The sequence below is a fragment of the Schistocerca cancellata genome, chromosome 5, assembly GCF_023864275.1.
Source record: "Schistocerca cancellata isolate TAMUIC-IGC-003103 chromosome 5, iqSchCanc2.1, whole genome shotgun sequence".
Taxonomy (NCBI): Eukaryota; Metazoa; Arthropoda; class Insecta; order Orthoptera; family Acrididae; genus Schistocerca; species Schistocerca cancellata.
In genome coordinates, this window is record NC_064630.1 from 548754660 (window position 1) to 548826748 (window position 72089).

A 72089-nucleotide genomic window follows, 5' to 3' on the forward strand; every position below is an offset into this window, starting at 1 on the left:
GTTATGGAGCCCCTCGACTATGCTGTATAACGCCTCCCGAATAAGCAGCGCGCTTCGTTCCGAGTAACATTTCACGCTGCGGACCATTGGCAACCTGCGCCCACAAGGATCGTGAAGCAGTTATTATGAAAATAGCCTGGAATAAATTGTTTCCACCTGCGCTGCTTTGTTCGTAAAACCTAACGGACGACTACAATCAAGCATAAATAACTTTAATCTCATCGCAGTACGTTGAATCGATAATTGAATTTCGTGGCGCTTTTCATCCGAATGTGCTCCAGCTGCGGTTTTCAGCATTAATTCGAGGAACGTTACGTAACAAAATTGGCGCAAGAAACTCTGCGGGTCTCACTGACAACCATGTTAGTGACATTAGAATAATCACATTTCCTTGGACTAGCATCTTAAGTCACATTCCAGCAAAGTTTACTAATGCCAATTTCTCATATGATGACGCATTTCAAAGACACAGGGTACATTTTCGGCTCCCTGTTATGCACAAAGTTTTCTAAAATGCTTCCTCAAATTCAGGTACCATTTAATCCAAAAGTACACTTGTGAAGAATTTTTACCAGATATTTGTGAGGCGATGGCTGAAGTACTACACCTACTCCATTCCGCACATTGTGTATATTAACCAAAACGAATTTTATTATATGTTATATTTTAATTTGTAGGATATTTTTCCGAATAAAAATTTTATATCTCTCTATTTTAGCTGAAGCTGCCATAAGTTTAGATCTGCTACATAGATATAAACAATTCAAGTTACAGAAAAAATTAATGCAATGCTTTATAAACTTTAGAAGATGTGTGTACCAAAATTCTGAAAAATACAACTTGCGGGGAATTGTGAATGATGAAACGAGTCACGTTAAATTATCTCTCAGAACTCTCCTGAAGCACAGCTTCATTCTGTTATATTTCTTCATCTTCACGCTTCCTCTTAACATTCCTTTTAGTACTTCTTACTTCTTTAGTGAGTTGAAGAGCGAATCTTTCAGCTCTCTGTATCTGTAGTCTGTCACGGGCAAGGAAATGGTCTTTCATATTAGAGCTACGTTTTATGTCTATGTCTCTCAACATCTCAGATCTAGTTAACGTTTCACCACTGAAACATATCGTTGCACACAAAAGAATATCTACAGCCACAAATATCTGTAGCATTTAGACAACAAAATTTCCGTAGGATGTAAACAAAACACTTCATCAAAGAAAAACTAAACAAGAGATGAAGATGGTCATTCAAAAATGCAGGAAACCAGCAGTGTTACCAACATACACAATATATCCCAAACAGAATCGCTGGCAGCAAAAATTTTCGAGCTATTTTGCGATGTGCTAATGATTTTCTGCGACTGAAATGAAAGGGGTATAGTAACTTATACGATCCTAACTTTAAAATTTAGTGTATAGCGATCTCTTTTCATTCTAAACTCACTAACGTTTATATCAATGTAATCAGAAAAGACTATAGAACTTAGTAAATTTATTAAAAAACCGATTTTCCGACATTCAAACGTACCCAGAGTCGTTGACGGTCACGTCAGAAGACAAATTAAAAACGAGGTTAAAGGTGTCATTAAATTGTCTAAGAGCTCTTTTAGCTATGTACTTGTTTATACAACATTTATATCTGAGCAATTCTGCAAACAAGCTCACTAATAAATGTATATTTGTGATGTTTATGCACAAGCAAACATATAAATTTATGTTAATCACTCACAAGAAACGTTACTCATGATATTTTAAAAGTCACCTCAGTAATTCCATTCTGTTTATAGATTTACAATTTATAGAAATAACAATCTATTTATTTCTGCCTGCAGGATGTCATAAGTAGAAACCTGTGTCATAGTTTATACTTTATAAGTTGGCAAAAGAAACCTCAAAGTACACTGTACTGCTACTTAAATTACAGCATTGTTTAGTTACAAGAATGTGTAAAAATCCAATTTCCAAAAGTATGCAAAAGGAACCAAGTTATTGCTTTGAAACATAATATAAAAAGTAAGAACTGTGCATTTTGTGTCATTGGCGACTTTCTAGGATTTGAGTACTCTTACGAATGATCTCATGATAAATACGATCGACTTACTACAAGAACTCTTCTATTTGACCTCGACGCAATTATCGTTGTAGGCTTCTGGACAAGAACTAATAAATACGACAAGAAATACGCTACGACATTCTGTTCAGGTCCTATGGAGGCGTCTTCGATTAAACTGCAGACGCACCACATTCACAGACAACTCTTACATGCTCTTCTGCTAAAGCTGAATCCAGTAATATTTACTATTAGGAAATGCCCATGGTCATTAATTCTTACACATATCTGGTTGCTTAACATACTATGAAGCTTCATTGCATTACCCATGTGGTGTGTTACTCTAAGGTAACCGACATTATGTACGAGTAGTGACAATTTCATGTCCGACATATTGTTCCTGGTACAGAAACGAAACATTTACAGGAGAATAAATAATGTTGCTTGAAGAAAGGTTCCCAGAAATAACCACAACCAGTCACCTTTTGGAATGGTTTGGTTTTTTTTATATCATGACCGGTTCCAAGTCATCTAGCGACTAGTCAAATGGCATATACTTTCAGTAATTGTAGCTTTATGGGGATTGTTGTGTAACTGTGTAAAAAAAAAAAAAAAAAGTAAGCACTGAATGTGATGAGGTATTGGGAATTAATATCAAAATGTCGATTTGAATGTATGGTTTAGTCCTGGTGCCCATATTACAATATAAAACATAAATTACACATATGTTTGCCAGTCATTTTAATACTAGCACACTATACGAACTTTGCCGCACTCAACAACTCCATCTACATCTACATCTACATCCATACTCCGCAAGCCACCTGACGGTGTGTGGTGGAGGGTACCTTCAGTACCTCTATCGGTTCTCCCTTCTATTCCAGTCTCGTATTGTTCGTGGAAAGAAGGATTGTCGGTATGCCTCTGTGTGGGCTCTAATCTCTCTGATTTTATCCTCATGGTCTCTTCGCGAGATATACGTAGGAGGGAGAAATATACTGCTTGACTCCTCGGTGAAGGTATGTTCTCGAAACTTCAATAAAAGCCCGTACCTAGCTACTGAGCGTCTCTCCTACAGAGTCTTCCACTGGAGTTTATCTATCATCTCCGTAACGCTTTCGCGATTACTAAATGATCCTGTAACGAAGCGCGCTGCTCTCCGTTGGAGCTTCTCTATCTCTTCTATCAACCCTATCTGGTACGGATCCCACACTGCTGAGCAGTATTCAAGCAGTGGGCGAACAAGCGTACTGTAACCTACTTCCTTAGTTTTCGGATTGCATTTCCTTAGGATTCTTCCTATGAATCTCAGTCTGGCGTCTGCTGTACCGACGATCAACATTATATGATCATTCCATTTTAAATCACTCCTAATGCGTACTCCCAGATAATTTATGGTATTAACTGCTTCCAGTTGCTGACCTGCTATTCTGTAGCTAAATGATAAAGGATCTATCTTTCTGTATATTCGCAGCACATTACACTTGTCTACATTGAGATTCAATTGCCATTCCCTGCACCATGCGTCAATTCGCTGCATATCCTCCTGCATTTCAGTACAATTTTCCATTGTTACAACCCCTCGGTACACCACAGCATCATCTGCAAAAAGCCTCAGAGAACTTCCGATGTCATCCACCAGGTCATTTATGTATATTGTGAATAGCAACGGTCCTATGACACTCCCCTGCGGCACACCTGAAATCACTCTTACTTCGGAAGACTTCTCTCCATTGAGAATAACATGCTGCGTCCTGTTATCTAGGAACTCCTCAATCCAATCACACAATTGGTCTGATAGTCCTTTATGCTCTTACTTTGTTCATTAAACGACTGTGGGGAACTGTATCGAACGCCTTGCGGAAGTCAAGAAACACGGCATCTACCTGTGAACCCGTGTCTATGACCCTCTGAGTCTCGTGGACGAATAGCGCGAGCTGGGTTTCACATGACCGTCTTTTTCGAAACCCATGCTGATTCCTACAGAGTAGATTTCTAGTCTCCAGAAAAGTCATTATACTCGAACACAATACGTGTTCCAAAATTCTGCAACTGATCGACGTTAGAGATATAGGTCTATAGTTCTGCACATCTGTTCGACGTCCCTTCTTGAAAACGGGGATGACCTGTGCCCTTTTCCAATCCTTTGGAACGCTACGCTCTTCTAGAGACCTACGGTACACCACTGCAAGAAGGGGGGCAAGTTCCTTCGCGTACTCTGTGTAAAATTGAACTGGTATCCCATCAGGTCCAGAGGCCTTTCCTCTTTTGAGCGATTTTAATTGTTTCTCTATCCCTCTGTCGTCTATTTCGATATCTACCATTTTGTCATCTGTGCGACAATCTAGAGAAGGAACTACAGTGCAATCTTCCTCTGTGAAACAACTTTGGAAAAAGACATTTAGTATTTCGGCCTTTAGTCTGTCATCCTCTGTTTCAGTACCATTTTGGTCACAGAGTGTCTGGACATTTTGTTTTGATCCACCTACCGCTTTGACATAAGACCAAAATTTCTTAGGATTTTCTGCCATGTCAGTACATAGAACTTTACTTTCGAATTCATTGAACGCCTCTCGCATAGCCCTCCTCACACTACATTTCGCTTCGCGTAATTTTTGTTTGTCTGCAAGGCTTTGGCTATGTTTATGTTTGCTGTGAAGTTCCCTTTGCTTCCGCAGCAGTTTTCTAACTCGGTTGTTGTACCACTGTGGCTCTTTTCCATCTCTTACGATCTTGCTTGGCACATACTCATCTAACGCATAATGTACGACGGTTTTGAACTTTGTCCATTGATCCTCAACACTATCTGTACTTGAGACAAAACATTTGTGTTGAGCCAACAGGTACTCTGAAATCTGCTTTTTGTCACTTTTTCTAAACAGAAAAATCTTCCTACCCTTTTTAATATTCCTATTTACAGCTGAAATCATCGATGCCGTAACCGCTTTATGATCGCTGATTCCCTGTTCTGCGTTAACTTCTTCAAATAGTTCGGGTCTGTTTGTCACCAGAATGTCTAATATGTTATCCCCACGAGTCGGTTCTCTGTTTAACTGCTCAAGGTAGTTTTCAGATAAAGCACTTAAAAAAATTTCACAGGATTCTTTGTCCCTGCCACCCGTTATGAACGTTTGAGTCTCCCAGTCTATATCTGGCAAATTAAAATCTCCACCCAGAACTATAACATGGTGGGGAAATCTACTCGAAATATTTTCCAAATTATCCTTCAGGTGCTCAGCCACAACAGCTGTTGAGCCAGGGGGCCTATAGAGACATCCAATTACCATGTCTGAGCCTGCTTTAACCGTGACCTTCACCCAAATCATTTCACATTTCGGATCTCCGTCAATTTCCTTCGATACTATTGCACTTCTTATCGCTATAAACACGCCTCCCCCTTCACTGTTCAGCCTGTCTCTACGGTATACATTCCAATCTGAGTTTAGGATTTCATTACTGTTTACGTCTGGTTTCAGCCAACTTTCTGTCCCTAGTACTATATGGGCATTGTGACCGTTTATTAATGAGAGCAGTTCTGGGACCTTTCTATTTTCTCAGCATGTTATGGTCTTAGGTGGAGATTTCAATTTACCAGATATAGACTGGGACACTCAGATGTTTAGGGCGGGTGGTAGGGACAGAGCATCGAGTGACATTATACTGAGTGCACTATCCGAAAATTACCTCGAGCAATTAAACAGAGAACCGACTCGTGGAGATAACATCTTGGACCTACTGATAACAAACAGACCCGAACTTTTCGACTCTGTAAGTGCAGAACAGGGAATCAGTGATGATCATAAGGCCGTTGCAGCATCCCTGAATTTGGAAGTTAATAGGAATATAAAAAAAGGGCGGAAGGTTTATCTGTTTAGCAAGAGTAATAGAAGGCAGATTTCAGACTACCTAACAGATCAAAACGAAAATTTCTGTTCCGACACTGACAATGTTGAGTGTTTATGGAAAAAGTTCAAGGCAATCGTAAAATGCGTTTTAGACAGGTACGTGCCGAGCAAAACTGTGAGGGACGGGAAAAACCCACCGTGGTACAACAACAAAGTTAGGAAACTACTGCGAAAGGAAAGAGAGCTTCACTCCAAGTTTAAACGCAGCCAAAACCTCTCAGACAAACAGAAGCTAAACGATGTCAAAGTTAGCGTAAGGAGGGCTATGCGTGAAGCGTTCAGTGAATTCGAAAGTAAAATACTAGGTACCGACTTGACAGAAAATCCTAGGAAGTTCTGGTCTTACGTTAAATCAGTAAGTGGCTCGAAACATCATGTCCAGACACTCCGGGATGATGATGGCATTGAAACAGAGGATGACAAGCGTAAAGCTGAAATACTAAACACCTTTTTCCAAAGCTGTTTCACAGAGGAAGACCGCACTGCAGTTCCTTCTCTAAATCCTCGCACAAACGAAAAAATGGCTGACATCGAAATAAGTGTCCAAGGAATAGAAAAGCAACTGGAATCACTCAACAGAGGGAAGTCCACTGGACCTGACGGGATACCAATTCGATTCTACACAGAGTACGCGAAAGAACTTGCCCCCCTTCTAACAGCCGTGTACCGCAAGTCTCTAGAGGAACAGAAGGTTCCAAATGATTGGAAAAGAGCACGGGTAGTCCCAGTCTTCAAGAAGGGTCGTCGAGCATATGCGCAAAACTATAGACCTATCTCTCTGACGTCGATCTGTTGTAGAATTTTAGAACATGTCTTTGGTCGAGTATCATGTCGTTTTTGGAAACTCAGAATCTACTATGTAGGAATCAACATGGATTCCGGAAACAGCGATCGTGTGAAACCCAACTCGCTTTATTTGTTCATGAGACCCAGAAAATATTAGATACAGGCTCCCAGGTAGATGCCATTTTCCTTGACTTCCGGAAGGCGTTCGATACAGTTCCGCACTGTCGCCTGATAAACAAAGTAAGAGCCTACGGAATATCAGACCAGCTGTGTGGCTGGATTGAAGAGTTTTTAGCAAACAGAACACAGCATGTTGTTCTCAATGGAGAGACATCTACAGACGTTAAAGTAACCTCTGGCGTGCCACAGGGGAGTGTTATGGGACCATTGCTTTTCACAATATATATAAATGACCTAGTAGATAGTGTCGGAAGTTCCATGCGGCTTTTCGCGGATGATGCTGTATGCTGTAGTATACAGAGAAGTTGCAGCATTAGAAAATTATAGCGAAATGCAGGAAGATCTGCAGCGGATAGGCACTTGGTGCAGGGAGTGGCAACTGACCCTTAACATAGACAAATGTAATGTATTGCGAATACATAGAAAGAAGGATCCTTTATTGTATGATTATATGATAGCGGAACAAACACTGGTAGCAGTTACTTCTGTAAAATATCTGGGAGTATGCGTGCGGAACGATTTGAAGTGGAATGATCATATAAAATTAATTGTTGGTAAGGCGGGTACCAGGTTGAGATTCATTGGGAGAGTCCTTAGAAAATGTAGTCCATCAACAAAGGAGGTGGCTTACAAAACACTCGTTCGACCTATACTTGAGTATTGCTCATCAGTGTGGGATCCGTACCAGATCGGGTTGACGGAGGAGATAGAGAAGATCCAAAGAAGAGCGGCGCGTTTCGTCACAGGGTTATTTGGTAACCGTGATAGCGTTACGGAGATGTTTAACAAACTCAAGTGGCAGACTCTGCAAGAGAGGCGCTCTGCATCGCGGTGTAGCTTGCTCGCCAGGTTTCGAGAGGGTGCGTTTCTGGATGAGGTATCGAATATATTGCTTCCCCCTACTTATACCTCCCGAGGAGATCACGAATGTAAAATTAGAGAGATTAGAGCGCGCACAGAGGCTTTCAGACAGTCGTTCTTCCCGCGAACCATACGCGACTTGAACAGGAAAGGGAGATAATGACAGTGGCACGTAAAGTGCCCTCCGCCACACACCGTTGGGTGGCTTGCGGAGTATAAATGTAGATGTAGATGTAGATGTATAGACGCTCCTGCAGTTTACTATTAGCACATTAATATTGTTATTCCCTGTTGCATTTTGCCTACTCCTACCTTGCCGCGTCTCAGGAGGCGTCTTGTCGGGCCTAGGGAGGGGATTCTCTAACCTAAAAAACCCCCATGTGCACTCCACACGTACTCCGCTACCCTTGTAGCCGCTTCCGGCGTGTAGTGCACGCCTGACCTATTCAGGGGGACCCTACATTTCTCCACCCGATAGCGGAGGTCGAGAAATTTGCACCCCAGATCTCCGCAGAATCGTCTGAGTCTCTGGTTTAAGCCTTCCACTCGGCTCCAAACCAGAGGACCGCGATCGGTTCTGGGAACGATACTACAAATTGTTAGCTCTGATTCCACCCCGCGAGCGAGGCTTTCTGCCTTCACCAATTCCGCCAACCGCCTGTAGGAACTGAGTATGACCTCTGAACCCAGACGGCAGGAGTCATTGGTGCCGACATGAGCAACAATTTGCAGTCGGGTGCACCCAGTGCTCTCTATCGCCGCCGGTAGGGCCTCCTCCACATCTCGGATGAGGCCCCCCGGCAAGCAGACAGAGTGAACACTGGCCTTCTTCCCCGACCTTCCCGCTATTTCCCTAAGGGGCTCCATCACCCGCTTAACGTTGGAGCTCCCAATAACTAATAAACCCCTCCCCCCGTGTGCCTGCTCGGACCTTGCTGAAGGAGCAGCCACATGTCCACTCATAGGCAGAGCGGGCGATGCCACACGGCCAGCCTCCACATTGACCCTCCGCCTCGTGCGCCGCGAACGCCGCTGAACCCGCCACTCCCCTTGGGGGGAGGGTGGCCCAACCGCGCCTGGTACCCGCGAAGATGTCTCGACAGCAGGGACAGTGTGTGAAGCATGTAACACCTGGGGTGTACCCTGCGACGCACCAGACTCCCCACTGCCGCTACACTCCGAGGCAGCAGCCTGAAGACGGCTGACCGCGGCCATCAACACGCTCAGCTGTTCGCGAACAGTGGCCAGCTCCTCCTGCGTCCGTACACAGCAGTCACACATCCTATCCATCCTAAGGAATCAATTTACTGAAGAGAGTTGTTCAACCTTTAACTAGACTGCTAATTCACTAAAGGCGGCTGTTTATTCACTAAACTGGGGTTGCTAGCCACTTCTTGTAGAAAACAATGAAAATTGCACTACCTGTCTCTGGACTGTGTTGAAAACAAACACTAGCACTACTGGCACTATGGTTGACTAAAGGGACTCTCTGTGACTGTATTCAAAACAAACACGAAATCTATGGAACACTATTAATAGCACCAAACAATTAAAGCTTCCTAAAAGCAAATACACACGGAAGAAGTGACAATTAAGTGGTTTACGGGATGTAAAGAAACCAAAGAATGTGACTAAAGTTAGTGTCACAATATTTTGTGTTGGAGCAGTGTTTTCCTTTGATCAACACTTACATTTTCAAAAGTTGCACATTGATAATAATAAATATACATACCAGTATTAATTACATGTATTCATTATTGCAAAATTAACATGTATTATTCACAAACTCTATAAAACCATAGTTCAAGTTAGCATTTCTTCTTTAATTTTACTATGGAAATTACGTTTAATAGATGTGTTCTTATTGAATACATATTGTTTATGAACTAGACGTCAGAAATTTCATTTCGACTGGTACTTCAGAAGGGTTGACAAATCAAAAAGAAGAAGAAAGAGGGAATACATAATTCTGATATGTGAAACATGTATTCTATAATGACAGAAGAAACGACAAAAGGCAGAGAAAGATGGGAGCTATCTAACAGGCAGAACATAAAAAAACCGAAATTTATTTTCGATGAGGTGTTGTGGTTTATGTTCCAAAAAGTCACGCACACAAATGCGATTTTTCAGGGTTTCATATCTCTGGTTCTATTGACGATAGAGATAAGGGGTCAGTTGTTTTGGTTAGCACCTGGCATAGCGACCATTTGAACTCTTGTTGAAAGAACGGACATATTGTAGCTATTCTGCAGTACAGGATCAAACTTTGAACATTACATTTCCTCCAGCCCAAGTAAGATGAACAAATCGGTTGTTTCTTTTTCATTAGGTGTGCTCTCGGGTGAACCATAGGTGGCTTATGAAGGCATCATTTGTTCACGGGCGGTTCTTGAGAAAACGGCGAGAAATCATGATTTTTGGGTATATAAAGTCCAATCGTGGGTATGGTCTCTTGGGAGTGATTACTTCTATAATTTCTGTTCATGGCAAATAATGGAAATTTTTACTACATGTTTTTAAGATGATATTCTCGGGGAACGTAGCAACTTGTTTCGATATCAATATCCGTTACCGAGATCTCGAGGTTCAAAGTCACCGCAATTATGCAGAAAACCGCAAAACCGACTTTTAGCCGTTTTTGCCCTGTGGGCTGCTATTATCTAAATAATTAACCACAGCAAATGGCTCAAATTTAAACCGTGCATTCTTTAGACATTAGTCATTTTCCCGTTTTCGAAAATCTGTATCCGCTATCAAGATACATCTGTATAATCATGCTTTTTGGATACAAAAAGTATTAATTATGGGAATGGCCACTCTCATAATTTCTATTCATGGCAAATCGTCGAAATTTTTAGCATATGATCTTACACTAAGCCAGATGACGGAAGTAATGGGTTAGCGATATGCACACTTACAGATGGCGGTAGTATCGGGTACACAAGTTATAAATGGGCAGTGCGTTAGTTGAGCGGCCATTTGTACTCAATTGATTCATATGATAGGTTTTCGACGTCATTATGGCAGCCCGACGGGATTTAGCAGACTTCATACTCGGAATAGTAGTTGGAGTTAGATCCATGGGACATTCCATTTCCTAAATCGTTACGAAATTCAATATTCCGAGATCCACAGTGTCAAGAGTGCGCTGAGAATACCAAATTTCAGGCATTATCTCCCACCACAGACAACGCAGTGACCGACGGCCTTCGTTCAACTACCGAGAGCAGCGGCGTCTGCGTAGAGTTGTCAGTGCTAACAGACATGCAACACTACGTGAAATAACCCAATGTGGGACGTACGACGAACGTGTCCTTTACGACAGTGTGTCGAAATTTGATGTTAGTGAGTTATGGAAACAGACGACCGACGCGAGTGCCTTCGCTAATAGCAAGACATCGCCTGCAGCACCTCTCCTGGGCTCGTGACCATATCGGTTGGATCCTAGACGACTGGAAACCTGTGGCCTGGTCAGATGAGTCTCTACAGGAAAGTTCTCGCGGTCTAATTATTCTTGGGACCGAGAGCTGGCTGAAACGCGAAGCGGAAAGCTCTGGGATATTTAGCGAGTCATTGAATGTTTATCGGAAACACAAATTAGAGGCCATAGGAGGGAAAGTGTTCATTGCATTTAACAAAAATATTGTCTCTATTGAGGTCGAAGTTGAGTGTGACACAGGTCATCTGGTGGCGTATAACACGTGTAGGTAAAACCAAGTTAGTTGTTGGATGTTTTTACCGGCCACTCGATTCTGCTGTGACAGTTCTAGACTCAAAGGAAGTCTACGGTCAATAGCGTGTACAGGTACACTACTGGCCATTAAAATTGCTACACCACGAAGAAATGCAGATGATAAACGGGTATTCATTGGACAAATATATTATACTAGAACTGACATGTGATTACATTTCCACGCAATTTGGGTGCATAGATCCTGAGAAATCAGAACAACCACCTCTGGCCGTAATAACGGCCTTCATACGCCTGGGCATTGAGTCAAACAGAGCATGGATGGCGTGTACAGGTACAGCTTGCCCATGCAAAAAATGGCTCTGAGCACTATGGGACTCAACTGCTGTGGTCATAAGTCCCCTAGAACTTAGAACTACTTAAACCTAACTAACCTAAGGACAGCACACAACACCCAGCCATCACGAGGCAGAGAAAATCCCTGACCCCGCCGGGAATCGAACCCGGGAACCCGGGCGTGGGAAGCGAGAACGCTACCGCACGACCACGAGATGCGGGCGCTTGCCCATGCAGTTTCAACACGATAAAACAGTTCATCAAGAGTAGTGACTGGCGTATTCTCACGAGGCAGCTGCTCGGCCACCATTGACTAGACGTTCTCTATTAGTGAGAGATCTGGAGAATGTGCTAGCCAGGGCAGCAGTCGAACATATTCTGTATCCAGAAAGGCCCGTACAGGACCTGCAACATGCGGTCGTGCATTATCCTGCTAAAATGTAGGGTTTCGCATGGATCGAATGAAGGGTAGATTCACGGGTCGTAACACATCTGAAATGTAACGTCCACTGTTCAAAGTGCCGTCAATCCGTACAAGAGGTGACCGACACGTGTAACCAATGACACCCCATACGATCACGCCGGGTGATACGCCAGTATGACGATGACGAATACATGCTTCCAATGTGCGTTCACCGCGATGTCGCCAAACACGGATGCCACCATCATGATGCTGTAAACAGAACCTGGATTCATACGAAGAAATGACGTTTTGCCATTCGTGCGCCCAGGTTCGTCGTTGAGTACACCATCGCAGGCGCTCCTGTCTGTGATGCAGCTTCAAGGGTAACCGCAGCCATGGTCTCCGAGCTGATAGTCCATGATGCTGCGAACGTCGTCGAACTGTTCGTGAAGATGGTTGTTGTCTTGCAAACGTCCCCATCTGTTGACTCAGGGATCGAGAAGTGGCTGCACGATCCGTTACAGCCATGCGGATAAGATGCCTGTCATCTCGACTGCTAGTGATACGAGGCCGTTGGGATCCAGCACGGCTTTCCGTATTACGCTCCTGAACCCACCGATTCCATATTCTGCTAACAGTCATTGGATCTCGACCAACGCGAGCAGCAATGTCGCGATACGATAAACCGCAATCGCGATAGGCTACAATCCGACTTTTATCAAAGTCGGAAACGTGATGGTACGCATTTCTCCTCCTTACACGAGGCACCACAACAAAGTTTCACCAGGCAACGCCGGTCAACTGCTGTTTGAGTATGAGAAGTCGTTTGGAAACTTTCCTCATGTCAGCACGTTGTAGGTGTCGCCACCGGCGCCAACCTTGTGTGAATGCTCTGAAAAGCTAATCATTTGCATATCACAGTATCTTCTTCCTGTCGGTTAAATGTCGCGTCTGTAGCATGTCATCTTCGTGGTGTAGCAGTTTTAATGGCCAGTAGTGTAAATACCCAGAGCGTGCAATACTGGTTGGATGCGACTTTAACTTGCCGAGTATAGACTGGGATGTCTATGGAATCATTGCGGAGGGGTACAGACAGATAGGCATGCGAAATACTTTTGAAGATGTTTTCTCAAAACTGCATTGAGCAGCTAACTCGACAGCCCACACGCAGTGGAAATATCTTAGACCTTGTAGCTACAAACAGGCCGGACCTTATCGACAATGTCAGTATAGAAACGGGGATTAGCGACCATGATGTCATTATAGCAACTATGGTTTAGAAAGTTAATAAATCCGTTATGAAGGCTAGGAGAGTGTTTCTACTAGATACATCAGGTAACCAGTCGTTAGCATCTCACTTAGACAGTGAACTTACGTCACTTAGTTCCAGTAAAGTGGACGTAAAGGAATTATGGGCAATGTTTAAGCAAGCTGTAAATCGAGGTCTGGAGAATTATGTACCTAGTAAGTGGATAAGGGTTTGTAAAAGACCCTTCATAATTTAATAAGGAAATTAGGCTGATGCTGAGGAAGCAGAAGCTGCTGCACTCTCGGTTCGAAAGGGAACTCATAAATGATGACAATCGAAGGTTAGTAGAGATTCGTGCATCTGTGAAAAGATCTGTGTGCGAAGCATACAACAACCACCGTCACACTTTAGCAAAGGTCTGGCAGAGAATCCGAGAAAATTCTGATCACATGTAAGATCGATAAGCGGGTCTAAGGTTTCCATTCGGTCACGTGTTGATCAGTCTGGTGTGGCAGCTGAAGATAGCAAAACAAAAGCTGAAGTTCGAAATTTCACGTTCAAGAAATCGTTCACACAGGAGAATCGCCCAAACATACCGTCATTTGACCATCGGACAGACTCCCATATAGACTAACTTAAACTAACTTACGCCAAACTTACGCTAAGGACAAAACACACATCCATGCCCGAGGGAGCACTTGAACCTCCAACGGGGGGTAGTGGGGGGGGGGGGGGGGGGGCGGAGCGATGCGCAAGGCGCCTAAGAGCGCGCGGCTACCGTACGCGGCAACGGCACAGTAACAAGCATACCTGGCGTAGAGACACAACCGAAGAATCTGAATGCAAATAAATCACTAGTTTCGGATAGAATCCCAGTACGACTTACACAGTACTCTACGGCATATGCCCCTTACCTAGCCTTCATTTATAGCGAATCTCTCACCCAGTGCAAAGTCCCAAGCGACCGGAAAAAAGTACAGGTGACTCTAGTACGTCAGAAAGGTAAAAGAATGGACCAGTAAAATTAAAGACCAATATCCCTAACTTCTGTTTGCTGCAGAATACTTGAACATGTTCTCAGTTCGAATATTTTAAACTTTCATGAGACTGAGAAACTTACGTCCACGAATCAGCATGGTTTTATAAAGCATCGCTCGTGCGAAACCCAGTTTGCCCATTTCTCAGATGATATACTGAGAATTATGGATGAAGGGCAACAGGCAGATTCCTTAATTCCAGATTTCCGGAAAGCACTTGACACGGTGTCCCGTTGCAGTCTGTTAACGAAGGTACGAGAATATGGAATAAATTTACAGATATGTGAGTGGCTCGAAGATTTCTCAGGCAATAGAACCCAGTGTCTTGTCCTCGATGTCGAGTATTCATCAGAGACAAGGCTAACGTCAGGAGTGTCCCACGGAAGCGTGATAGCACCGCTGTTGTTCTCAATACAGGGTGGTCCATTGATCGTGACCGGGCCAAATATCTCACGAAATAAGCATCAAACGAAAAAGCTACAAAGAACGAAACTCGTCTAGCTTGAAGGGTGAAACCAGATGGCGCTATGGTTGGCGCGCTAGATGGCGCTGCCATAGGTCAAACGGATATCAACTGCGTTTTTTTAAATAGAAACCCCAATTTTTTATTACATATTCGTGTAGTAAGTAAAGAAATACGTGTTTTAGTTGGACCACTTTTTTCGCTTTGTGATGTATGGCTATTGTGATAAAAATGCCCAACGGACATGTGCTATGTATGCTGCTCGGTATCCTGGATGACATCATCCAAGTGTCCGGATCGTTCGCCGGATAGTTATTTAAGGAAACAGGAAGTGTTCAGCCACATGTGATACGTCAATCACGACCTGCAACAAATGATGATGCCCAAGTAGGTGTTTTAGCTGCTGTCGCGGCTAATCCATACATCATTAGCAGCTAAATTGCGCGAGAAACTGGAATCTCAAAAACGTCGGTGTTGAGAATGCTACATCAACATCTACTGCACCCGTGCCATATTTCTATGCACCAGGAATTGCACGGCGACGACTTTGAACGTCGTGTGCAGTTCTGCCACTGGGCACAGGAGACATCTACATCTACATCTACATTTATACTCCGCAAGCCACCCAACGGTGCGTGGTGGAGGGCACTTTACGTGCCACTGTCATTACCTCCCTTTCCTGTTCCAGTCGCGTATGGTTCGCGGGAAGAACGACTGTCTGAAAGCCTCCGTGCGCGCTCTAATCTCTCTAATTTTACATTCGTGATCTCCTCGGGAGGTATAAGTAGGGGGAAGCAATATATTCGATACCTCATCCAGAAACGCACCCTCTCGAAACCTGGCGAGCAAGCTACACCGCGATGCAGAGCGCCTCTCTTGCAGAGTCTGCCACCTGAGTTTGTTAAACATCTCCGTAACGCTATCACGGTTACCAAATAACCCTGTGACGAAACGCGCCGCTCTTCTTTTGATCTTCTCTATCTCCTCCGTCAACCCGATCTGGTACGGATCCCACACTGATGCGCAATACTCAAGTATAGGTCGAACAAGTGTTTTGTAAGCCACCTCCTTTGTTGATGGACTACATTTTCTAAGGACTCTTCCAATGAATCTCAACCTTGTACCCGCCTTACCAACAATTAATTTTATATGATCATTCCACTTCAAATCGTTCCGCACGCATACTCCCAGATATTTTACAGAAGTAACTGCTACCAGTGTTTGTTCTGCTATCATATAATCATACAATAAAGGATCCTTCTTTCTATGTATTCGCAATACATTACATTTGTCTATGTTAAGGGTCAGTTGCCACTCCCTGCACCAAGTGCCTATCCGCTGCAGATCTTCCTGCATTTCGCTACAATTTTCTATGCTGCAGCTTCTCTGTATATTACAGCATCATCCGCGAAAAGCCGCATGGAACTTCGGACACTATCTACTAGGTCATTTATATATATATATTGTGAAAAGCAATGGTCCCATAACACTCCCCTGTGGCACGCCAGAGGTTACTTTAACGTCTGTAGACATTACGGGACGATGACAGGTTTTTTTGCACGTGTTCTATTTCGCGACGAAGCGTCGTTCACCAACAGCGGTAACGTAAACCGGCATAATATGCATTACTGGGCAACGGAAAATCCACGATGGCTGCGACAAGTGAAACATCAGCGACCTTGGCGGGTTAATGTATGGTGCGGCATTATGGGAGGAGGGATAATTGGTCCCCATTTTATCGATGGCAATCTAAATGGTGCAGTGTATGCTGATTTCCTACGTAATATTGTACCGATGTTACTACAAGATGTTTCACTGCATGACAGAATGGCGATGTACTTCCAACATGATGGATGTCGGGCACGTAGCTCGCGTGCGGTTGAAGCGGTATTGAATACCATATTTCATGACAGGTGGATTGGTCGTCGAAGCACCATACCTGGCCCGCACGTTCACCGGATCTGACGTCCCCGGATTTCTTTCTGTAGCGAAAGTTGAAGGATATTTGCTATCGTGATCCACCGACAACGCCTGACAACATGCGTCAGCGCATTGTCAACGCATGTGCGAACATTACGGAAGGCGAACTACTCGCTGTTGAGAGGAATGTCGTTACTCGTATTGCCAAATGCATTGAGGTTGACGGACATCATTTTGAGCATTTATTGCATTAATGTGGTATTTACAGGTAATCAAGCTGTAACAGCATGCGTTCTCAGAAAAGATAAGTTCACAAAGGTACATGTATCACATTGGAACAACCGAAATAAAATGTTCAAACATACCTACGTTCTGTATTTTAATATAAAAAAACTACCTGTTACCAACTGTTCGTCTAAAATTGTGAGCCATATGTTTTTGACTATTACAGCGCCATCTGTCACAAAGGGAAAAAAGTGGTCCAACTAAAACATTCATATTTCTTTACGTACTACACGAATATGTAATAAAAATGGGGTTTCCTATTTAAAAAACGCAGTTGATATCCGTTTGACCGATGGCAGCGCCATCTTGCGGGCCAACCATAGCGCCATCTGGTTTCCCCCTTCAAGCTAGACGAGTTTCGTTCTTTGTAGTTTCTTCGTTTGACGCTTATTTCGTGAGATATTTGGCCCGGTCACGATCAATGGACCGCCCTGTATACATAAATGATTTGGTGGACTGGATGGGTAGCAATCTGCGGTTGTTTGCTGATGATGCCGTAGTTTACAGTAAGTTGTCGAAGTTAACTGACTGTAGGAAGATACAAGGCGACTTAGAGAAAATTTCCAGTTGTAAGAAAATGAAACGCCTAAAGCTGCCCTTTCGATCTTATTTATTGTGTAGCTATCAGTTTCGGCGCTTCAATGCGCCATCTTCTGGTCGTAGCTGATGCTGAAGGCTTTATCACGACCCATATATACACTGCATCAGTTGCCAACATAATTGGTTTACGCAGACTTATTCTAACTGTAGCGTCTACACACCAACCATCAACTGCCAACTCAGTTGATCATACGGACTGCTGTAGGCGTTTCATTTTCTTACAGTAGTGAATGGTCTTAGTCCCCAAGGCCTCTAGTCAAAAATATGGCCATACAAGAATTTCCAGTTCGTGTGATGAATGGCAGCTAGCCATAAGTGTGGAAAAATGTAAGTTAATACGAACGAGTAAGGACATCAAACCTGTAACGTTCGGATACAGTATTACTAGAGTCCTGCTTGACACAGTTAAGTCGTTTAACTATCTGGGCATAACGTTGCAAAGCGATATGAGGTAGAACGAGCATGTGAGAACTGTGGTAGGGAAGGCGAATGGTCGATTTCGGTTTATTGGGAGTATTTTAGGGAAGTGTGGTTCATCTGTCAAGGAGACCGCATATATAGGATGCTGGTATGACCTATTCTTGAGTACTGTTCGAGTGTTTGGGAATCGTACCAGGTCGGTTTGAAGGAAGACATCGAAGTAATTCAGAGGCGGGCTGCTACATTTGCTACCGGCAGGTTCGAACAACACGTGAGTGTTACGGAGATGCTACAAGAATTCAAAAAGGAATCCCTGGAGGGAAGGCGAAGTTCTTTTCGAGAAACACTACTGAGAAAATTTAGAGCATTGGCATTTGAAGCTGACTACCGAACGATTCTACTGCCGCCAACATAAATTGCGCGTAAGGACCACGAAGATAAGATACGAGATATTAGGGCTCATACGGAGGCATACAACAGTTGTTTTTCCTTCGCTCTGTTTGCGAGTATTGTGAGTACCACTGTAGTAGTACTGACGATTACGCGCTGAGCTCTTCTATTTAAAGCCATACTGAGGTGACATTGCGCATGTGCTGCTCAGCGTGCGCGTTCATAACAACGCCGTGCGCTGCGCCTCGCGCCCTCCACGGTGAAAGCTTGGCGTAAGGAAATGACAAGTAGCCACGCACCGTACCGTGGCTTGCGGAATATCTATGTAGATATAGACGTAGTTGTAGATGTAAATGTAAATTTCAGTTGGTAAGAGCTGATGCTAGGGCTACAGTGTGTCGCCGACCTCAATCACGGACTAAATAAACATCCAGTTTAGTTGCAACTGTGGCTGTCTCTTTTTCATCTCAAGTGGTTCTATTCTCTTCTGTTCCGGTTTCGTCACAGTCCATGTCTCGCTGACATGCAATTTTGTGCTCCAAACGTACATTCTCAGAAATTTACTCCTCAGGTTAAGACCTATATTTGATACTAGTAGATTTAACTGGCCAGGAATGCCCTTTTTCCCAGTGCTGGTCTGCTCTTTATGTCCTCCTTGCTCCGTCCGTCATGGCTTATTTTGACGCCTAGGTAGGATATTTCTTTAACGTCGTCTGTTTCGTGATATTCATTTACGACGTTAAGTTTCTCGCTTTTCTCTTTTCTGCTACTTCTCATTACTTTAGTCTTTCCTCGATTTACTCTCAATCCATTTCCGGTGTTCATTAGATGCTCATTCCGTTGAGCAGATCCTGAAATTCTTGTTCACTTTTTCTCAGGACAATCAATTCATCAGCAAATCTTATCGTTGATATCCTTTCTCCCTGAATTTTAATCCCACTTTTGAACCTTCCTTTTATTTCCGTCATTTCTTCTCCATTGTAGAGATTGAACAGCAGGGGCGAAACTGTATCTCTCTCTCACACTCTGCTGAATCAGAGCACTTCTTTCTTGGTCTTCCACTCTTATCGTTCCCTCTTCGTTCTCGTACATGTTGTAGATCACTCGTAATTCCCTGCAGCTTACGCCTATTTTTCTCAGAATTTCGTACATTTTGCACCATTTCACATCGTCGAAAGCTTCTTCGAGGTCGACATCCTTTCAACATGTTTCCTTTTCTCCAGTCTTGCTTTCATTACCAAACGCAACATCGGAACTTCCTGCCCGCATCTCGTGGTCGTGCTGTAGCGTTCTCGCTTCCCACGCCCGGGTTCCCGGGTTCGATTCCCGGCGGGGTCAGGGATTTTCTCTGCCTCGTGATGGCTGGGTGTTGTGTGCTGTCCTTAGGTTAGTTAGGTTTAAGTAGTTCTAAGTTCTAGGGGACTGATGACCATAGATGTTAAGTCCCATAGTGGTCAGGGCCATTTTCGGAACTTCCTGGCTGGTGCCTTTACCTTTCCTTAAGCCAAACTGATTGCCATCTTAGAGATCCTCAATTTTCCTTTCCATTTTTCTGAATCCTATTCTTGTCAGCAACTTGGATGCATGAGATGTTAAGGTGATTGTGCGATAATTTTCGCATCTATCTTCCCTTTCTGTTTCGGAGTTGACATTTTCCCGAAAGTGATGGTTAGTTGCCAACCTCACATGTTCTACACACCAACGTGAGTAATCGTTTTGGTGCCAGTTATCCGGATGATCTGTCTTAATTTTAAATCGTCAAAAGCTCTTTTAAATTCTGATTCTAATACTGGATCCCGTATCTCTTCTACATCGGCTCCTGTTTCTTCTTTTATCACATCGTCAGATAAGTCCTCCCCCTCGTAGAGAGCCTCAATGTACCCTTTCCACCTATCCGCTCTCTGAAATTTGTTGCAGCTCTCAATTAGTCTTTCTCTCCTCTCTTCCTTCTACTCAGTCCATATTCTCCCGTAACCCATTTTGTACTCCTTCACCTACAATCACATTCCTATCTCTCATGACTTAGATTTTCATTTCCCTATACGTACTGAATTACCCCATTAATATATTCATATACTTTTTCTATCTCGTCGGCTTCTGATTGCGACATCGGCATTTAGGCCGAAACTGTCGTTGTTGGTGTTGGTTTTCAGTCGATTCTTTTGAGAATAATCCTATAAGGAACTGCTCACGGTAACCGCAACTCTGCTCTATATTCCTAACAACGACGAATCCTATTCCTGTTATACCATTTTCTGCTGCTGCTGATTTTACGCTGAACCCATCTGCCCAGAAATCCTTGTCTTCTCTCGACTTCACTTCACTGACTCCCACCATATCTAGATTGAGCTTTAGCATTTCCCTTTTCAGATTTTCTAGATTTCTTACTGCACTTAAATTTCTGACATTCCACGCCCTGACTCGTTGGTTGTTCAATCTTTTTCTCATGGGCGTCCCCCCTTGGCAGTCCCTTCCCGCAGATCCGAATGGGCGATTATTCCGAAATCTTTTGCCAATGGAGAGATCATCACGACAATTTTTCAATCACAGGGCACATGTCCTGTGGATATACTTTATGTGTCTTTAATGCAGTGGTTTCCATTGCCTTCTGAATTCTCATGTCGTAGATCATAGCTGATTCTTCCGTCTCTTAGGGACAGTTTCCCACTACAAGGGCAAGACAGTGCTCTGAACTTCTGTCCGCCCCTCCGCCTTCTTTGACAAGGCCTTTGGCAGAATGAGGGTCACTCCTTATGCCGAAAGTCTTCGGCCGGCATTGCTGATGATTTTTATTCAGACTTTAAGTAGTGGCGAGGAGACGCTACCCCCAGACCACGGGTGCAATTATGGACGACTATAGAGGCAACATGAGTCAGTATTTCTGCAGGGGACTTTCCAACGACTTGTTAAATCCGTGCCACGTCGAGGTTCTGCACTATGTCGTGCGAAAGGAGGTCCGTTGCGACGTTAGGAGGCATTCCACGGATTTTGCCATCCAAGTGCTCGATTCTGTTCTAGGGGAACTTTGAAACTTGTTCCTGCATCATTATCCGTTATCAAGAACCAGACTTCAAAGTTATCGTACATACGCACATAAAATATGTACGTAATACCCAGCCTGAGGTGTAAAAGTAGTTTGACTGAAGTAGTGAACGCATAGCAAGGGTTCTAGGGTCGTCACATGAGTTGTGAAGTTTACAAACTATTTTTTTAGTCAACGTTTTCTTGTCTAGTAAAGGTTTATCACGTGTTGTCTCTGTATAACGGGCACTTCACGTCTTCGCAGATATGCCCAGAGTGGTACTTTAGTGATAAAAAATGAGCTAAATGGCGTTTTAACATCCATTAAAGCGTTTATTAATGGTTCTGTCAACAGTTGCAGTATTTATTAGGCGACTAGTTTCGAAACCTTACAGGTTCATTTTCAACCCTGGCCCACTGAGGGTACAAAATCAGTACATAGTTGTCATTCAACAGCGAACACAAAAGTGGTGTTTCAATAAAAAGTTCGAATTCAACAGAAATTAATTATTTGAATACAAACGTACCTGCACTGACAGTGTCTGATCTTAATAATATACGTTGACTGACAACACGTGCTCCATAAATGTTTGCAGGATGAATACCACAATCCACAGATGCCTGTTACCAAGTCAAAATCAAATTGGAGGTCAACACAACCAATAGCATCAGGAAACTTTCGATGGCGCTAGCTTCGCCTCACGTACAAGCGAACATCCACAGACAGTTGGCGTGTTGCGTTTCAAAATGGGAGTGCTTGTAAGCACCTTTATTAAACCTGACACCAATACAGTGAATGACAACAACAAACGTACAGGTATTACACACGTGGAAATACTAGTCTGACGTGTGCTTGTTGCATATTTGAACAAAAGGCAAGTATTCCATGTTCAAATGCGCGTCAACGGCCAATAGACATATCGAATTAAAATAGGGGCCATCGCAGCGCCTTTATTAACCAATCACATCTAGTATAAAGTACAACGAAACAAATCACATTTGTTGCTCCATTACAAATTTTGCGTTGTACATATAGATGGTTGTTTCCCTAAAGTCTACATACATATTGTTTACAGCCATAAAACATTTAAAAGCAATGCATATCGTTTGTTTAGCCAATAATTTTTGTAAAATAAAAGTTCAATAGTCCTACTAAAACAGGGCCTCATAGCAACGAATCATCACTACATCACGTCATGCGTGACCATCTTGAAATCGCCTTGTCCTGTACTTAAAGTGCGTTTCTGTTGATGCGAGTCCTGTTCTGAATTACAGAGTACGAGTACACAAATACGGATACTGAAGCATTCTATGTAATTCCAAACAATTATCGTTGCTTTTCATGCGTGCTGCATGAACAACGTTTTTCATATAGTCCCTCTATGACCACGCCCCCTTCAGATACATACATCATGACCTGACATAATTTACTAACTAGACATCCTAATTAAATTACAGATGCAGTTAAATGCTCTCCTACGAATTACTGTTTAAAATTCAAAAACAATCCGATCCAGCATGTTTGCCGGCTTGATATGCATATCTGTTTGCGGATTACACTAAAATGATATAATATCCCCTAAAAAGCGCTCTGTCGTTCACTACACTGCCATAAATTAAGTAAAACAAGGAAGACTGTAAATTCAGTAAAATATTTCTGATAACATTTTTTCTCTTTTAAGATAAAAATCAGCGGCCGGGCTCTTTCGATGAGTTGCCATCGATGAACAAAGTACCAAGATAAAATATTAAGCAAACGATTTTGTGATAACGAATTGGTAGGACGGAGATTAGTGTTTAACGCCCTGTCAGCAACGAGGTCATTAGAGACAGAGCACAAGCTCTGATTACTGAAGGATTGGGAAGGAAATCGGCCGTGCCCTTTCAAAGGAACCATATCGACATTTTTCTTAAGAAATTTAGGGTTGGTTGGTTGGTTGTTTCGGGGAAGGAGACCAGACAGCGAGGTCATCGGTCTCATCGGATTAGGGAAGGACGGGGAAGGAAGTCGGCCGTGCCCTTTGAAAGGAACCATCCCGGCATTTGCCTGGAGCGATTTAGGGAAATCACGGAAAACCTAAATCAGGATGGCCGGACGCGGGATTGAACCGTCGTCCTCCCGAACGCGAGTCCAGTGTCTAACCACTGCGCCACCTCGCTCGAAATTTAGGGAAGTTACGGAAAACCTAAATCAGGATGGCTGAACGCGGATTTTAACAGTCCTACGGGTACTTATTTGTTGCTTATATGCGTCGAAGTAATTAAATGTCAAAGGACTCTGACAGGAAAGTAGAGAAACAGCTTCTTCAATCTCCATTCCGACTTCTTCACCAAAAATTTTAGCGTTTGTACGTGTTCGTGCTTCTCTGAGCTGCAAGAGAGTTGCAGAGAGATAGTGACAGCGGAGGAGAGAGGAGACAGTGCCAGTGGGAGAGAAAGAGAGACAGTGATGGTGAGAGAGTGAAAGTGGGAGATGAATGAAAACAATGGCAGTTGGAACCAAAGAGGGACGAAATATTACTGGTCAGTCAGAGACTGTGGCGTAAGAGTGAGAGAGATGGATGGATACATAACAGTGGGAGCAAAAGAGAGAGTAGGTAGTGGAAGTGAAGAATACAGATGAGTTGATACCATACATGGGGGAGGGGGGGGGGGGGGTTCTGGACCCTCACACACAGGTGAACTTTAACAAGTAGGTATAGGATAGGGCGCATTTTGGATCGAATATCTAAACACGTGGGTGCATGGGAAAAAATAAGTTGGACTCCCCTCCCCAGAACTTTTGCCGAGGTATGGTGGAGACAGTGGCCGTGGGAAAGAAAGACAAAAAAGAGACAGTGTAAATGAGAGAGGTAGGGGATATACTATAAATCTTTGGGAAAAAGGAGACAGTAGAAAGGAGAGATACATAGGCAGTGTCAGTGAGAGGCAGATTCTGAATAGGAAGGCTAAACTGCAAAGAGAGCCTGGGTAAACGGATTTAGAATATTCTGTGTTAAAAGGGAGCGAGCATGTTCGCATGCCAGAATTTTTGGTGCGGAAGGCAGACTGAAGATTGAGGCCGCTGGTCCCACACTTTTCTTTCAGAGTCTTTAAGAGGAAAACATATTCGATTTTTTGTGCTGTAACAGGAGCATTTTTCCTCCTGTAACGATTTGCTTTAATAATTCAGCACATAAAAGGTTAAACAATGAATTTCCAGGGATGTGAACGTCTAGTTACGTTCTTCAGAAATGTACCCGTTTCTTTCAAAATTAATATTGACTAACGATCCCCAAGAACCGAAGTTTCTCGGTGACAAACCAAGGATTAAGAATTTTCTCGTATCACTTTGATATTTTAGCAATGTAGTAGTAAACCCTTTCTTGTATGATTGCCGTCAACTAAGAGTTATTTTGTGCACGTCGTTTTGCAATAGTATTATGATATATTGTTTGTATTCTTTTGCATGTTTTCTTACGTAGTGATCATTTCACATACTGGTAGTTATCACTATACTCTTGACAGCCTCTTCCAAGACTTCTTCTACCTACTGCAGTGTACTATTGTCTTTCGCATTCGATAGAAAGGCACAGAAACACTTTCAGTTCCCTCAAATTTACAATCTTTTTCTTTTCTGGTGGCACCACAGTATCTGAAGCCGTTAAATTAAAGCTGTTACCAAGCCAAAGATTGGTTTTAAAAATTCAATGCTTTACTAGACATATTGGATGTAGAATGCTTTTGCCTTCTTCCGACCTATGAACGGAGTTAAAGGAGCAGTTACGTGGAGTCTGACAGTTTAATCACGTTGATCCAGAGTGTAAGAGTCAAAGCATGCATTGAGAACACCCTAATTCATCTTTCCATAAGAAATGCAAAACTCAACCACCGGTGGGTATGGTCGTGTTAACCATCTTCGGAGATAAAAATGGCCGTTTTACCTCTGAAGATATGTCAGAGAGTAGTTTTATGTATGAACCACGGCCTCTCAGCCCCTTACTATCAACTAAAATATGATTCCAATTAATTTTGAACTAAAATTATCGGTTCTAGGCGCTACAGTCTGGAACCGCGCGACCGCTGCGGTCGCAGGTTCGAATCCTGCCTCGGGCATGGATGTGTGTGATGTCCTTAGGTTAGTTAGGTTTAAGTAGTTCTAAGTTCTAGGGGACTGATGACCTCAGATGTTGAGTCCCATAGTGCTCAGAGCCATTTGAACCATTTTTGAACTAAAATTATACCAGTTACAGTCCGTTTCTTGCTTCTAGGCTAGTAAGTAAAGAATTTGCTATTTCTTGTCGTTTTCCTTTCCTTTAAGAAAGTGATGATGATGATGATGTCCCATACTCCGTGACGGAGCGTAGGGGAACGATGCGGGAGACCCGCACCGCCGTACTAGGCAAGGTCCTAGTGGAGGTGGTTTGCCATTGCCTTCCTCCGACCGTAATGGGGATGATGATGATGATGATGACGATGACGACACAACACCCAGTCATCTCGAGGCAAGATAAATCCTTGGCCCCGCCGGGAATCGAACCCGGGACCCCGCGCTCGGGAAGCGAGAACGCTACCGCGAGACCACGAGGAGCGGACTTTAAGAAAGTATAAGTACAATAATGAATCGTCTAACTGCAAGACACACTTTGTTCTGAGCAGAAGGCTTTTACGCAGCAAATTTGAAGAGACCACCTAATTCTTGAAACTATGTAACATCCTGGTTCGTAGGTATATACAGAATTTTAACAACGAATTACGAAGATTTAAGAGGGTAATACGTTCTGTTTACCCCCACAGAATTTCAGTTTTTGATTGCTCGTATCTGTAGCAACGAACCAGGGACTGCCTCGGCACAAGGACACAGCGCAGCGACGTAGCGCAGAAGCGGAAGCTGAGCAAGGTCAGCGCAAGCAGGTCGAGGACCTGCTGGCATCCGCGAGGGCCCCACATGGGTTCGAACCCCGGACAGCCTATCTCGCGATCGCTGTCCTGCGTTGGTTCGTTACCGGTTTAGTTCGCGGTTTTTTTCGTCAGTCGATCGGACGATACTTTGTCTACTCAACCTTCTCTCAGTTTTGATTGTAACCGATACGAATACCAACTGGTGTAGACATCTCTCCATCCAGCTGCGAGCTATCGCTGTCTCACCCGTGGGAGGCCTCATTTTGGAATGGATTTCGTTCCTCAACAGGTCGTCTGCTTTGTTATTTCTGTTATCACAAACTTCCAGCCACAGCTTGGCAAATAGGCTGCAAACAATAGAATTGTATTATAGAACTATTAAGCGCTTACAGCTCGTTTGTAGCCCAAAAATTGTTGTGAGAAGTGCCAGACATGACAATAATTATCTGGAAACGGTATCGATATTGTTTCGTACTACACTACACAGAGCATAAGACAAAGTACAGCTCAAATTGAGAGCTGGTATTACGGGGACCGAAAAGTAATATTGTTTCTGCGCATGTCGATATTCGTTTGTCGCTTATCACCTCTTTATGTACTTCAACGTCGTATCAAAGAGATTTTATCGTTAATGACTTGTCTATTCGCATGTAATTAAATTTTAATATTTTTTTCGACTTACGGTGAATGGCCAGCCATATACAGAAGAGGTACCAGGCATCGTATGTTTTTTAGTCTCGCAAGGGTAGTAACACAACAGTTGCTACCAAAAACATTTTCGGTGTTTATCTAAGTGCAGTAGACGTTAGTAAACAAAAAATGGTTCAAATGGCTCTGAGCACTATGGGACTTAACATCTATGGTCATCAGTCCCCTAGAACTTAGAACTACTTAAACATAACTAACCTAAGGAAATCACACACATCCATGCCCGAGGCAGGATTCGAACCTGCGACCGTAGCGGTCACGTGGGTCCGGACTGAAGCGCCTAGAACCACACGGCCACACCGGCCAGCGTTAGTAAACACCAACGCTGGTTTTACAAGCTCAAATATGGTCTTTTCATCTTTCCGACTCGTGTCGATCAGGAAGACTAACAATTTTAGACAATGACATGAGAAGTGAGGAAGTGGAAGCAAATCCGTGTCAGACAATCGAAGAACTGTCAGACGCTCTTAACCAACCTTGATCAACCATCCAAACTACATTTGCACTAGATTGTTGAAGACAAACAAAACTAACCAATCCACCATATGCAACTTATTGCTTCAGTGGCAAAATGTCGAAGTGTTTTTTGATCGCTTGATCACTGCAGATGATAAATAGGTCCTCTACGACAATCCAAAGCGCAAAACGCAGTGGCTCTCTCCGCATAAATCGCTACAAAGTACAGCTAAGTCAGGTTTACACCCAAAAACGGCGCTTTTGTGTTTTTGATGGAGTATTCGCGGCGCCGTTCATTTTGAAGTGCTGAAACCTAGAGAAACTGTGAACGCAGACCTTTGCCGTGGACAAGTGGATCGAGTTTTCATTGGAAAGTGCCCAGCGTTTGTCAGCAGCATAGATGTTATTCTGCAACACGATAATGCAAGACGACACTGCGAAAGACGAACCGTGGAAAAGATTAATGAAATCGGGTGGAAGGTGTTACCTCAGCCACCATATTCGCCCGATAATGCGCCACCAGATTTTTCGATCGCCTCATCTTCTAAGCGGCAAAAAATGTCCAAAATGCCGTCCGCAGATATTTTGCTCAAAAACTAATTGATTTTTACCGACCCAGCATTGGGAATTTGCGTACTAGATGGCAAAAGGTAGTTGATACCAAACGTTATTACATCACTGACGGACTTTTAGAACTTGTTAACAATTTATCTGTTTCAATTTAATGTAGAAAACGTAATAACCTTTCGGTCTCCCTAATATTATCAATAATGTTGTGCGAGGATGATCAATTCAGTTTTATTGGAGACCTGTAACCGGCTGAGACAGGACTCAGAAGGAACACGTTGAGTGCAAGAGTCGCAAAAGGCCAATGATGTTTATGGCATTCGACGCACATATTGTCTACCACGTAAACACGATATTGGCTGCTAATGGCAACAGAGGGCGGGACTGGTTGTACCCAATGGTGAGTACAGCATGGGTCGACGAGTAACTCACAACGGCGCTGCCATGCTACTGGTGCTGATAGAATGCAGAGCAATGTCAATCATAAACAAAGCAAACATTGCATTATATTTACAACAATAGTTGCCGAAATTGACAAAAAATGGTTCAAATGGCTCTAAGCACTATGGGACTTAACATCTGAGGTCATCAGTCCCCAAGACTTAGAGCTACTTAAACCAAACTAACCTAAGGACATCACACACATCCATGCTAGAGGCAGGATTCTAACCTGCGACCGCAGCAGCAGCGCGGTTCCGGACTAAAGCGCCTATAACCGATAGGCCACAGCGGCCGGCCCGAGATTATCATTTCAACAGAAAGGAACCCAAGCAATTTCGCAGAATGAGAAAGAAGTGGCGGCTGAAATCGTACCATTTCTGTAAGTTGAGTCAGTGGAGTGTGTGGCGTCGTATAAGCTCAACTGTACGGAAAATATACTATCATGCTCAAAAGTATCCGAACGACCTGACTTGTATTTCTTCTGATTTTTATGCAACCCACATAACGTAACTGTCTTGCAAGTCCTCTACCCTCTTAGAGGTACAGTAGTTTCACTACACAAAATGGTTACTGCACGAGGTCTCAAGAGACAACTGCTATTAATCAAGGTGCTAATTAATACCAGGATAATGCAAATATCAGAAAACAGGTTTTCAGAGATGACAGGCCCATTACGCATGTACACTCAAGTTTAGTGCAATAAATGACATTCCAAAAAGCAACTTTCACCTTGAAATTAAATAATGAAAATTTTTGTACTGGTCTGTGATCCAGAACACTAATCCACCAACTATAGTTTCTGTTAATTAACCCTGAAAGATCTGAAATATGGTTTCAATCACAAGTAACGAAGTATGGGCACGTTTAAACTTCAAATGACTTGGCATAAGGTTTTGTGTTGGATGGAGATTTGAACCCAGCACCTAATCAGATTGTTAACTAAGTACAATTAATTGTTACAAACAGTAATTTTTCACCAGTAGCGAAATGATTGAAACTGAAATGACGAGAAGAAAAAGTTTTGCCTTGCCACGATTCGAATCCAGCACCTACCGTCGCTGACTTCTAATCACGAACAGACGTTACAAATAGGTTTTTTTCACCATTAGCGAGCTGTACACTAGTCTCAACTGGAAATAAAGTGACAAAAAGTTCTGTGCTGATCGGGAATAGAACCCTGCACATATGTTGTTGACTAGACTTGAAGAGGTGTTTACTATCGAATTCTTTTTCACCAGCAACTAGAAGTGCATGTTTGAATCGGCAGTAATATGACGAAACGTTCTGTGTCTGAATGGGAGTCGAAACCACTAACATTCGAAACTGTTAACAAAGCGCAGAGAGGCGATAAAAGTCATAACAATTTCTCACCTGTAGTTTGGTGTAAACATGATATAATTGGGAATGACAGGATAGAAACGTTTGAGCCAGACGAAGATTTGAAACCAGACACCTGCTTTTCATGGAGACCGTGAGTAGTTAGGAATTTTGGGTTAACAACGAAACAATGGAAATGTATCGTCTTAGAGGGATCAAACCCAGCAAAAATGGAGATGTGAATTAGAGTCCTAAGCTAGCATCGATATTTTCGACATCTCACGTTCCAATACAATAAAAAAAATAAGTTCCCTGAGATCTTACATGACAACTGGTTCATTTGATTTTTTTTTTAAAGCGTCCCATGTAAGAAAGCTTATTGGTGACAGAGTTTCAACCTGGCGTGACTTCCGCCTGTCATGGCCCAATGTCCAGCGACTCACTTCCAATAGCTAGCGAAGGGAAGTCGTGTTTAATGTGCATTGGCAACCATGGAATAACCCTACACTGTTCAACTTCTTCAACAGGCGCTACAAACGTGAGGAGAGGCTGTTTGTGGTTGTTAAAAATGGTTGCCTGATGTGAGAATCACCCTCCTTAACCATACGTAGCTAGAATATGTCCAACAGACCGCCAACCTGCAATTAGCATCGGTTCATAGCCATGTCGTAAAGAGGGATGCTCCACACGTAACAGGAATTCTGATTCCCAAGAGGCCGATTACAACCTGTTCGAAACATTCGTTTCGTTGTTCGTCCACATCGATACTCACTACCTGTATTGGTTACCCAACACGTGCATAGCCAGCTGCACGAACTGGTAACACGGTAGATGCGGAAATTTCTCCTGGAAGTTTTGCTTTCCACTTGTGAGTGTTTGCTGAATTTTATAGTTATGGTCTTCTCATAAATATACTGAAGCGCCAAAGAAACGGGTATAGGCATGCGTATTAAAATAAAGAGATACCTAAGACTTATGACCACAGCAGTTGAGTCCCATAGTGCTCAGAGCCAAAGAGATACGTAAACAGGCAGAATATGGCGCTGCAGTCGGCAACGCCTATATAAGACAACAAGTGCCTGGCGCAGTTGTTAGATCGGTTACTGCTGCTATAATGGCAGGTTATCAAGATTTAAGTGTGTTTGAACGTGGTGTTACAGGCGACACACGAGCGATGGGACACAGCATCTCCGAGGCAGCGATGAAGAGGGGATTTTCCCTTACGACTATTTCACGAGTGTACCATGAATATCAGGAATCCGGTAAACATCAAATCTCCGACATCGCTGCGGCCGGAAAAAGATCCTGCAAGAATGGGACCAACGACGACTGAAGAGAATCGTTCAACGTGACGGAAGTGTAGCCCTTCCGTAAATTGCTGCAGATTTCAATGTCGGGCTATCAATAAGTGTCAGCGTGTGAACCATTCAACCAAACATCATCGATATGGGCTGTCGGAGCCGAAGGCCAAATCGTGTACCCTTGATGACTGCACGACACAATGCTTTACACCTTCCCTAGGCCCGTCAACACCGACATTGGACTGTTGGTAGGAAATGTGGTAAGGTCTTCTGGGACATAACTGCTGAGGTTATCAGTCTCTAACCCTACACACTACTTAATCTAACTGAAACCAACTTAACGCTATGGACAACACACACACACATGCCCGAGGGAGGACTCTAACCTCCACCGGGACTGTTGGTGACTGGAAACATGTTGCCTGGTCGGACGAGTGTCGTTTCAAATTGTACCGAGCAGATGTACGTGTACTGGTATGGAGACACCGTCATGAATCCATGGTCTCTGCATGTCAGCAAGGAACTCTTCAAGCTGATGGAGGCTCTGTAATGATGTGGGGCGTGCGCAGTTGGAGTGATGTGGGACCCCCTTCTAGATACGACTCTGACAGGTGACACGTGCCTAAGCATCCTGTCTGATCGCCTGCATACATTCATGTCCATTGTGCATTCCGACGGACTTGGGAAATTCCAGCAGGATAATGCGACACCCCACAGGTTCAGAATTGTTACAGAGTGGCTCCAGGAACACTCTTCTGAGTTTAAACACTTCCGCTGGCCACCAAACTCCCTAGACATGAACACTATTGAACATGTGTGGGATACCTTGTAACGTGCTGTTCAGAAGAGATCTCCACCCCCTCGTACTCTTATTGATTTATGGACAGCCCTGCTTTCATGGTGTTAATTCTCTCCAGTACTACTTGTGACATTAGTCTAGTCTATGCCACGTCACTTCTGCGTGCTCACGCGGGACCTACACGTTATTACGCAGGTGTACCAGTTTCTTTGCCTCTTCAGTGTATGTCAAAATGCAAACACAAAGGCCAGATATCAAGCACAGTCTTATTTTCATGTTTTTAAAGCACTTTTCATCTTATATATTTGCATTTCCAAGGGAATAGTAACATTTCTTCATGCAACATTTTATATTAAGAGTATTGATATTTATCATCCACGAAGGGTAAATGTACCTGAAAAAAGTAGGTTAATGCATAACTTAAAGCAGATTTTGTAGGTGTGTTATTAATACGTTTATCAGTTACCATTCTTTATTAAATTGTTCTTGTCATGACTTACTGTGTGTTGCCTGTTTGAAGGTAACGGGGATTTTAGTTTAGGCTTAGAAAACGGAGCATGAACTGGGAAAAAGTATAATGTTTGTGATATTTTGTTCTCCTGGGATTTAATAGGTAGTTGCAGCCTGCAGAGGCAACTGGAAAGAATTGTGTCGCATGTGGGGCGAGTGCATAGAAGAAATCACGCCAAAAGATTGTTTACTCGTTCAAGTAGAATCGCTTCGACGTGAATTATTCGCCACATTCAAAAAGACCGACGGGCTTTGATGAATGACTTTTTTTGTATTACCAATATGTAGTACACGGTTACTGGGAACAGTGGTACATTGTGATCATTTAACCTGTTTGGGACTTTTGCACTCAATGGGTGATGCTGGTGAAAATGAAAGAAAGGAAGCTAAGGTCAAAGCTCGTCAGCTATGAGGTCATTAGGGTCAAAGCAGTAGCTACGATTGGAAAGGGTGGAGTAGGAAATCGAATTTGCCCGTTCGCTGGAAAGATCGGTCCTTCTTCCTAATCGATTTAAGGAAATCACAGAAATCCTAAATCAGAATGGTCGGATGGGAATTTGAACCTCTGTGCATTATTTTCATAAACAAAAATTAATGGCTGACCCTAACAGGAAGTATCTGAAGCAAAGGTCAGAGTGAGTCCTCAAAATGTTCCGTTGTACATATGCTCTTAAGACCTGCGTCCCAGGCATTTGTCCATCGCAGCTGTCATCTGTTTTCAACAACTGATCTCGTTGTGATTGCAATATACGAAAAGCGACCAAGGAAACTGCAACTAGTGTGATGAATTGTAACCATTTAACCTCCTTGGGACACTTGCACTCAATGGGCGATGTTGGGTGAAAAAGAGAAAATTTCACAAAAGAAACTGTCAAGGGGTTTTGCTGGAAAGGAATCCCTAGCGCATTCTTTCTTCAGATTTTGCGCCCTCAAGCGGTTTCTTTCTCGCTGCTTACCGAACAATAATCAACACCATTTCTTTGTGCACTTTAAACTTGGATTATCGCCTTCCTTATCTCTAAACAGTAGCTCTCTACATGCTAACCGTCGTCATATTATTTTAGTTAATTGGGAGGGGGGGGAATATATTGTTTGTAACTAATTTCTCTCTTACTTTTCTCTGTTATATTCCACAAAGCAATGAGAAACTCCATAAAAACATGGTGTGTTCTAACGCAACTAAATTATAACTCACGAGGGATCCTTACAGCCGGCCGTTGTGACCGAGCGGTTCTAGGCGCTTCAGTCCGGAACCGTGCTGCTGCTACGGTCGCAGGTTCGAATCTTGCCTCGCGCATGGATGTGGGTGATGTCCTTAGGTTAGTTTGGTTTAAGTAGTTATAAGTCTAGGGGACTGATGACCTCAGACGTTAAGTCCCATAGTGCTTAGAGTCATTTGAACCATTTGGATCCTTATAACTATAGTCTAATTTAATAAAGCGAATGGTATCTGCAACACGAGACTGTCCAAAACATCATGCATTAACAAGATATTACACTCTTTTGGCTCTCACAGGGTCTGTGTCTATGCGAAGTCCTGTGTCCTAACCGAGAAACATTTTGGAATTACCAAAGAATTATGTAATCCCTGAAGTGAGAGTAGATCCAACAAAAAAAAACAGGTACCTAATTATTCAATGCCACGCATAATCAATGAAATTGTGTAACAAAAAAATTAGATGTGTGTCGGTATAAACAGGAAAATATAAGTTTTAACAAAGGTACAGGGTAACAACTTAAATTTTTCACTGTTAGATCTAGGCTACTAAATCGAAATTGCTGTGGGAGTTGAGATGGTGCAATTAAGATTTCCTTAATGGTTTTCAATCTGGAAGCTCGGTAACAGAAGTAGTAAAAAGCCGACAAAACGTAAAAAGCCTCTAGTGAGATTAGAACCAAGAGCCAAGGCAGAGTTTTCTGCACAAATCAGTCACGTTACCACTTAGGTGGCGAGCCAGTCCTGCTAGGAGTGCACTCCTAGTGGAAATTAATAATGTTAAATATGAGATTAGTTATACACTCCTGGAAATGGAAAAAAGAACACATTGACACCGGTGTGTCAGACCCACCATACTTGCTCCGGACACTGCGAGAGGGCTGTACAAGCAATGATCACACGCACGGCACAGCGGACACACCAGGAACCGCGGTGTTGGCCGTCGAATGGCGCTAGCTGCGCAGCATTTGTGCACCGCCGCCGTCAGTGTCAGCCAGTTTGACGTGGCATACGGAGCTCCATCGCAGTCTTTAACACTGGTAGCATGCCGCGACAGCGTGGACGTGAACCGTATGTGCAGTTGACGGACTTTGAGCGAGGGCGTATAGTGGGCATGCGGGAGGCCGGGTGGACGTACCGCCGAATTGCTCAACACGTGGGGCGTGAGGTCTCCACAGTACATCGATGTTGTCGCCAGTGGTCGGCGGAAGGTGCACGTGCCCGTCGACCTGGGACCGGACCGCAGCGACGCACGGATGCACGCCAAGACCGTAGGATCCTACGCAGTGCCGTAGGGGACCGCACCGCCACTTCCCAGCAAATTAGGGACACTGTTGCTCCTGGGGTATCGGCGAGGACCATTCGCAACCGTCTCCATGAAGCTGGGCTACGGTCCCGCACACCGTTAGGCCGTCTTCCGCTCACGCCCCAACATCGTGCAGCCCGCCTCCAGTGGTGTCGCGACAGGCGTGAATGGAGGGACGAATGGAGACGTGTCGTCTTCAGCGATGAGAGTCGCTTCTGCCTTGGTGCCAATGATGGTCGTATGCGTGTTTGGCGCCGTGCAGGTGAGCGCCACAATCAGGACTGCATACGACCGAGGCACACAGGGCCAACACCCGGCATCATGGTGTGGGGAGCGATCTCCTACACTGGCCGTACACCACTGGTGATCGTCGAGGGGACACTGAATAGTGCACGGTACATCCAAACCGTCATCGAACCCATCGTTCTACCATTCCTAGACCGGCAAGGGAACTTGCTGTTCCAACAGGACAATGCACGTCCGCATGTATCCCGTGCCACCCAACGTGCTCTAAAAGGTGTAAGTCAACTACCCTGACCAGCAAGATCTCCGGATCTGTCCCCCATTGAGCATGTTTGTGACTGGATGAAGCGTCGTCTCACGCGGTCTGCACGTCCAGCACGAACGCTGGTCCAACTGAGGCGCCAGGTGGAAATGGCATGGCAAGCCGTTCCACAGGACTACATCCAGCATCTCTACGATCGTCTCCATGGGAGAATAGCAGCCTGCATTGCTGCGAAAGGTGGATATACACTGTACTAGTGCCGACATTGTGCATGCTCTGTTGCCTGTGTCTATGTGCCTGTGGTTCTGTCAGTGTGATCATGTGATGTATCTGACCCCAGGAATGTGTCAATAAAGTTTCCCCTTCCTGGGACAATGAATTCACGGTGTTCTTATTTCAATTTCCAGGAGTGTATATTCTGTGTGGAACGACCTTTATGGAATTAAATAATACATTTGACATCCAAGTGCTACACCTTAGGTGAGAATCAATCAGATTATTTATCGGAAATGCCAACGAAACATCGAGTGAATTTATCAGGACAGTGCTGAACCACACCAGGAAGTAAATCGACGAGCACTTAGTTGCCAAACGTATTCTACAGCGTTGCTAATTCTCCGTTAAACTAGCGACACGAAGAATACGTTAGCTCAGCTGATGTTCTATGCCAACTAGCATTCGGGATCTCTTCATCGAAGACGCGGCGAAGTTGTCTGCAACCGCATTGACTGGCATCCAAAATACCTGAAGTATAGCCCAGTTTCTTTTATTTGCTGTATAGTTACGAATAATATCCAGACTCACCGATTGTAGACCGAACATCATAGATAAAGAGTAGGGGAATTATGTGGATGGACCTACTCTTCAATAACTGTCATAATTATTTTTTCCGTCAAACAGAGAAATCACCACCCATGATTGTACTGCAAAAATTATGAGAAGATGGCGCTTTTTCTTCATTTGATCGTTACGAACTTACAAACAATTTTTCTTAAGAATGCTTTCATTCGCATGTACGGAAAGCTACGAATAACACACTGATTCAAAGCAAGGAAGCGAAGTGGGCTCACAAACTCACAAGGAAATGGACCCTGCGAGTGTGTTTGCAGAGCAAATCTGATTTGTGCCTTTGTTAGACGAAGAGAGAAGTAGCTGTCATTAGCAGTTGTCAATAAGAACACAAAACGCTGACTTCATTGCGTGTATTATCTGAAATTCGTCTTTATTAAGCCAAACTACCATTCAGCCAGCAATAATCAAAATAACGAATAGTATCACCTACTCGTAATGAATACAATATAATCGCTGATGTAGCTTTATCAATGAAAGAAAAAATTTGTCTGATGAATGGCTGTATCAACATGCAGTACACTTCAGACACCGAAATATGAGTAAGAAGTCCATCAAGATGAGCCTGGGGTGATGTTCCTATGGAGCTCTTCGCATTCGAGATTTTTGCTCAACAATTGGTTCCTGCTTGTTTCAACATAGCGAAGCCTCAAGCCTATCTGGAACTTCATATGAGAATTAATATAGTGTAATTGTTAAAACTGACAACTACGTTAAATAATATTCTACTTGATACTGAATATGTCTCAGTCGGTGACTCTAATTTTAATTTCATTTCATCTGCTGATGACATGCAATATGTTGCCAGCAGCCACTAAAAACTTGGATTCAGGAGAAGCACGGTTTAAACAGAGTTTGAAAGACTTTTTGATAGGCAACTCCTTCTACTCTATAAATAAATATCTTAACAGAGACCGTTAAGCCGGCTTAAGTAAAAATGTCTGTTAGATTTCAGTTTTGACAGCACTTTGCCACAAAAGTCAAAATCAGATATTTTGTGTATGACAAATTTATTAATACTGTATAACAATGTTTCATTCTGATAGCGTGTTAATTCTGTAAATATTAGCTGTTCCTGCTTACCGCATTGTATTCACCTATTTCCAAAATCTCCTGACGAATGATCAGGGTAGTAAGTATTATATTCAAATGTTTTATGTTTTATGTTTTTATGTTATACTTTCTGACATGTTCCACACCCACGAGAATCATCTCATTTTTTGGGTCTATGGAACAAAAACTGAATCTAATCTAATCTAATCTAATCTATGAGTCGGAACTGCTCTGAAAATAACATTGCCTGCCTTGTGAAAGCTCAAAGACAGTGTTGTATCGGCTGACAATCAGAACTGGTGGCACACATGAGCAAAAAACTCTTCGTTGTTGCACAGAATTATCTCTTCTTAGAAATTTGTTGCTCACTATTGTATTTCGTTGCTTGCTAATGCCGGTTCTGGAATATTTTTCGGCACAAGCGACTTATCATTTGGTGCCCACCTCCCCCCCCCCCCTTTCCCTTGTATATTCTCACCCAAGTCAATTTTAGCTGCTATAGGCTATATGCACAATATACAGACATTGCATTTGGGCGCTAGAGACACCGCATGGGCCGCTAGTGTTTGTGATACTCACTGTATAGAAATCTCATGCTTATGGCGACCGTGGCACGCCTCTCCGCTTGGCGTCACAAGCGGCAGCTTATGTTGTTTGGGTCTAACACTGGCCCTGTTCATTCCATAGATAATAATTTGCATAACAAATGGTCACTGCAAATGCCCTGCGTGTTACAATTCACTGCGACCTATGCTTCACTCTTCAGAAATTTACTTAAAGTCAACAAGTCCAGCATGAAATTTCCCAGGAATATAATACATGTTTGTAGACTCATTCTTTCCTACACCTCACTTTCGATACACTACCTCGACTTCACAAGTTAATGCCTCTTTTAAAAGCTCAGAACAACTGCCAAAAGCCGAGATACTGGCTCGTCTTCAATGTTTTATCATACGAAACAAACGCCTAATGTATTCTAACTATTGGAACGGCTAATTCTAAAAGTTTCTATGCAGGAACTTTTGTCTTTGGCGATTTCTGTGACGCAATTATATTTTCATTTGAAAACCGGAAATGGAAGTCGATTAGTTCGAGTTGTGGTTTTACGGGAAAATGATGAAAATTAAATGTCTGATAAGATACTAAACGAGGAGCTTCGCTGTAGGAATGACGACGAAAGGAATACATGGGAAATATTCATTAAAACAGTTTGACAGAACACGTGTTAAGGCAGTAGGGGAAAACACCTACGGCACTAGACAGAATCATAGAGGTCAAAAGCTGTAGGGGAAGACAGATACTGAAAAACATGCATCATAAGAGAAAATGTTTGGTGCAAACGGAGAGGTTGGCAGAGGAGAGGAAGTCATGACGAGTAGCGTAAAATCATTCAGAAGACTGATGGGGGGAAAAGAAAATTCATTAGACATTTGTGTGTATGTTGTTGCTGTTGTTTTAGTTTTTATCTTTAATCCGATGGGTAATCCGATGCAGTTCTCTATGCTAATCTAACAAGTGCATTATCTCTGCGTAACTACTGCAACCTGCATCCACTTGGATATTCCTACAATATTCAGAACTCGACTGTTCTTACCCCCATCTGCGCCCACCTACACACACACACACACACACACTGCCGGCCATTACCATATCACAGTTGCTTGATGCCTCATGACGCTTCCTATCAAGCATCTCTACTTTTAGTCAAGTTGTAATATACATTTCTTTCTTTCTCCTTCTCATTATCCGATCTACTCTTCTAATGTTCAGCATTCTTCTGATGCACTGCATTTCAAAAGCTTCTATTTTCTTCTTGTCTGACCTGTTTATGCCCCTTTTTCAGTTCCGTTCAAGGTTACACTCCAGGCAAACACCTTCCGAAAAGACTGTCCAACATTTAAATTTTATTCGATGTATTCTTGCTTCCCCTTTTCATATATATTTTTCTTGCTGTTGCACTCTGCTTTTTCTATCCTCTCCTTATGGTCACCTAGTTTTATTGGACAACATTTCATTATCCTTGTTGTGCTTTTCTTGATGTTCATCCGTCACCTCTTTTCATGACGCTATCTATTCCGTACAACTGCTCCTCTAAGTCTTTTGCCGTTACGAACAGAATTGCAATGTCATTGGAAAAACTCAAAGTTTTTATTTTTCCTCTCTGAACTTCAATATCTTTTCAAAATTTCTCTTTGTTATCCTTGACTGGTTGTAAACGCACACATGAAATAACGTCAGGAACAGACTACAACACTCACTCACTCACTGCCTCCTCAACAACTGTTACCCTTAATGGCGTTCCGCCACAGTCTGATTGTTATACAAGTTGTAAATAACTTTTTTCTCCCTGTAAAATTTACCTCTGCTACCTTCAGAATTTCAGTGTGTCTTCCAGCCAATATTGTCAAAAGTTCTCGAAAAATCGATGAATGCTAGAAACGTAAGTTTGCCAATCTTCAACTTACTTTCTAATATGAAATCAGTATTGCCTTCTTCAGAATCTGAACCGATCATCCCCGAGTCCAGCTTCCACAAGTTTTTTGCGTTGATACTTCCGTAAATAATTCGTGTCGGTATTTCGCACCCATGACTTTTTAGAACGATCGTTCGGTAATAGTCTTATCTGTTAGCATGTGTCACCTTTGGCATTGGAATTATTACTTTTTTCTTGAAGACTGGAGGTATTTTTCCTACGTCATATATTTTGCATACCCTATGGAATAGTTTGTAACGGTATTTTGTACCTATGATCTCAGTAATTTCGAGGGAACGTCGTCTACTCCAGTTATTTGTTTTGAGTTGTGTGATTCAGTCTCTGTCACTTCAATTTAGTATGTCATGTGCTATCCAAGGACTTTATGTCTCACTTAAGTTGCTGTCAGTGTTAAACCTTGAAGCAACAATTCTTAAGCAAAGGGATTTAGTTCCAACGAGAATTTACATTAAGATAAACGATCAATAGACAGTGTAAATAATTTATTTACCAACTATGTTGGAGTGACGATGTAGTGTGTGGGGCCTTGGGGAGTTGATGTAATTAAGTATAGTTGAGCAAACGTTTTCCTTATCAGAGATTAAGTATGGGTTATAATCGCGAAACAAACAGTTGCTGATGAACTGTGTCCAGCAACGGATCGTTTCAGTTTACAGCTCGTATAACGCGCAAAAAATTATTTCAATAGCTATTGAAGAGTTCGGCCGTCCAAATAATTCCCCCTAATCTTAATTTATAGTGTTTAGGCTGCCGCTGGTGAATCTTAAAACCAGTCAGAACTACGATTCAGCTTCGATCCCTAGTTACTGAAATACAAATAAAATTCGTGCCTGTTCTGTGTCTTTCAAAAGCAAGTAGGAGACACTCAAGATACAGCTAAGCTATAGAAACATTTTTCTGCCACTAGCTAGAGACATGACAACATCCCAGAATGTATTTGGCAACACTGTTATCTTCTACTTACTTCCTGGATTAGCGGGGAATTGGCCTGCTATAGTCACTTCATACTTTCCTGCCATTTTGATTAAATATTCTGAATGGTTCCCATGTAATGGATGGCAAAGAGTTAGACAATTTATTTTTTTGAGTCTAGGAAGCTCGTTCCAAGTTGGAATTACACTCTCGCCTTTTACATTGCAAAGTAATCCATCTAGGCTATCATTGGAGTAATGAGTGAACTCCATCCGACAGTTGTCCGCTAACTCAAGGGAAAAGCCTGAAAAGAGAGCAGTTTATTTTTATTTGGCAGGGTCATAAGTGACGGTGCTCCGTAGGGTTAGAAATGATTTTTTTTCCTCTTTCGCTAGGTACCCTTAAAGTTCCAATAAAGAAAACGGAGAGGTAGCACCTAGGGAAAGAACAGTAAAAAAAGAGAAACGGAAAATTAGCTTAATACAAAATAAAAAGAAGAGGTAAAGTGTTCATTCCTCAAAGGGAAGACAGTTGTAGCTGTCAATTGAAATCTCGCTGGAGACAAAATTTTTACTTCTTCTGTGACAAAGTTATCCTCGGCCAGATCGGCAATCAGTAAAGAAATCTTCTCTAAAAGTAAAAAACTTAAAGATGTGAACTCTTATTATACATGATTTTTTTGCTTCTGCAAAAATAATTTTTAGTTTTTCGGAAGATGCAATTGTAATGGCTTAATTAGGGCACTGAATAATTTGTTAAATGGATTTCGTTATGTATCTGGCTACACTGTTACATTTCCATACCTTCATGGTAGTCTGTAACGCTACTTCAGCACATAGCGGACAGCACATAGTCACAGAGGGTTTTTATGCCAAAATCGCGTGTCTTGCTGATTTATAACGATTTGGAGGCGTTTGTATTTCGGTTCTTTGGTTTATCATAGAAGACTTTTGTTGTAATGCGTCCACAGTAAGCTGCAATTCATTTGTATGAGCACAGTGTATATATTATAGCGTTTTTATCGTTAGTTTATGGAACACAACAAATAAACATAAGAATTAAGTAAGTCATTAGCAATATTGTCTCCCAGATTATCTAACATTATTGAACTTGCACTGTACTCGTTTGCTTGTTTCATCTTCTTCTGAGCCTTTTGGCCACTTTTATCATTATAAAGATTTCCTTGCACTGTTTGCTTTTCAGATCTGAAACTGGTTGTTATTCGCAGCTTATGAAAAGTCTTTGTGGTTGTCCATGTTTTCTGATCAACATCATTCTGTGTTCTCATTTGTGTTATTATATGTTACAGGTGGTGCCTATGAAAACGTTCTTCCAGAAAATTGGTTTTGTTAATAATATTAAGAAGAACGTTATTTAGTCATAACTTTAATAGTATTAGGTGATGCTACAAAACCGAATCACTTCTGGTTATTGAGTTCTATGTTTGCAGAACGTGTAAGATGTGAAAAACAGAAATAGCTACAGCAGCTACTCAAGAGCAGGGACATTAAAATAATTTCCCCTAATCTTTATCTATGATCTTCGATTTACAGTCGGTCAGACTGGGTATCATAACTAAGCTTCAAATCAAATGCAAAAAAAAAAAAATTGTCCTGTATTTCACATAGTTCGGCTGCCAGTCAATGCGGCAGCAGACAGCTTCGCCACATAATCAGAAGAAGAGATTCCCAAGTGCTAGTCAGCTCAGCACATCAACTGAGCCAATGAATTCTTCCTGTCGCTAGTCTAATGGAGAAATGGCAACGTTGTAGAATACGTCTGGCAAGTATGTGATCGTCGATTTATTTCCTGGTGTGGTTCAGCACTGTCCTGCTAAATACACTTGACATTCCATTGTCATTTTCGATAAATAATATAATTGATTCTCACCTAAGGTGTAACATTAGGGTGTCAATTACGTATTTGATCTGATAAAGGTAGTTCCACACAGAATGTAAACCAAATCTCATATTTAACACTAATAATTCTCTCTATTAATAAAGAATATTTCAATGAGAGTACACTGCTAGCAGGGTTGGCAAGTTGGTTAAGTGACAACATAACTGTTTTCAACAGAAAACGCTGTCTTTGCTCTAGGTTCTAATCTCACAAGAGGCCTAAACATTTCGTCGGTTTTTTACTTCTCTTACCGAACTATAAGCTTCCAGATCGAAAACCATTAAGGGAATCTTAACTTCACCATCTTAAGTCCCATTGGATATTCGGCATAGTACCCCATAGATCTGAAGGTGACACGTTTAAGAAAGTGTTACCTTGCACTCTTGATAAAACTTATATTATCCTGAAACTTCTTGGCGTATTAAAACCGTGTGCCGGACCGAGACTCGAACTCGGGACCTTTGCCTTTCACGAGCAAGTGCCCTACCGACTGAGCTACCCAAGCACGACTCACGATTCGTCCTCACAGCTTCGATTCTACCAGTATCTCGTCTCCTACCTGTAAGGATGGGTCCTGAGTCGTAGGGCACTTACCTGCGAAAGGCAAAGGTCCTAAGTTCGAGTCTCGGTCCAGCACGCAGTTTTAATCTGCCAGGAAGTTTCATATCAGCGAACACTCCACTGCAGAGTGAAAATTTCATTCTGGTTATATTTTCCTGTTTATATCGACAAACAGCTAAACTTTTTTATTACACAATTCAGTTCATTATGTGTGGCATTGAATAATTTGATAACTGGGTTCTTTTTGGGTCTACTCTTACTTCTTTTGTGGTATTCCCAAAAGGAAGGAAAGAAGGAATATTGGGCTTAACGTCCTGTCGACATCGAGGACATTAGAGACGGAGCATAAGCGCGGATTCTGTGAAGGATGGGGAAGAAACAGGCCGGGCCATTTCAAAAGAAACGTCGCGGCATTTGCATGGAGTGATTTAGCGAAATCACGGGAAACCTAAATCTGGATGGCAGGACAGGGATGTGAACTGTCGTCCTCCCGAATGTAATCGCAAAATGCTCCTTGGGTAGGACACGGTCGCCGGCCGGTGTGGCCGAGCGGTTCTAGGCGCTTCAGTCCGGAACCGTGCGCCCGCTACGGTCGCAGGTTCTAATCCTGCCTCGGGCATGTATGTGTGTGATGTCCTTAGGTTAGTTAGGATTAGGTAGTTCTAAGTTATAGGGGGCTGATGACCTCAGATGTGAAGTCCCACAGTGCTCAGAGCAATTTTTTTTTAGGACACAGGACTTCACGTAGACAAAGACTATATGGGGATCAAAAGTGCGTAATATCTTGCTAATGCGTTATGTTTTCGGCAGTCTCGTGTTATAGATACTATTCGTTTCATTAAATTAGACTATAGTTGTAAGGGTACATGGTAAGTCGTAATTCAATTGTGGTAGAACACAACATATTTTATGTAGTTTTTCGTTAGTTTATGGAATATAATAGAAAAATATAAGAGAGAAATTAATCACCAACAATATATTACCTGCCGCCCCATGTGGCCGAGCGGTTCTAGGCGCTACAGTCTGGAACCGCGCGACCGCTACGGTCGCAGGTTCGAATCCTGCCTCGGGCATGGATGTGTGTGATGTCCTTAGGTTAGTAAGGTTTAAGTAGTTCTAAGTTCTAGGGGACTGATGACCTCAGAAGTTAAGTCCCATAGTGCTCAGAGCCAATATATTACCTCCCACTAGCTATAAAATTTTGGCGACGGTTACGCAGTTTTTGGATTTCATACCTGTAGAGAGTTACTGTTTGTAGGTAAACATTCGATAATCGAAGTTTAAAGTGCATTTTCGTCCACAAAGAAACATAACTCCACTGGGTCTCGACTTTTTCACCGTTTTAAAGGGAAGTGAAGGACGAGAGAATGGGTTCAATGTCTGTTCCACTTCTTCCCTTATGAACTCTTGAAGCGTCTCGGTTTTTTGCTCGCCGTGCAATCCAAGTGCCTTCTGAACTTCCTCTCTCACTATCTGACGAAGAACACTTGTGAGATCAGTTGCTTCCTCCATCACAGACATCGATACGACGTTTGGAAGTTGTTCAAACTTCTTGCGCGTAACTCTTTTTTGATGCATTGCCGCGATATACTGGCACCATTTAATGAAGTCCTCTGAGGCCGAAACCTTCTTCAGGAGTAGAGCTTGATACATGTTCTCAGCAACATGCTTCATGAGATGCGCAACCTTATCTTCCTCCTTCATTCTAGGATGCACTATTTTACACAGCTCCAAGACATCTAGGATGTAGGATGCTGTAGTTTCTCCTGGACGCTGTGTCCTGCACTTTAATTTATGTTCAGCCTTGCACTACTGTCGTTGTGTGTCGCCGTAAGACTTGCGTAGGTCCGCCTGGAATACTTCCCAGCTTGTGAACCTCTCCTCGTTGTTCTCATACCATTGCAGTGCCCTCCAAGTAGAAAAATACGTTAGACAAACACACTGTGTTCAAATGGCTCTGAACACTATGGGACTTAACATCTGAGGTCATCAGTCCCCTAGAACTTGGAAGTGCTTAAACCTAAATAACCTAAGGACATCACACACATCCGTGGCCGAGGAAGGATCCGAACGTGCGACCGGAGCGGTCGCGCACACACGGTGTCATCCCATTTGTTAAATTTGGCTATACGCTCAAATATCTTCAGTCACTTGTTTGGATCTTGGCAATCGTCACCAGAGAACCCGGGAGGATGTCTCATGTGGTGGCACACAGTTGCTGTAATTGTAACGTCCTCTTCTTCTTCTTCTGTCTCCCGTAGATTCCGATCTGTTGAATATGGCTCGAACTCGGGTTTCTCGCCACGTAAACGGAGGCCCTGTCGTGGCCTGATGGGAGCCACTGTGTCGTCGATAATGTGCGCCATCACATGTTCCAATACCGAGCGCCTCCCCCAGAATAATGTCACGTAGAAGAAGATGTAAGTAGCTGAATGATGAACACAAACTTCACTTAACGGAGGTTTATTCAGCACTTGCACATACAAGAGCGCGGAGCCAACTGCCTCCAACCAGAACAAACACAGTATACATACAGCTACAGAACATTCCAGTACAATGATTCACGACATTTGTGGATACTTCTAGAATGTACTCGAACTGAATATAGAAATTAAAATGGTACACTCCAGATGAGTTTTGAACTCAACAGTTCAGTGTCATAACCAATACACCACGGTTCTATCCAGCTTCTTCTGCGGCAATACGCTTCTAAGACTTCATTTTCCGTCTGTACGCATATAAATTAAAGCACTTCACTGCAGTTTCTATCTGTATGTACTGTATGTACTACTGTAGGCATTTTGTACGGTTTTCACTGAAGGATGGACTGATCGACGAGGAACGTTTGTGTATATTATTTATTTCGTACAAACTGGCTGAATTACCATCTAGTGGTGAATGGCAGAACTTACTGGAATTATGCAGTGCATTTGTAAAGCAATCAGTTGCAGCATCGGAATGGCGTGAGCTACTGCCCTCTTCCTAAATGGCCTAGATCTAACGGTGAATGGCAGAAGCCCTTGGAACTGCGTAGGGCTGCCCGACTGCAGCGTCATGCCAGGACGAGCTATCTGCTACCAAGAGGACAGTGCGAACTACTGCCGACTTCCTAAGCATCCTGCAACGCAGGTCATATCATATATTGAACTGATAAGGACAGATTTTTTGATACAGAGTTAATGTTTAAGGGCTGTGAAGGGACATGTGAGATAAGTTCGTACAGGAATTGTAGCTTGCGTTGGGCTAGTGCTGGAGTTGGGCCTCCGGCAAGTGGCCACAGTTCGCGGTGAACTGACTCTGCAGTCAGGCAGACCAGGTGGTGTGGCAGCTCGCAGCTCCCGCCATTGCCATGAGGTGCCACTCCCTACTTCAATTAAATAGGGAACAGACGAGATTCGTGCCTCCTGAGAACTTTCCTGGCATGAGTTGCTTAACCCTTTGTTGCCTGACGGTACTTAAAAGTACCAGTAAGTTTTGACTCTCATTATTTTCTCGTGGTGCAGTTTCGTGATCTGTGAGCCTGTCGGTACGTAACAGTAACTCTGCTCTACTGTTTCATAGATGTTATTGTGCAATACATAGACCTCTCTGGCGGTCAGAGCTTGAAATTGTTTTTCGCGCGCTGCTGTGAATACAGAAGATTGTATGTACTTGTTTCCATGGTGTTGCCTGAATTTGTGCGCAATTTATTGAAACTTCCGTTGAGTTTTCCATTGTACGTACTTACCTTCTTTGTTTTTTTATAATAGTTTGAAGCATTACGTTACAAGTGAATGAGATAAAGTGGAAAATATAAGACGGACTTACTCTAGTACCGTCAGGTTGTGCGAACACTTTATTGTAGCAACAATGCGTTACCTCTCACTAGTTGTTCTGTCCACTTTTTCTCACACAGAAATCCGTAAATACATTTGCCTGTGGAACAATTAGAACAAACAGGAAAGGTTTGCCAGGGAATTTACCTAAAGAAAAATGTCTAAATCAAATCACAGAGAGTCATCTTTAGACCTAACAGTATTTCAATGGAAGGAAAGTAAAGTAGTGTATTTTGCGTCAAACTTCCATGGCACTGAACAGAGCATAGTGAAAAGAAAACAGAAAGATGGAACTAGTATGACTATACCATGTCCAGTTATTGTATGTGATTACGATAAAAACATGGGTGGTGTGGATCATGCAGACAGATTACGTTCAACTTATGGTCTTGACAAGCGATCAAAGAAATGGTGGCACCGTCTCTTCTGGGGCGCAATAGAAATTGCTTTTGTCAATGCTTACGTCATTTTCAGTGATCTACATGGGGCACTGCCACTGCTGGAATTCAGGCGTGGTGTGGCACTAGGGCTAATGAATGAACAGCAAGTGCCAAATCTCAAAAAGAGAAACTCTGGTAAAGATGAAATAACTCTCCCAAAGAGAAGTAAGGACAGCTTTTCTGTTCCGAAGGATGTACGTCTTGGCAACCGAGGGAACCATTTTGTAGTGTTCAGCTATAAAAGAGGACGATGCGAAATGTGCGCGAAAAATAAAATTCAGTCGAGACCACATTCTCAATGTAGTACATGTAAAGTGTATTTGTGCTGCAATGAGAAAAAGAACTGTTTCCTACAATTTCATGAGGTATCACTAAATATGTGATATGTATATACTGTCAAAAATGTATAGCCTAGTTACTATGTATTGTGAAGTTGCTCTAGAATAAATTTATGCGAAATTTAAAAAAATATTCAAAAATATCATATTCCTGTTAATTAATTTTCTAATGTAAAAATATTTAATATTTACGTGGCATAAAGTACAAGTTATAAAAATTGGAGCATTTTTCTGCGCATGTTGTGATTCTGTCCATGGAGTCTGACGGTACTTCTGAGTACCAGGAGAGAAAAAAGTTGTGAAAAATAAAATAAAATTTTACAAAAAATCCTACCATCATTTGAGGCCACAACAGCATAAATTCTGCAAAGAAAATGTTAAAAAGTAAATTTTATCTTATGTCAGGAAACAAAGGGTTAAATAGTTTAAGCTATATGAAAGTAGTGATATTACCGCTGCGCCAGTAAGTAGACTGACCACAGATACTTGGCCATGGCAGGACACTAGTTTATGTTTCATTCCAATAAATTCTTTATAAATAATTTTTGTCTTAACTGACTTTCAAGCCTATTTGAGACTCGTTCCATTAAGTTCTTCCTTTCATTGTTGAAATTTATCTGCACCGTGTAATGCCATCCACAACTCGATGGTGAAAATGTTCCATGGACACTTATTGCTTCTTCAGTTTTCCTATTATTGAGAGCCCGAAAAGTCCTCTAGATATGCTAAGAATAGTTGTAGCGAAATGTGATCTCCTTGCTTAACTTCTCTTTCTATCCTGAATTTCCCATTAATCTGAAGTCCAACGGAAGTCATAGGATCGACTTAGGTATCATTCGTATACTGACTTACCTTCAGTGCCTTTTTCAAGGGATGTTAATACAAATTTTATTGAACTTTAACCGAAAGCTTTCTCAAAATCTGTGAATCGCAGGCAATGTTGTAATTTATATTCATTGTCCCATTCCATAATTTCATTCAAGGTTTGAAAATAGTCAACTGATGTACATTGGCTTATAAAGGCAACTATCTTTACAACGTTTACTCTATGCACTTGCTAACGATTTCGGTGAATATCTTGCACTGCGCATTGCAGAGAGTATACTTGTAGGTTTATAGTTTTCTTTTCCTGTCTGTGTCGTTACAGATATCAGTAACCCCCCCCCCCCCCAACCGCCCCCCCCCCACCACGATTCGTTTAAAGAATCTAACTCCCCTGCATAAAATAGCTTCAAACGCCTGATTGCTTTACAAATGAGTTAATGTGTTAAAGATTTGATGCTAAGCACGTAGAATATTTACAGTTGAAGGCACAAAAGTATATTTATGTTGGTTTTATTACTTTCGATTTATTCGAAACATGGGCGAACTCTGCGAGCATATACGAGATTTATTATTACTATTATTATTATTTATTGTTTTTGTGACTTTTTCGCCATGAAACCATCTTCCATGTACACATTTACAGAAAAAAGCACTTTGAATAATAAGATTAATTTAAGTACTGAACAGGTCATGTAACAGCAATGAGTTTTGCTGACATGTCATACATAATAAACACTACAATCATAATTTTTCATACACTAATTTTGGATTATTTTCTATGTACGTATACAGGTACTGCTCCTATTTTGAACACACTTGTACGTAAAAATGACTATTGTTGAGATATTTTTTACTAGGTTGTTGATGGATACTACTACTGATCCCAAGAGAGTGCTATAGGAGAGATACATTTTTCTTTATCTGATTCTTCATTAGCTTCATTTCTCACTCTCAAAATGCTGCCTGCCGAACACCAAGGCGGTACAAATGGCCTTGATGTGTCCCATTATTTAGCCGCGTCTTTATTCAACTGGAGATGCTGATTTGTAATAGTTTGTTTTGTAGAATAAAGATTTCAATGGGGACTTGTTTTGAATTGCCACTTAAAACTGTCCTTTAATGAACTTGGTAAGCTCGTCATGTAGCCAAAGGAAATTAATATGGAATTTGATAAAGTTATAATATTCTGTATGGGGCAATTTTATATTTAAATGTATCCGTGTTGTTATTGCTTCCTTCGCAAGTGTATCCCCTTCGTCATTGTGTCTTACTCTGCAGTGCGATTTCACCCAAGAAATCTCTACGAGTGTCCTTTTCTGTTACACTGAATGCCTGTTCTCTTTTGGTGATGGCGTGATTATTCGAAGATACTCTCCAATTTCTTCTTGTCACTGACTTTAATACATACATAGAACCAGTGACAGACATAGAACCAGTGACTATCAAAATTTTACATGTCACGGACTGCGCGACCCCTTCCGCCGGAGGTTCGAGTCCTCCCTCGGGCATGGGTGTGCGTGTGTTATTGTTAGCATAAGTTATTTTAAGTAGTGTGTAAGTGTAGGGACCGATGACCCCAGCAGTTTGGTCCCTTAGGAATTCACACACATTTGAACACATTTGAACTATCAAAATTTTGTTTGGAGCTGTGTGCATAGTTTAGTGCTTCAAGGATAGCGATTGATTCCACAGCAAAAACTTAGGTGTCTTCCAGTAACATATTTTCTATGCTGTCAACAGTAGAAAGTGCAGCCTACATAGTCGTTTATAGTTCACCTGGATCCGTCAATGCAGATGAAGGATTACTCTGGCCGAAATACAGGTTAACAAATTTCGAGAACTGTTTCAATTTCATTCTTTTAACTGTGGATTGTATTTGTTCCCATATATAAGATTGAACGTATTGGGGCTTGGATATTCCATTCATGGGTTGGCTGAGTTTATGGTCTTTTTCCAGGAGCGAGACCCTTTGTGGGAGAGATGTTGTGGCAGATTAGAGCTATGAGCCGGTTCGTGCGGCGTGCTCCACCAACTCGTTCAGCACAGCACGCCAGCACGCCCCAGTCCGCGGAAGATAGTGATCCGAGTAAGAGCCCCAAACCAGACCGCAGTCGTAAATCTCCCACAGAGGTTCATTCATGAAAACTTCACCTCACTCAGTTTGCACAGGAGCTTGCCATTGTTTGTTTTCCGCATTCTTTAATATTTGCTTACTGCTTTAGGTCGTCATTCGTCAAACAAGCAGAGACTGCACATCAATAGTCTGGGTCATACGCCATTACTCACGGAGACAACACCTCAGATTAACTACGGTTAATGAAGGTTCATGCTGGTAACATTTTTAAGACGAGACAGCGCAGTTGACGCAATTAGCTTCAGCTCACACTTAAAGTAACTACTTGTTACAACATACTGCATTTAAATCTTCAACGTGTGTCTCCTTAAGGCTCTAAAAGGGTGCCACATGTGTTACAAATATGGGAAAGCAATTTGAAAAATCTGAGAAAGAGTAAGAGGTTGTACAAAATACTAACTGCCACTTCGGACCGAGAAGTCTCAGCTGATACGCATTGTTCGGCAAAGCATGACTATGCATTATTTGGCTGCTTTGCTTTAGCGAGGTCTCGTCTTCCACAATCCGTAGAGAAAGTATTACCACAATGGAAGGTAAAATTGGGAAAATGTACTGTGTAATTTCGCTTCTTGCGCTTGTAAGGGCGGTCTCAAATCAGTCTACCCGATATGATCAAAATATAAAGAGGCAAGAGGCCTGTAAGGAATCGAAGATTAGTATCTAATGTAAGTAGAGTCATGGAAAGGCTCGATTCAAAGTTTTTCACATGGATCAATATCTAGCATCATAAGGATTCCGACCATCGGCTACTACGAGGGCTAATTTGTAAATTTGATGACAGCTGTAGTCAACGACAGAAACAAATAGTATCTATTACCATAGACGCATTGACAAGAAAGATTAGGATTTAACATTGGAGACGGAACCAAAGGAAACATTGGTAAATGATGGGAAAGGAAGTCAATCGTATCCTTTTCATATTAACCATCCCGGCATCTACCTTAAGTGAGATGTGCAAATCGCGAAAAATAAAATCTGGGTGGGGATGTAAACTACCGTCTTCCAAATGCGAGTCAAATATCTTATCACTACAGCACCCCCTGTCATCATTCACGCAAACAGACACACACACACACACACACACACACACACACACAGTTTAATATTTATTTTCCGCGTTCATCGTTGTTGGGAGTTAGGTCGATAATTCAAAAAACATTAAACAAAATAACTAACTTCAACCTAAGATCACGTAGGTCACAGATAATTATAGTTCATCTGTGACTTTTTTATTTGGGTTGCTTTACCCGGAGATGGAGACGACAAAAGCAGATCTCAGTTCTTGTACGCCTTTGAAATACATCAGACGCATTCGCTTTCTTGTCTGCCATTAGTCGTGTTCCGATTTGTAGAAATTTCAGTCCGCCGTTGTATTAATGTCTACAGATAAGGCGGAATGTGCAATGATAGTATAAACAACTTAGGATAGAGACATTTTCTTCAAGGTCTCATATCAGTGGACTGGTATGGAAAAAGAAGAATTAAAATAAATCAAAGGTAAATATCAAACTGTTTTCAATGTCCCGTGAATTTCACTAATCAGAACATAAGCCTTTTGTTCCCAGATCACCATACTGGACGAAATTAACTGTTTATGACATTCTAAATCCCGAAGCAGAAAGAGAGGCTACATTGTCAAAGTAATTGTTCATAGGGACTGAATTAAACAAACTTTACTATGAACAAAAAGAATGTTCTAAAGGCACACGCGCAAGTGAACTGAAATTGGTGCCTTACATGACACTCGTAAGCTCCTCGTTCAATGAATCTCATTTATAAGATTTTTTTTTCCTTTTAAGTGAAGCAACCGATATCTCTTGGTATAAAACTGGCAGATATGTGAGTGAAAATTCTATTTCCGAGCACAGCTCGAGCATGGTTGTCTTAACGACGGCTTCTGTCTGATCAAGCGCATTATTGTGATGATGGAGCATCATTTTTCGAGCTAATCTTGGCCGTTTCTGCTTCAGTTATCTGTGCAATGAACCTAATAACATTGGGTAATTAGATGCACTCGTTGTTTCACTGTTTCTAAACTAGTTGCTCATGCTAGGTCGCTGGAATAAAGGTTTCCAAGCGACTGATAAAAGCCACTGGTCACTGCAGTTTTCAAGAATGGCACCCGAAAGTCTCATCTATAAAATAAAATTGATTCCGCGAAGATATTGTGACCTCAAATCCCTCTGTCTGTACTTGACATCCTGATGCCTGCACAACACAACGCCCAGGTTAGCGTCTCATTCCTGGACATCAGGAAGCCATTCGATGTACTTCTAGACTGCGCCTAGTGAACAAAATACGAGCTCGAGATTGCTGATAAGTTTTGAGAATAGTTTCAAAACTTCTGACCAAATAGAAGAGACACGTAGTTGTTAACGGTGCGAAACACTGCGTGTAAAAGCAACTGCACAAATGACCCATGGGTGTGTTAAAATTCAGGGATGTTACTTTCCAGGAAGAGTTTGGCAACGCATCGCTTCCTGCTCACGACGTACAACTACAGGTGACCTAAAACTCGCGCATTTGTTCGCCACAGCGCGATTCCTTGCATCTTAACAGAACAAATAGTCTCTAACAAAATCTCGTGCTGTGCATATCTTTGTTAGAAAATGGACGCCAAAAATGGCAACTTGGCAACACTAGTGCCTTGATTAGTTGTTGCAGCGGGTACAGTAGCGTGTTAGAATACTCGAGTCGAGAGTTCTACCCTGGTCTAGATGTATTTTTTTAATTAGTGACTATTGTTTATCTGTCTCGAGCTTACTGCAGTTTAATTATAGAGAATTACACCAGACGAATTTCGCTTTTATTTCCGTAGATATTCTACAAATTGTACATTTTTTGTTGTTTTAGGTTAAAAACAGCGTTTTGTTTATAAAGTTGTTGTGCGAGTTACTTACGGTGTTTCTTTACATATTCTGCCTCTTTCCTCGTTGTTACCAGCGATTCAGATCGAAAGACTTCGCTTCACATATGCACTTGGCAGTATTTGCCATTCTGCAGTATTTCACTTTTGCAAACTGAAGTTATGTGTGTTTCTCACTCTGCACAATAACAGTATTTATGTCTGTTCGTTTGTTTTCATTTACGTTGTGAGTGTTGCCAACCTTTTTTGTTTTGTGTGCGTGTTTGTGTGTGTGTGTGTGTGTGGTGTGTGTGTGTAAATTAAACAAGTCTGTGTTTGCAATGCGAATGATGTCAGATATAGGAGATATAAATATAAAAAACTGGCATATTTTGCTTATTTTCACTCCATTATGTCATATGATATCATCTTTTGGGGTACTTCCACAAACCGAGAAAAAATTTTTAGAGTACAGAAGCGTATGATAAGAGTAATGTGTAGTGTAAATCCAAGAAGATCATGTCGAAACCTATTCAAAGAATTGGGCATACTAACCACAGCTTCTCAGTATATTTATTCCTTAATGAAGTTTGTTGTAAATAATACATCTCTTTTTCCAACTAACTGCTTAGTACACAGTATCAATACTAGGAATAAGAACAATATACATAAAAAATTAAAATCACTTACTCTTGCCCAGAAAGGAGTCCAGTATTCAGCAACGCATATTTTCAGTAAGTTACCAGCAACCATTAAGAGTTTAGATTCAGACGAGGCACAATTTAAACATAGTTTAAAAGAATTTTTGGTGGCCAACTACTCCATCCATGAATTTCTCAACAAATACAGTAGACCATTTTAATGAAAATTTATTATACTTTAATACTTAGTTGTAACTACCTACTGTGTGAATGACGGATGTATGGAAAGCAGATGTAAGTCTTAAGTCTGTAAATAGTGGAAGTTTAATTTTAAATCTTGTACATAATTTGACTATTCTCACTGGGGATCACTGAAATGAATAATTTACTTTAATTTTTGACAATACTTGGTTCCAATAGCCAAGTAATTAGCTACTGTGTGAATGATGGATTTAATGGAAGCAGATGTAAGTATGAAACCTTTAAATACTAGATGTTTAATTTTAATTCATGTACATAATTTTACTGTTTATTGACTGAAGATTATTAAAATTAACGAAACTCAAGTTTTTCTAATTACATTTTTGTAATGTGTTTATCTGACAAGTTCCACACCCAGGAGGATCCCCTCTTTTGTGGGTCTATGGAATGAATAATTAATGTAATCTAATCTTGTGTCGTATGTTAGGTAGAGATGTGAGAGGAGAAGAGGGTGTTTGATAGCATTTTTTTCTGGGTAGGGGTGCGGATGGGCCTGGATGATGATTACAGGATAGAATATGGGAGGAGATAGTAGTGGTAAATGGAGTCAGTGGTTATATGTGTATATTTAATGCTATCTTAAGTGGTCAATCAGTTTAAAGAGAGTATGGTTTGCCAAGTTGGTCTGATCATTTATGAGTTGTTTCTTTTCTGTTACAGTGTTTTGGATGTGGTACTTTTCTTGTAAGGTGAAGAGGTTTATCCTTATGATTTCAATGACTGTGTCTCTGGTGGTAATTTCACGTTGGTGTTGGTGTAAGTGATCCGGTAAAGTTGAATAAGTCGTCCTATACTTCCATGCTCTTCTTTGTATCTGGTATCAAATGTCCTGCTAGTTCGACCCATGTATCCTCCATCACATGTATTGCATTTCTGTTGGTATATTTCTGATTTCTGATATAGATCAGTTTTCGCTGTTGTTTTTGGGAAATATTTCTGAACTGAGTTGTTAGTATGGTGGGTTTTTTCAAGCATTGTTTTTTGAAAATATTGGTTATTATGTGTGAGTATTTTTGTTTGTATGTCCTTGAGTACCATCTTTTATTTTCTGTTTCTTTCACACTTCATTTTGTTCCTGTTCTTGTACTTTGTGAGCTTGTTTGTGTGTGATTTTGTGCTTGTGTTGGTGAAAGCTGTGTGTTTGTTCTTTTCTGTTTCTTGATTTTCTAGTTCAGCTTTGTTACTAAGTTCTCTTTGTACCCATTGTTTGTGGCTATTTGTATTACGGTATTTATTTCTTTTTTGTAATTGTCTTTATCTAATGATACTGTGTGTACTTTGTGGAGCATGTATCTAAGTGTTACCTGCTTTTGAGAACTGGAGTGTTGTAATGCCTCATGTATAATTGTGTCTGTTGTTGTCGGTTTTCGGTATATGTCAAATGTGTGTTGGTTGTTTTGAATCTTTATGGCGGCGTCCATGAAATTAACTGTCTGTTTTGCTCTTTGTGTATTGTAAAATGCATCTTATCGTGAACAGAATTTTTATGTGTGTGTGTGTGTGTGTGTGTAACTGGTCAATTTTATTGCTTGGTTCATCTATCAAGCGTAAGATGTCATCCACATCTCTAATCCAGTGTAGGATGTTGTACCTATTTGGCACTATTTTGTTACATACAATCTGTTCTACATGGTTCGTAAGTATGTTTTCTATGGCTCCAGGCACTGGGGATCCCACTGGTAATCCTTCACTTTGTAAATAGAATTCATTATTGAACTGAAAACAATTCTGTTCTATTATGTTATTAGCACTAGAGGCCTGACTGTTTCTTTGATTTGTCCATATAGAAGTGTACGGTGTGCCTAAATATTTTGTTCTATAATGTTTATTGTTTCAGTTACTGGTATAGTGGAATACATATTCTCTACATCAAATGACAGAAGGGTTGTTGTGTTTGGAACGTGTATGTCTTTTATGTAATGAATCAATTGTGTGGTGTTTCTTACAGTTTGGTTCTCTTGTAATTTATACTTTTCTGATAAGATTTGCAACAAGAATCATGCGAATGGATTAGTGGGAGCGTTTCTGTAATTTACAATAGCTCGCGCAGTGAGGTCTTTCTTGTGTAGCTTTGTCTGGCGTCGGAAGGAAGGTGCACTGGGATTTGTTTGCAGCAGTTTTCTTTTTTCATTGTTTTCTATTGCGTGTTTAATGTCTTTCAGAGTGTCTCTCAGCTTCGTTTGGAAGCTGTTAGTTGGATCTGATTTCAGTTTTGTAATTTTATTTTTTATGATGAATTCTTGTGTCTTGTTGATATATTGCCCTTTATCCATGAGAACCACTGTGTTTCGTTTATCTGCCCTTTTCGTTTATCTTGGCGAGTTCTCGTAGTTTCTTTCTAAGCTTTGTCAGTATTATGGAATCTGTATTGTTTTTGTTTCCTCTGTTTTCTTTCATCTGTATTAATATATTTTTATTTTTTTATTTTATTACTGACTGGCTCTTTCGTCAGACCAATGTTTACCTCACTTGTTTCGTTTCTGTTTTCCTCTGTAAGAATGCTTTTTGATTCAGCTATGAGGTTTTCTATGTATGTTTCGTCTGTTTGTGTGCTGACATTGTGTTTCAGACCTTTTTCCAGCAGTTTTATTTCTTTTGCATGCAAAACACTGTCAGTGAGGTTGGCCAATCTTGGATGGAAGTGATGTTTTTCATTAGACTTGGTGTTATTTGTAGCTGTGCTGAGTATTTGTTTAGCTTTTAAATTTATAATCTTTCTTTTGTAAGTTTCTTTAATTTTTTCTATCACTACATATGTAAGATTTTAAGCCTTGCTAACAAGACGGGAGAAAACAGCGGTATTATTCAGAACTCTCATAAGATTAATATGCGCTTCATATAGCTCGCTATTTAGGGTTTGCTTTTTGGCACAGAGAGGCTTCATTTCCTTGTTTATCCAAATTTTTTGAGCTATTTGTTTCTTTTTCTGTGCACTGGCAGAACTGGTTTTAACCTGTACATTAATGTAAACTACTGGCCATTAAAATTGCTACACCACGAAGATGACGTGCTACAGACGCGAAATTTAACCGACAGGAAGAAGATGCTGTGATATGCAAATGATTAGCTTTTCAGAGCATTCACACAAGGTTGGTGCCGGTGGCGACACCTACAACGTGCTGACACAGGAAAGTTTTCAACCGATTTCTCATACACAAACAGCAGTTGACCGGCGTTGACTGGTGAAACGTTGTTGTGATGCCTCGTGTGAGGAGGAGAAATGCGTAGCATCATGTTTCCGACTTTGATAAAGGTCGGATTGTAGCCTATCGCGATTGCGGTTTATTGTATCGACATCACTGCGCATAGTAACTAGTGCTCACCGCCCAATGTACATTTTAATTAAATCCGAAACCAAACTATTCCTCAGGAGATGTTAAACTAACAAGGTAATCGTTTAAGGTAATCGCTTAAGGTAATCTCCCCCTCCCCCCCCCCCCATGAACCAGGGACCTTGCCGTTGGTGGGGAGGCTTGAGTGTCTCAGCGATACAGATAGCCGTACCGTAGGTGCAACCACAACGGAGGGGTATCTGTTGAGAGGCCAGACAAACGTGTGGTTCCTGAAGAGGGGCAGCAGCCTTTTCAGTAGTTGCAGGGGCAACAGTCTGGATGATTGACTGATCTGGCCCTGTAACACTAACCAAAAGGGCCTTGCTGTGCTGGTACTGCGAACGGTTGAAAGCAAGGGGAAACTACAGCCGCAATTTTTCCCGGGGGCATGCAGCTCTATTGTATGGTTAATGAAGATGGCATCCTCTTGGGTAAAATATTCCGGAGGTAAAATAGTCCCCTATTTGTATCTCCGGTCGGGGACTGCTCAAGAGGACGTCGTTATCAGGAGAAAGAAAACTGGCGTTCTACGGATCGGAGCGTGGAATGTCAGATCCCTTAATCGGGCAGGTAGGTTAGAAAATTTAAAAAGGGAAATGGATAGGTTAAAGTCAGATATAGTGAGAATTAGTGAAGTTTGGTGGCGGGAGGAACAAGACTTCTGGTCAGGCGAATACAGGGTTATAAATACAAAGTCAAATAGGGGTAATGCAGGAGTAAGTTTAATAATGAATAAAAAAATAGGAATGTGGGTAGGCTACTACAAACAGCATAGTGAACGCATTATTGTGGCCAAGATAGACACGAAGCCCACGCCTACTACAGTAGTACAAGTTTATATGCCAACTAGCTCTGCAGGTGACGAAGAAATTGAAGAAATGTATGATGAAATAAAAGAAATTTTTCAGATAGTGAAGGGAGACGAAAATTTAATAGTCATGGGTGACTGGAATTCGGTAGCAGGGAAAGGGAGAGAAGGAAATGTAGTAGGTGAATATGGATTGGGGGTAAGAAATGAAAGAGGAAGCCGCCTGGTAGAATTTTGCAAAGAACACAACTTAATCATAGCTAACACTTGGTTCAAGAATCATAAAAGAAGGTTATATACATGGAAGAAGCCGGGAGATACTGACAGGTTTCAGATAGATTATATAATGGTAAGACAGAGATTTAGGAACCAGGTTTTAAACTGTAAGACATTTCCAGGGGCAGATGTGGACTCTGGCCACAATCTATTGGTTATGAACTGTAGATTAAACCTGAAGAAACTGCAAAAAGGTGGGATTTTAAGGAGGTGGGACCTGGATAAACTGGCTAAACCAGAGGTTGTACAGAGTTTCAGGGAGAGCATAATGAAACGATTGACAGGAATGGGGCAAAGAAATACAGTAGAAGAAGAATGGGTAGCTTTGAGGGATGAAGTAGTGAAGGCAGCAGAGGATCAAGTAGGTAAAAAGACGAGGGCTAGTAGAAATCCTTGGGTAACAGCAGAAATATTGAATTTAATTGATGAAAGGAGAAAATATAAAAATCCAGTAAATGAAGCAGGCAAAAAGGAATACAAACGTCTCAAAAATGAGATCGACAGGAAGTGCAAAATGGCTAAGCAGGGATGGCTAGAGGACAAATGTAAGAATGTAGAGGCTTATCTCACTAGGGGTAAGATAGATACTGCCTACAGGAAAATTAAAGAGACCTTTGGAGAAAAGAGAACCACTCATATGAATATCAAGAGCTCAGATGGAAACCCAGTTCTAAGCAAAGAAGGGAAAGCAGAATGGTGGGAGGAGTATATAGAGGGTCTATACAAGGGCGATGTATTTGAGGACAATATTATGGAAATGGAAGAGGATGTAGATGAAGATGAAATGGGAGATATGATACTAAGTGAAGAGTTTGACAGAGCACTGAAAGACCTGAGTCGAAACAAGGCCCCGGGAGTAGACAACATTCCATTAGAACTACTGACAGCCTTGGGAGAGCCAGTCCTGACAAAACTCTACCATCTGGTGAGCAAGATGTATGAAACAGGCGAAATACCCTCAGACTTCAAGAAGAATATAATAATTCCAATCCCAAAGAAAGCAGGTGTTGACAGATGTGAGAATTACCGAACTATCAGTTTAATAAGTCACGGCTCCAAAACACTAACGCGAATTCTTTACAGACGAATGGAAAAACTAGTAGAAGCCGATCTCGAGGAAGATCAATTTGGATTCCGTAGAAATATTGGAACACGTGAGGCAATACTGACTCTACGACTTATCTTGGAAGCTAGATTAAGGAAAGGCAAACCTACATTTCTAGCATTTGTAGACTTAGAGAAAGCTTTTGACATGTTGACTGGAATACTCTCTTTCAGATTCTGATGGTGACAGGGGTAAAATACAGGGAACGAAAGACAGCAAAGGACTTGGAATAGCAGTTGAACGGAATGGACAGTGTCTTGAAAGGAGGATATAAGATGAACATCAACAAAAGCAAAACTAGGATAATGGAATGTAGTCGAATTAAGTCGGGAGATGCTGAGGGTATTAGATTAAGAAATGGGACACTTAAAGTAGTAAAGGAGTTTTGCTATTTGGGGAGCAAAATAACTGATGATGGTCGAAGTAGAGAGGATATAAAATGTACACTGGCAATGGCAAGGAAAGCGTTTCTGAAGAAGAGAAATTTGTTAACATCGAGTATAGATTTAAGTGTTAGGAAGTCATTTCTGAATGTGTTTGTATGGAGTGTAGCCATGTATGGAAGTGAAACATGGACGATAAATAGTTTGGACAAGAAGAGAATAGAAGCTTTCGAAATGTGATGCTACAGAAGAATGCTGAAGATTAGATAGGTAGATCACATAACTAATGAGGAGGTATTGAATAGGACTGGGGAGAAGAGAAGTTTGTGGCACAACTTGACCAGAAGAAGGGATCGATTGGTAGGACATGTTCTGAGGCATCAAGGGATCACCAATTTAGCATTGGAGGGCAGCGTGGAGGGTAAAAATCGTAGAGGGAGACCAAGAGATGAATACACAAAGCAGATTCAGAAGGATGTAGGTTGCAGTAGGTACTGGGAAATGAAGAAGCTTGCACAGGATAGAGTAGCATGGAGAGCTGCATCAAACCAGTCTCAGGACTGAAGACCACAACAACAACAACAAGGTAGTCGTCTTACATTCAGAATGAACACATTCAACATTAATTCATTAAAACATAAAATAATCTCACAAAAAGTGAAGTAACATCAACTACAGTACTGCATAAAAACAGCAACTAAAAGATAATTTTAAAGAAGTACGTAAGATCCATGTAAAAATGTAAAGTTCTAATTAAATGTATGTGCTTCGTGACTTAAGTTCTTCTTCAGGCGTTCTTCGTTCTTGTAAGTGAAAAATTGTCTATTATTTTAGAAAAATCAATATTTCGTGCTCTTTCAACTGGTGCATCTGCGTTTCCATCTACACACTGCGAAACACTGCTACTTTTTATTGGATTTGCAGTAAAGTGGGTACGTCTTCCATGCGCAAACGTAGCGTGGGGAAATAGCTGACTGAACATCTCTGTACAGTATTTTGTTACCTTTAATTGCGCATTATCTTCGGGATGGATTCGTAGATTGGGGAAGAATATTTGTAAAACGGGTCGCAGAATTTCCTAAACACTTTCTTGCGCAATGTTCGGCGCCTCGCTCAACAATAATTTCCAGCCCGTCTGTTATGCTCGCTCGTCAAACGAATAACCAAGGGACCACGCGCACCGACCACTTCCTACTGTTAATATTGCTAGACCAGATAACCGTTCGTGACACAGTGTAGAACATACGTATTTTTTAACATTTTTAACTTGGAAAATAGCTACGATTTTTTTTGACAGCCACAAGTTCTTGTTAGATACACCAGCACGGTTGTGCATACATCAAAGTGACGCGATGTCATGCCTGTCAAGCAGTATCTTTGAAGTTCTTAACATCATACGTACTGGAAACAGAAGAGAAATGGCACGAACAACCGACATTGAAGAACTAAGTGCTTCGTTCTTAACATCGTCTTCACAGTCGATAAATCTGAGAAGATATCTGTATGTAACTATAGCTCACTTCACCACCTAAAACCAGATATTTCGTTGCGAATAAATACTGTCAGTCATTGGATTAATAAAGAGTCACCTAAGTTTTCTTAAGGACACCGTCAGCTTATGTTACTGTTTTTATTAGTTTCGTACGGGATTCACACTCGATACTTCATCTTTCACAGATATTGCAAGTTTCATAAAGAAGTTTATCAAACGATCATTTCTGACATCACCATTCCTGAGTGGGCATACGCAGTTGCTGAGTCTATATTCTGATTTCAAAACCTTGGGTGCTATGTCGGTTCTTTCTAATACGTTACATTAAAGAACAAAGTTTAAGGTGTCAATTATGTTTTTAAGACGTGTTGCTATACTTCGTTAGTTACGCCACTTACTCTTAAGACTTCAGATTGTCAGAACCTCAAGAAAATCTACAAATCTCTTAAAGTGCTTTGTAGTCGTCGTATCTGCCACCCAACGCGTTGAGTTTATTGTCTCCAGCGATAACTGGGAAGTACTTACGGAACAAATTTTAAATACTACTACTGTAGTAGTAGTACTACTGTAGTAGTATTTCCAAAAGCCTCTTTCATTGTTTTACGCGACAAAATTCCCTTAGCTTATTGATTTTAATGTTTTCTGCGTTTTTCTTCCGATTTTTTCTAAATTCTTTCATTTCTCGTCTTAGCCCTCTTTCTCCTCGGGGTCCCACGACATTGCTCCAGCCTAGTTTCGTCCTGCTGCTACCGCTAAACAGTTTCCTTAACAATGACAATGACCTTTTAGTAAACAGTAAATCACGAGGTGACGCATCTCTCAACAATGCAAGGGTTTCTGCAGCGCCCCACGCCCTGGCTTAGCCAAAGACCTTGTAAAAAATAATTAGACTCACTGATGGCGCTGCAGTCGCGGGATAATTTGAACCTTCGGCTGGACGCCATTATAGTGGTTGTAGTCTGATGTGTTGTGTAGTATTGTTGTTTATGAAGTCCCTGATTCAACGTTGTATATTTGTTGCGACGTACATATAGTATTTGTTACTCGTAATTCTACTGTCTGTACGTTCCAATCAAAAGAAGTACAACTGTGAAGAGTTGTGCAGCGATTAATTGTACAAATAAATTCGAGAAAGGAACGAATATTACATTTCACAGGTATGTGAATATTTTAAGTTGTTTTGTATGTCAGTGCACTTGCTTAATAAATGTTTTTGTAACACGGTATTAGCATAATGTCTGTGCATCTATTTGCAGGTTTCCTTTCTCAAAACCACAGCTGTTACAAAAATGGTTACACGCTGTCAGGAGGCAAGATTTCCGACCGACAGAATACCATTTTATATGTTCTGATCATTTTGAAGAAAGTTGGCTGATCGGTAGTGTTTTCATGGTCTAGGTTAGGTTGAAACTTGATAATCTGGTCGTGAGTTGCCAAAGCACTATGCCATATATAACGCACTTCTCGTCATAAAATCTAAAGCAAGGTAGAGTCAGAAAATATCTATTAATATAGTGGGTAAATCTTCGAGTATTTTGATGCATTTTGCGTACATCTATCGTAAATGAACTACGAAAAATGCTAGGGGTCCAGTACATAACTTTTAGCTTCGGCAGATTCCATGTAGTACGTAAGATAAATTCATAAACAGTGACTAGTTGCTGTTTGTTCATAAATTAAAAAGTATATTGTAGTAACGTATTTAAATGAGGCATTATGTTTGCGACCTAACTCAAGGGAAGGCATTTTATATAAACTTTCGAATTCCGCGCGTCAGTTTACCACTCTAATGGCCGCCGGCCAGCCATTCAATTTGTCCGCTCTTCACAGTCGACCACTCGTGCGGTTGTGGGGGCCTGGGCTTAGCATACGTTTGAGTCGAAACGGTTGGCAAACAACATGAAAGTGTCCGTCAACACTCATCAAAACTTTAAGAACATTTTGTAATACAAGGAGAGCATGGAGCTGTAACAGCCATATGGTAAGTCATTAACAAACATCTCAATTCTGTCAGTTCGTGACACCCAAAAGCAACCGTTAAATCGATGCAACTTTTTGCCGACGCACAACAGACACATATGTGTAATGAATGTTGAGATCTTCAACTTAGCAGTTATATTCACGGCAGATTGTTTTTGCAAACAATTTATCCAGACAGTTTATCACGTCTTATCTTATCAGGGATGGCTAGAGGACAAATGTAAGGATGTAGAGGCTTATCTCACTAGGGGTAAGATAGATACTGCCTACAGGAAAATTAAAGAGACCTTTGGAGATAAGAGAACCACATGTATGAACATCAAGAGCTCAGATGGAAACCCAGTCCTAAGCAAAGAAGGGAAAGCAGAAAGGTGGAAGGAGTATATAGAGGGTCTATACAAGAGCGATGCACTTGAGGACAATATTATGGAAATGGAAGAGGATGTAGATGAAGATGAAATGGGAGATACGATACTGCGTGAAGAGTTTGACAGAGCACTGAAAGACCTGAGTCGAAACAAGGCCCCCGGAGTAGACAACATTCCATTGGAACTACTGACGGCCTTGGGAGAGCCAGTCCTGACAAAACTCTACCATCTGGTGAGCAAGATGTATGAAACAGGCGAAATACCCTCAGACTTCAAGAAGAATATAATAATTCCAATTCCAAAGAAAGCAGGTGTTGACAGATGTGAAAATTACCGAACAATCAGTTTAATAAGCCACAGCTGCAAAGTACTAACACGAATTCTTTACAGACGAATGGAAAAACTAGTAGAAGCCGACCTCGGGGAAGATCAGTTTGGATTCCGTAGAAATACTGGAACACGTGAGGCAATACTGACCTTACGACTTATCTTAGAAGAAAGATTAAGGAAAGGCAAACCTACGTTTCTAGCATTTGTAGACTTAGAGAAAGCTTTTGATAATGTTGACTGGAATACTCTCTTTCAAATTCTAAAGGTGGCAGGGGTAAAATACAGGGAGCGAAAGGCTATTTACAACTTGTACAGAAACCAGATGGCAGTTATAAGAGTTGAGGGACATGAAAGGGAAGCAGTGGTTGGGAAGGGAGTAAGACAGGGTTGTAGCCTCTCCCCGATGTTATTCAATCTCTATATTGAGCAAGCAGTAAAGGAAACAAAAGAAAAATTTGGAGTAGGTATTAAAATCCATGGAGAAGAAATAAAAACCTTGAGGTTCGCCGATGACATTGTAATTCTGTCAGAGACAGCAAAGGACTTGGAAGAGCAGTTGAACGGAATGGATGGTGTCTTGAAGGGAGGATATAAGATGAACATCAACAAAAGCAAAACGAGGATAATGGAATGTAGTCGAATTAAGTCGGGTGATGTTGAGGGTATTAGATTAGGAAATGAGACACTTAAAGTAGTAAAGGAGTTTTGCTATTTGGGGAGCAAAATAACTGATGACGGTCGAAGTAGAGAGGATATAAAATGTAGACTGGCAATGGCAAGGAAAGCGTTTCTGAAGAAGAGAAATTTGTTAACATCGAGTATAGATTTAAGTGTCAGGAAGTCATTTCTGAAAGTATTTGTATGGAGTGTAGCCATGTATGGAAGTGAAACATGGACGGTAAATAGTTTGGACAAGAAGAGAATAGAAGCTTTTGAAATGTGGTGCTACAGAAGAATGCTGAAGATTAGATGGGTAGATCACATAACTAATGAGGAAGTATTGAATAGGATTGGGGAGAAGAGAAGTTTGTGGCACAACTTGACCAGAAGAAGGGATCGGTTGGTAGGACATGTTCTGAGGCATCAAGGGATCACCAATTTAGTATTGGAGGGCAGCGTGGAGGGTAAAAATCATAGGGGGTGACCAAGAGATGAATACACTAAGCAGATTCAGAAGGATGTAGGTTGCAGTAGGTACTGGGAAATGAAGAAGCTTGCACAGGATAGAGTAGCATGGAGAGCTGCATCAAACCAGTCTCAGGACTGAAGACCACAACAACAACAACATCTGAAGTACCTTGTGTTGGCACGTTCATATTTGTATTCGCTCGTACAAATGATGTTCAATAAGTTGAACATGTCGCCATATTGTCTTGAAACACATGTTTCCACCGTAACAAATAATGTAGCTCCATAAAAATTTCTAACGTTTTATTGACTGGTGTCATTTGGTTAGCTATTTTTTGACTGTAAAATGAATTTGCCATTTAAATCAAAGGAGTCTAAAACAGAGCCGATGTTAACAGAATTAAATGAAATTCGAAATAGTTATTGTGTTATATAAGGAGTGTCAGCTTTATCGGCTTTGTGTCAAGTGTAGTTCGCATCCTCAATTCCAGCACAGAGCTACCACATTTACTTGGCTTCCCATACTCATAATACTTTATCGGTAAATGCTGCTGGAGCTTTGTTTCCTCTCGCCGCTAACTTTGGCGATTAAACGATACTGCGCACAAGAGACCTGACAGTATAGCCGTCATTGCTTTATGTCTTGATTATTTCGGAGATAAATGAAATATAACAATAAGTAACTTGTACGTAATCTCTTACGCCTGGTCCGACAAATCAAGTAGTTCCGTCGGAGACGAGCTGTATAAAAGTAAAGTCGTATGGCGTAGTTGCCTGGGAGACCCCAAAGAGCATGTTCAGCCGCCTAATTGGAAAGGATCTTTCTGTCCTTTGCGCACAATGCCACCTTTTCTTTTCTAAATGTGAGAGTTATGTGTTTAAGTGTATCTGTTAACAGTAGGCGCCTACTACAGGTGTGTGTGTGTATGTGTGTGTGTCTCGAATAAGACCAAGGGGGCCGTGGACCTAATCGACGGACGGATCACCATAAACAGCGTCACATGCACTCACTCAGACACTGCGCATAGGTCTAGACATTAATCCAGGACATCGGCGCAAAGTCTGATGATCAGGAACTCTATACCATCACTCATACTCCCCTTTCCCGTAAAAGCAAGCGGAAAGCTGCCAACAGCACATGGAGTCACAGCAAGAAGCGGACTTGCCTGTCGCAGCACGCTTTGTGGGAAACTCGAGATTCTAGATTCTAGAGAATGTGCATGAGTAGGTTCCGATTCAGCAGATATTCACACGCGGGAGAAGATACATCTGCTGACTCAACAGGAAACTTCGGAATTACTTGGAAGTATTAGGAACTTTTCGACTGAGTGGTGAGGGGAGGGGGTTGGGGGGGGGGGGAGGAGGGAAGGAGGCATAAAAGCAGAGCTTCAACTCACTAATGTTACAGCTTCGAAACTATCAACATTTGGAGAGAGTAGTGTCATTTCCGAGAAATTAGACAGGTGCAATAAAAAAAGAATTGTTCATATGGTTCTAAGCACTATGGAACTTAACATTTGAGATCATCAGTCCCCTAGACTTAGAACTACTTAAACCTATCTAACCTAAAGACATCACACAGATCCATGCCAGAGGCAGGATTGGAACCTGCGACCGTAGGAGCAGCGCGTTTCCGGACTGAAACACCTATAACCGCTCGGCCACAGTGGCCGGCTGCAACAAAAAATGTATGTTTTCAGCTTAGGCTATCAGTAAAACATTTTGTTACACATGTTTCATACCTATGAAATCAACTCGGACATGCCTTTTACTGGGTGATTCAAAAATAACCGGTATATTTGAAACGGCAATAAAAACTAAACGAGCAGCGATAGAAATACACCGTTTGTTGCAATATGCTTGGGGCAACAGTACATTTTCAGGCAGACAAACTTTCGAAATTACAGTAGTTACAATTTTCAACAACAGATGTCGCTGCGGTCTGGGAAACTCTATAGTACGATATTTTCCACATATCCACCATGCGTAGGAATAATATGGCGTAGTCTCTGAATGAAATTACCCGAAACCTTTGACAACGTGTCTGGCGGAATGGCTTCACATGCAGATGAGATGTACTGCTTCAGCTGTTCAATTGTTTCTGGATTCTGGCGGTACACCTGGTCTTTCAAGTGTCCCCACAGAAAGAAGTCACAGGGGTTCATGTCTGGCGAATAGGGAGGCCAATCCACGCCGCCTCCTGTATGTTTCGGATAGCCCAAAGCAATCACACGATCATCGAAATATTCATTCAGGAAATTAAAGACGTCGGCCGTACGATGTGGCCGGGCACCATCTTGCATAAACCACGAGGTGTTCGCAGTGTCGTCTAAGGCAGTTTGTACCGCCACAAATTCACGAAGAATGTCCAGATAGCGTGATGCAGTAATCGTTTCGGATCTGAAAATTAGGCCAATGATTCCTTTGGAAGAAATGGTGGCCCAGACCAGTACTTTTTGAGGATGCAGGGACGATGGGACTGCAACATGGGGCTTTTCGGTTCCCCATATGCGCCAGTTCCGTTTATTGACGAAGCTGTCCAGGTAAAAATAAGATTCATCAGTAAACCAAATGCTGCCCACATGCATATCGCCGTCATCAATCCTGTGCACTATATCGTTAGCGAATGTCTCTCGTGCAGCAATGGTAGTGGCGCTGAGGGGTTGCCGCGTTTGAATTTTGTATTGATAGAGGTGTAAACTCTGGCGCATGAGATGATACGTGGACGTTGGCGTCATTTGGACCGCAGCTGCAACACGGCGAACGGAAACCCGAGGCCGCTGTTGGATCACCTGCTGCACTAGCTGCGCGTTGCCCTCTGTGGTTGCCGTACGCGGTCGCCCTACCTTTCCAGCACGTTCATCCGTCACGTTCCCAGTCCATTGAAATTTTTCAAACAGATCCTTTATTGTATCGCTTTTCGGTCCTTTGGTTACATTAAACCTCCGTTGAAAACTTCGTCTTGTTGCAACAACACTGTGTTCTAGGCGGTGGAATTCCAACACCAGAAAAATCCTCTGTTCTAAGGAATAAACCATGTTGTCCACAGCACACTTGCACGTTGTGAACAGCACACGCTTACAGCAGAAAGACGACGTACAGAATGGCGCACCCACAGACTGCGTTGTCTTCTATATCTTTCACATCACTTGCAGCGCCATCTGTTGTTGAAAATTGTAACTACTGTAATGTCGAAAGTTTGTCTGCCTGAAAATGTACTGATGTCCCAAGCATATTGCAACAAACGGTGTATTTCTATCGCTGCTCGTTTAGTTTTTATTGCCGTTTCAAATATACCGGTCATTTTTGAAACACCCTGTACATTTAACATTACAGATTCTGCAAACAGTGGCGAATCTACAGTCTAGAATCCTCCTTTTCCTAATAGAGAAAATCTGCAAAAATCAGTAGCAGTAGCAGAGAATCTACAGAAGCAGTAAACCTCAGTAGTCTGAAGTTTGTGGATACCGTCGTCCTCATCCTTGTAATCATCATCATCAACTTGAGACTAAGCAAACTACAACAAATAATGGGTGAGCCACGTCAAAATAAGCGATGATAGTCTAGAATGGGTCTGTGTGGATCCAACTTTTAAAAATCGAAAGTGTACTGGCGTAATAGACAATCACGATGGGTTCAAATTTCCCAGACATTTTCTTGCCGCATGTCTCCCACTTTTCATAGACCGTGGGAGCTGAGCTGGTATGTTAAGATAAATGTCTAACTTGTTTGTTAATTCCTACTGCCCAAGTCAGGTGAGGTTAGAGAAATGTATATGAACACCAAGAATGTCCCTCTGTCGCTGCCTGATGACATTATTGAATAGTGTTCAACCAATGTCATAGATCGCTCTTTGCCGCGTGGAGTGGCCGAACGGTTAGAGGCGCAATATCACTGATTGCGCGGCCCCTCCCCGCCGGAGGTTCGAGTCATCCCTCGGGCAGGGGTGTGTATGTGTTGTTCTTAGCATAAGTAAGTTTAAGTTGACCTCAGCAGTTTTGTCCCTTAGGAATTCACTCACATTTCACATCGACATAAAAAAAACTAGAAACTTTGCAAGTTCGCAGTTATGGGTGGGTGTAAAAAATACGAAAACATCATGGACCTTAGCATCGGCAATCATACAAATAAATAATTTTCTGTGGATACGCACAGAAAATTACCAAAGTGATTGCAGACAAAATAGCTGCCCTAAATGTTGATTCAAGGAAAGATTGCAGACAAAATAGCTGCCGTAAATGATGATTCAAGGGAAGATGGTTACTGTCTATTACAGCTGGTTTCTAACCAATAAATAACAGTGTGAATCAAGTGTCCAGTTACCATCAATATTCACATGTATTAAACTTTGCAAATACTTCATTTCCTACCGAAATGAATCACGTTTAAATACTTAAGAAAACAATGTAAATGTATTTGTTAATGTGTATGGTATTCAGTACTTTGAGCATGATTGGATGGTTATAGGGGGGACAGGAGAGGAACACATAGAAAATAGTTTCAAGTGGTTCCAATCTATATCTCGAAACATCATGAACCTAGACGCATGTAAATATCTTAACGCTGTCACAAACACACATATTTACCATTTCTACACTAAAAAACCTTTCAAGATTAACAAGTAGTGGCATTGAAGGTCACCAGCATTCCGTTGAAGTATGTGAGCGATGTCTGTGCCTCTTTTCCATTCTAAAGAGCAGGCAGCAGTGCATTTAGTTGATTGTTCACTATACAAACCAGTCAGAAGTATAATGTCCATAACAGAGACACAGTTCACAAGATTAAGTTGTATACCAAACAATTAAAGCTACTGTTTGTTATATGTGCAGAAATCAAATGTTCGCTACAACCAGGTGTTAGTAACCGTGCAATATGTGCATTGCATTTACAGCAAAGAATATTAAGAGTTTCAGTTGTACCAAGGTGCGGATAGCATGGAGTGGTTAGGAAAAAGCTGTATCTGACTGCTGACCGAATAAAAAATTACTTTTTGCGAAACAAGAAGTTGATTGTTAGTGCCAAAGAAAAGCAGAAATTTGTGCATCTGCAAAGAACGCTTCAAACATACAACTGTGAAACACACATATTATTACAAAGATTATTAAATTAAATCAAGAATCTGAATACAAAACCTAAAATAATTATTAAATAAAAATAAAAAAAATAAAATTTTACAGAGAGATTTTGTGGAGCCATGCATGATAGCTGCTAATTAATTTACAAACCTAATTTTACCTTGCTGTTGTGTTTCACAATCTAATCAATTACCATACACATTCTATAATCATTAATATTTGTGAACTAATGGTTGAAACAATTAAAATAATTCCCTTTTGGGCTATTGTATCGACAGAAAATTTCACTTTATAGATTCCTTCGGCTTTCTGGTATGCTATATAGAAAAATGCATCTCATATTTAAAGCCGGAAGAGTTGAAAATAGCAAGAGAGTATTTCCCCAATGGTCAGCGGTTTAATTTGAACTATGAGAAAGGTGACTTTCCTGACGAGGGTGAAACTGATGAATACATTTTGCAGGAGCATCTGTTACACTCTACTGATGTATTCGAAAGCTTTCTGAACAGTAAATGAGCAATTAAAGAACAGAATTACCAAACAGCGTGCAAAGTGTGCAGTTTATTTGAATGCAAGAAATTACGGGATTACTCTGACTTATATTTGAAAACTGACCTGTTTATTTTGGTTGATGTGTTTGACAATTTCTTCACACTCTGTCTCAAAACGTACAAACTAGATCCAGTTTATTATGTGACCTCGCCTGGCTTTGCAATGGGCACGTTGCTGAAAACCACTAAAGTAAAATTGAAGGTTACTAACGATATTGAACAATTGTAGTTTGCTGAATGTAGTACCAGAGCTGATATTGTTCATTGCTCACACTTACATGCAGTTGTAAATAGTAGGTACATGGTTGACTATGATAAAAATATGGATGGTCATGTATCATTTAACTTGATGTTAACAGTCTGTAGAGCTAGGTAATGTTGCAGTACCTACCGCACTCTGATTAACTTTGATGTCTGTTGAGAGTTTTGTTGTAATGAGTGTACTGGAAGATTCAAACGTAGGTTACATTTTATCTCGAGTCCCCAGAAAATTTACATGAATTTCACTCTGATCAGCCCTTATACCTGGAGAAAATTGTATCACCACCAATACCGACAGGCCAGGTGTTCCCAAGAAGCTCATTTCCACA